The 57,804-nt window shown below is 40.3% G+C and overlaps 3 protein-coding genes across 3 annotated transcripts in view; 1 reads left to right on the top strand and 2 right to left on the bottom strand.

Moving 5' to 3' along the window:
- The first annotated feature begins 8,835 nt into the window (after nt 1-8,835).
- LOC139663087 (basic helix-loop-helix ARNT-like protein 2) lies at nt 8,836-43,400 on the top strand. Its single transcript, XM_071541624.1, has 17 exons — nt 8,836-8,924; nt 20,056-20,167; nt 20,290-20,328; nt 21,697-21,738; nt 22,299-22,456; nt 22,584-22,666; nt 24,149-24,241; nt 25,757-25,874; nt 27,127-27,276; nt 32,487-32,721; nt 33,802-33,908; nt 35,520-35,670; nt 37,262-37,317; nt 37,416-37,530; nt 38,260-38,350; nt 39,777-39,870; nt 41,597-43,400. The coding sequence occupies exons 1-17, from the start codon at nt 8,882-8,884 to the stop codon at nt 41,749-41,751; spliced, it is 1,842 nt and encodes a 613-aa protein (XP_071397725.1). The 5' UTR covers nt 8,836-8,881; the 3' UTR covers nt 41,752-43,400.
- A 1,127-nt stretch (nt 43,401-44,527) lies between these two features.
- Nucleotides 44,528-51,585, bottom strand: LOC139663089 (P2Y purinoceptor 1-like). The gene is made up of 5 exons (XM_071541626.1): nt 51,556-51,585; nt 49,719-49,958; nt 47,263-47,365; nt 46,383-46,607; nt 44,528-45,416 (listed from the first exon to the last, which is right to left on the bottom strand). The coding sequence occupies exons 2-5, from the start codon at nt 49,935-49,937 to the stop codon at nt 45,001-45,003; spliced, it is 963 nt and encodes a 320-aa protein (XP_071397727.1). The 5' UTR covers nt 49,938-49,958; nt 51,556-51,585; the 3' UTR covers nt 44,528-45,000.
- A 4,186-nt stretch (nt 51,586-55,771) lies between these two features.
- LOC139663088 (sushi domain-containing protein 3-like) overlaps nt 55,772-57,804 on the bottom strand; it is a 31,870-nt gene continuing 29,837 nt past the window's right edge. Inside the window, exons 4-5 of the mRNA XM_071541625.1 lie at nt 56,957-57,142; nt 55,772-56,120 (exon numbers count right to left, since the gene is read on the bottom strand). Coding sequence (XP_071397726.1) covers nt 55,772-56,120; nt 56,957-57,142 — 535 coding nt within the window. The remainder of the gene's footprint in view (nt 56,121-56,956; nt 57,143-57,804) is intronic.

Below are 57,804 nucleotides of genomic sequence, written 5' to 3'. Positions count from 1 at the left end.
TCAACATTTCACATCTTCAGCAGGCTTTTGATGAGACAGTGAGAGAAACTGAAGTCACAGCAGGTTATTGACTGAACCTGGTTGTTGTCTCATGCTTAATCCTCATGATTAGATGATATTCAGTCTCATCTAGATCTCTGCCTGCTGAGCAAAACTTTCAAACACTTGTAACTGAACAGGTTTTCATTTCAACTGGCACCTAACTGAAGGTAAAACCACATTAAAGCCCATTTCACATCTACAATGATAACTGTAAACAGATTTAAAATGTGTAAGTGAAAAGCATGTCTCTATTACCTCTACTACTATAACTATAAAAAAAAAATCCAAAACAATAACTGTGTTTTTGGTCTGATCTCAGAGCAATTTTTTGGGATGCAGAGAAAATGATAAAACTTTTATTTTTACATTTTTCGGCTCCTCATGAAGCCAAATCCTCCCAACTGCGGTTCAGTTTGTTCAGAGAGCGAGTCAGTAAAGTGATCGTCGGCCATCTTGGTCTGAAAACTCTAAATAAAACAATATCATTGTAGTGCAAATGCTTGAACAACAACATATCGTTCTAGTTTATATCTATGAACCATAACGATACATTGTTGCTGCAGCATTCACAAATAACATCTGTGATACCGAATGCCCGCCCCCTTTTTTTCGAACAACTTTTAAAGTGATTGGTTGAAAATGTTTTATTGTCTCTGCATCCAAAAATAAAAAAAAATAAAAATAGAGTTATAGTAATTGTTTTGGATGTTTTTATAGTTGTGGTTGTCGTGGGAACACAGACATTCGATTTACTAAGGACGATTTAAATATTTTTTTCGTTATAGTATTTTAAAGGTAACTTAACCCCCCCACACCCTCTTATTATAGGCTACTAATTCTTGTTTTGTCAGCACTTCTTGCCTCATTTCAGCAGGAGTTCAGTCTGATGTGGAATTGTAAAAGGTTAAAAAAAAAACAAAAAAAAAACACCCAACCCTTCACTGGCCAGCTACATGCTGTTGTGTATTGTGTGATGATGTGTACATACTGTAGTAGACGTTGAAGGGAACCGACGGAGGAAATGCTCATTAATATATTCACGTTGTTGAGTTTTTATGTTGATGAAATGCTAAAAAATAAATAAAACTCTTTTAAAAGTCTTGAAAGCCAGTAATGGTTTCTTGTCTAAGTGTTGTGTTTAATGTTTTTCTTCATTCCATCATCATAAGTTTCCTCTGACCAGATTTCGGTGTTCCACTTGTTCAGACTGAAAGGTTTAATAAACATAAAGAAAGAGATTCACTTCAAAACAATTCAGCACCTAGTTTTTTATATATTGTCAGAATCTGCTTTGTCGGCGTTCCTTTATCTGCTAGAAGTGATTTTCAGACTGTTCCTTCAGACAATGGCAGTGAATGGAGAGAGAAAAAAACAAAATTCTCCAGTCTCCTCTACAGATCACAGAATCACTGATTTTATCATGGAGGAAGAGACACAACCCAAGATACTACCAGAGTTACACTTTAAAGCAGCATGTGTTTCACTGCAGATGACGGTCTGCTGTGGTTCTCTGGATCCACTAGAGGGCGCTGTGGACGTGTGAGAGGGAGACAAGCTGAAACCAGGAGCATCTTCAATCAACCAGGCAGAGGTGGGAAGAGAAGTAGAAGTATTGTTACTTTGCTGATATTCTACTTAAGTAGAAGTAAAAGTACCGGTGAAAAAATAAAAGTACCATGTGTCTGATTTAAAATGTCCTCAGAGTAAAAGTTCCTGAGTTCCTCTTTAGAACAGAGAACGTTGTCAGCTGTGATCTTTTCCATGTGATTCTAACAGGAGAGAGGACAGAGTTCAAACTAGATTCTTTTCACTGGAAACATTAGAAATGAGAAAATAAAGTGCAGAAACAAAGTAAAGTCAGATTCCTCTTCTCACTGTGAATGGATCCACAGTTTGTCAGTTTCTGCTGCTGATGGAGAGACACACAATCTGTTCTGTGATGGATGGGATTTAAAATGGACTGAAGTACAGTGCTAAAGTAAAAGTAAAACTAAAAAAAGTAGAAGCACACAAAAAGCTACTCAATTACAGTAACATGAGTAAATGTGATTGGTTACTTCCACCCTTGTAAGCAGCGCATTAGGAATGAATATGTGCATTGATAACTATATCGCTGTTATGTGAAAACCTCGTATCTCCAATTTTGGTGACGTTCATGTTTTAACTTAAGACCGATCTCCTGCTCCTCTTTGAAACCTTTCACACTCCGTTGGATAAAGTGAGAAATACCTGGTGGTCAATCTGAAAACAAAGCTGTTTTTCTCTGTTTCTGACAGGATGATGGTTTGGTTTTCATCTGACAGTGACAAAATGTAAAATCCATAATGAGTCATAATGAATATCCTTATAATAGTTTAAAGAAGCACAGATGTAACCATCAGGCTTTGGGCCATTCATGAACTAAACTGAGAATGTATGGGAAACTCCAGTTCAGTTCCATGAAATTCCACTTCTGAGAGTTTCTCTCACATGTTCTGCATCAAATACCAACTGAAAGGTTCCTTTAACATTTTATGATATTCAGTATTGATGATATATAACACTATGTAGAATCTCAGATATGTGGTGAGAAAAAACAAGGTTTTTTTTTCCCAATTCCAGTTCCGCATTGACCCCCAAACCCCAAACCCCAAACCTTTCCAGCCGGTGGAAGCAGCAGGACGGTTTGGTATCTGGACCGTGGAGAGACATTTGAGTTTTGTGTGACAGAATAGAAACAGGTTTCTACTGTGCAGCATGCAGGAGACAGCTGACTGTCTGCAGGTCAGACACATGGAAGCTGTGTGTGTGTGTGTGTGTGTGTGTGTGTGTGTGTGTTGGTTTTCTGTTTATATCTGTGATGTGTGTTTTTGTGTTTTTAATTCTAGTTTATTTAGTTTTTACTGTGAAGCACTTTGTCACCTTGGTTTTAACAGCTGCTGTATGATTAAAGTAAAGCCACAGAGGGTTCTCACACTGTACTTTATTTTAGTTTTTAAAGATTTTTTATCGTTATTTTATTTTTTTCATTTGACAGTTTAGAGCAGAGAGAGAGAGAGAGGGAGGACATGCAACAAATGTCAAACCCAACACCCTTTACTTTTTATTACTTTACTTATTATTACCATTTACTTATTCATTACTTATCTACTTAATCTACTTATTTTTACAGCATCGAGCATCTGTCAGATAGTCAATAAACACATTTTCTGCTGCTTTTTTATTTGAGGATTAACTTTTAAAAATGCAGTTTGACTCTCCAGGTTCAGTTTGCATTGCAGACATGCTTGTGTGAATTTGTGCACTCTAAAAAAAAAAAATGCTTTATAGACATATGGAGCATAAACCAACGTCAGCTCAGTTTACCTTCCTTTTTATTTGCCCAATAGTTTATCTACTGTAACATTTAAAGCTGAAATAAATGTTTAGAGTGCAAGTTCATTGTTTACATCACTTTCAATCAAGAGGAAAGGATCTTTAAAGGGAAACAAACCAGCGCTTTTCTTAAAATCCAACAGATTTTTGGTTTAAACAGCTGCTTGTTTACTTATGAGTGATTGTAGGTTAAAGTTTATTTGTGTTTTTTATTCAGCAGCACTTCACCGTCTGCAGTCATGAACAGGTTAACTAGGAGGTGCAGGCAGTTGTTGGATGGGAGTCTAGGAAACGTTTCACTAGTTAACCAGGAACAGCGAGTCCTAGAAAGAGTGAAATTCCTCTGTCATGAGTAAGAAGTGACACCGTGTTCCCGCTGACAGGAGGAGTTTACTGACGCACACCGACCACAACACAAAACCAGTCCCCCAAAACACGCAACCAGTCCCTCAAAACCAGCAACAACACAAAACCAGTCCCCCAAAACACGCAACCAGTCCCTCAAAACCAGCCACAACACAAAACCAGTCCCCCAAAACACGCAACCAGTCCCTCAAAACCAGCCACAACACACAACCAGTCCCTCAAAACCAGCCACAACACAAAACCAGTCCCCCAAAACCAGCCGGAACACACAACCAGTCCCTCAAAACCAGCCAGAACACAAAACCAGTCCCCCAAAACCAGCCAGAATACAAACCAGTCCTCCAAAACCAGCTGGAACACACAACCAGTCCCTCAAAACCAGCCGGAACACACAACCAGTCCCTCAAAACCAGCCAGAACACAAAACCAGTCCCCCAAAACCAGCCGGAACACACAACCAGTCCCTCAAAACCAGCCAGAACACAAAACCAGTCCCTCAAAACCAGCCAGAACACAAAACCAGCCCCCCAAAACCAGCCGGAACACATAACCAGTCCCTCAAAACCAGCCAGAACACACAACCAGTCCCTCAAAACCAGCCAGAACACAAAACCAGTCCCCTAAAACCAGCCAGAACACACCGAAAGATAGGGACAAGATCTGTTTTCTCACTTTAGCTGTAAAAAGCTCCAAAGATGAGAATCAGAACATGGGAACACACTTTTGGGAATATGGGAAAACTATGCAATTACACCGGTGGTTCCCAAAGTGGGGTTTGGGGACCACCAGGGGTCCCTGAGGGGGGTCCCCGGCATCTGAGGAATAGTTTAAAATGAATAGTTTAAACTCCTTAGAAGTTAACACAGTGAAATGAAGTCTAATGACAGTTCTGATCGGAGCTTTGAGCATAGACAGCGTTATGGAATTATGTATTAAATCATGAATAAAAACAGATTTATTCTCAGTTATGGGTTCCTTGGGACACAATCTGATTAAATTTGGGTCTGTTTGGGGATCCTAGATATGAAAAATGTAGGGGAGCCCCTGACTTACACCACCCCAGAGGCATTATTAAACAATACAAATCCCTATAATATTCCTATAATATTCCTACAGGGATTTAAAGTGTGTCTGAGGTACATAGTAGTGGGTTTGTGGTATTTTTATGGACTATTACCATTATTTCTCCCATTAGAACGTATAGTTTTGCTGTCATGAGTGTATAGTAATCTTCTACAGTTTATCATAGGACTACTATAGGGCTTTTTGGGGTTTATTCAGTGTAGTTCGTGTTAAAAGTGTAGTTCCTGTCAGCTGACGGCTCTTCCGGGTTGGCAAAGTGCACTAGGACATTGTCCCGCTGTACTTTCTCCACAGACGCGCTTTAAAATGGGTTAACGAGCCAACCGGCAGCACGTGACACGCCAGGTTATATAATATATAGGTCAACACGTTTCTCACTGGCACGTGCAGACGTCCCCCTTACGTAAAGTCTCGTGCGGAGGGCTCGAATTACACTATGTAGGTGAGAGCCGAAGATTGTTTATGTTGGGAGAGATGGACCGCTCGGTAGATTTATAAAAACAGAGGGGAAATGAGGACGCGCTGGGAGTGAGGGATGGAAGAGAATACTGTACTAATAATAAATAATAATAATGAATTTGATTTATATACTAACGACACAATGTGAAAATTAACGTTTTCTTTGTGTTCTTATTGAAGCTGTCGTCGTTTTCCTGTATTCTGACAGTAAATACAACATGTTTGTTTTGTCCTCTGTCACATGTTTGGTTGATGTATTTGACGATTTAACCCCCACTTGTCTTAAACCAGTATGCTAACTGGCTAGCTACTAGCTTAACGCAAGCTGGTCTCCTATTGTGATGTTAACATACCGTAGGCTATATTTTCCCGTGCTGTTTTTGTTTATTTTGGAGAGTTTGGTGTATTTTAAAGCAGATAGGAGCCTGCTAACTGTGGCTCTTTCTAAACAGGTTTCAAGAAAGTGGACCAGGTTAGCTTGTTAGCTATCATTTTGTCTTCTTGACATCAAAACTGACCCTGAATCACGCCACTTTTTTATGGCTGTGCAGTTTTCTGACAATAAAAATATGTCTATAACAGCATTTAAATAATGTTATGTTTCACTGAAACTCTAAATAACATTACTGCCAATGGTGACAACAAGGGTTAGACCGTTACATCATTTGATAATTATTTAATATTTTATTTAAAAGCAGATATAGGCCAGTCAGTGTCATCCTCCTCTGATATTATAGATATGATGTAGCTTTGTCTGATTACATATGTAGAATTGATCAATAACCTACACTGGTTATCGATGGAAAGCACTTGACCTGAATTGATTCTAATGTAACATTTTTATCAGATTGTATTCCACCCAAGTATGCATGAGTAGGTGTATTATTATTATCACTACTATTATTATTATTATTATTATTATCATGAATCTCAATGGAGAGTTTTAGTGTCCCATGTTCTAAATTCTGTTTCAGTCTTTTCCATCCTGACAAGAAGAAAATGCTGGAGGAAAACACTGAATATTTGCATTTTTGGGGGATTTGTTTTGCCATGAAAATCATCAGATTTTAAGTGAAAAAGGTGGAGAGGAAAAAAACCCTAGTATCTGAAAGAGCAGTGCGATGAGGCTGAGCTTTCCCAGAAACCCCGGCTGTTGTACGGAGAGATGAGAGAAGTGGATGTCAGGTGTCAGAGTGATGTGAAACACACGCTGATGAAGGCCAAGATGGCTGAAACGCGTTGGCGGCTAGTTTGAATTCCACACACAGTTGTTTTGACTTCACTTCACTTTGACATACGACTCTGACATTAACTCGTCTCATCCTTCCCACACAGAGCCTTGAGTTCTGGGAAAGCTCAGCCTCAGCCTCACCGCACACACAGGAATTAAAAAAAAACCCCCGAATAAAACACTTTCTCTTTGTGTGTAATATGGTATGAATCTGCAACAGTGGGCCATATCTTGCAACATTTCCATTAAAAGTTGCATGTTATTCAGTTTTTATGATGTTTTCAAATGTACTTTGGCTCAGGATAAGAATAATGTCTAGTTAAAAGGGCATTTAAAGACTAAATGTGTGTTCAGGTGCTGGTGGGAAGCCCCGACATCCAGGACTTCCAAGTCGGCTGTTATAAACAACGTTGCTTTCACATGCTATTTTTATATTTAACTATAAACAAACATGGATGTTCTGCAGCTTAACTTACAAACAGCTTAATTTAACAAACTGTTAGTGCTGATGGTGAGTCTGGATTACTACAAATGCGTAATAATGGAGCATGTGTATTCAAGTGTTTTCTTGAAGTTGACTGACAAAAATTTTCATCTGAATCTCGTGTAGCAAAATTTTCTCTGACTTTCCGACTTTGAATGGCGATCGTGTGAAATTTCAAAGTAGGAAATTCATTTTTCTGATGTATCCAAAAGCTCTTGAAACTCTAGAAAGAGTGAACTGAGAGCTGGTATTGTCTTGTCGGCCAATCAGGATCCAGTATTGTGACAGGACTTACCCTGCTTTCACATGCTACTGGATCCATCAGAAAAACAAATTTCCTACTTTGAAATTTCACATGCTCGCCATTCAACGTTGGAAAGTCGAAGAACATTTTGTGTTGTTTTTTTTTGCAAACTTGCCTGTTTGGACAGATTTCATTTCAAAGCCCAGTTGTGACATATTGACTGGAGTTCCCAAACTGTAATGTAATGTAAAATGTAAAAAAGGTAAACTGTACTAGTAGAGGGCAAACTAGTAATAGCAGAGGGTAAACTGCCTGTAAAAAAAAAGGATGGATCTTTGAAATGTAGTTTAAACTCAACCACCCAGACAAAATACAGTTTTGACAATGTCTACATTAAATATCTTTGATCACATAGTAGACAAACAAATTCACTGGAAGCAGAGTCTGCCGGTCTCAGTTAAAAAACACAACCGACAACAGAGGCAGAGTGAGACTTCTTTCCTTATCACCCCTCTCTGGCGGGAGAAGAAACGAGCCGCAGCGTGAGAGACCGAGAGGGAGAGAGTAGCCGAGTCAGACTGTGGTGACGCGCACGGCTTTTTTCAGGTCACCAAAACGTACGGAGCACCGGAGGAATCAAAACTCTCGGCAGCGGTCTCGTGCGGGCCGGGCCGGGCCGGGCCGGGGGTTTGATTTGATTCACATGCGACAGATGCGACATTACTATCAGTTTTGTCCCGGCCTGATTGGGCGTTTCCTGCGTGAAGCGAGCAGCAATCAGCGCATCCACTTATAGACAATTAACGTATTTATGAGTCATGTGGCCCTTTGCAGACAAGTGTCGGGAGACGTAAATGGAAATGCAAATGAGGGGAACATTTTGAGCACTAGACCCAAATATGGCAAATAAATTCCTCAGAATATGTTTCTATGCCTTTAAAATAGCCTATTAAAAGAAACGGCCACTAATGCATTTGTACTTGATGATATGATATTGATTTGAAATATATTTTGGACTGTTGAAATAGGCTACATTTTCTAATATATGCTCTGCTGACAACTATATCCAAAATATAGTACACATTCCGGCCCAATTTATATCTATTGTTATATCTCTGAAGTATGTGTGAAATGTAGCCTAGTTTTTTCTTGGTTTTTTTTTTGGTCAGAATAGACGCTGATTCATGAATGGCACGAGTGCTGCAGCTGCCAGAGATGACACGACTGGAAAATGAATGAAATAAAGTGGAAAGTAGGCCTCTAGTGCGGCGGAGTCTACTCTACCGGGTGGAAAAGGTATGAATGAACTGAAAAGGCGAAGGGAGGAGGAGACAAGTGCGAACCCTCCCTCCCTTCCTCCCTCCCTTCCTTGCTTGCTTGGAGTTGGGTGTTCTGTTCTCGTACATCCCTCACGTTTCTGCCCCCCAGCCCTCCTCCTTTGTACAAACGGGAGGAGGAGGAGGAGGGTGAAAATAAAGTCAATTATACAACACCCCCTCCCCCCCCCCTCCCTCCCTCCCTCCCTCCCTCCTCTCCCCATCTCTCTGTTACTACTACATCTGGTGGCTCCACATGCGCTGCGGCGCTGCGTACCGGGCAGACCGGCTCCAGTCCAGGCATGTCGGCCGGTGGCGATGACGGGACGGCGGACAGGCAAGCAGGTAGGCGACCGGTGCCTCGGCACTCTCCGAAAATAACCGCTGTTACTCATCACGCGTCCGCTTTAAAAAAAAAAAAAAAATGTTAGTTTTAGTTAGGAGTTTCTGTGAGCAGCGAGTCATTGTTGGACTTTTAAAGAGGTTTGATTAGTTTTCCGTTACGCGCCCACCGAAACCCCCCTCCCCAAAAAAAACAAACTGACGGTTGGGACTTGGGGTTCCGTTCCTGCAGTGAGTAATCGCGATGACTCAAGTTATTTCTGTTGTCAGTGATCAGGTGGATCAAATGTCGATGCTGCCCAGGGTTTCTTCTTCTTCTTCTTCTCCTCATCCTCTGGCTCAGTAAAATCAAAGCAGAGGGAAGACTTCCACACAGAGAAAGTCGTGTGTATAACCCATAAAAAAAAAGTCTGTTAAACTTTTCTTGTCATTTCTCGTCTAATGCCAGCTTTGTGTGAGAGAGGCGGGCGGCTTCAGTTAGAAACGAATCAGAGGATATAGGTGGGGTGTATAGTTTTTAAGTAGGTTTTGGCAACTTCAACTTGAACTACAAAGGTGCATTTTCTGGATAAAATGCGTGAGAGTGCAAACTGTGGGCGTGCCCGTGTGCGTGCGTGTTTCTTAACACGACTGACCAACTGAAGTGGCTGAACCAAAGTGTAATTAATATGTGACTGTATAATGTTAAAACTGTGGGAAATGTGGCAGTTTAAAACACTTCTGTGAAGGAGCTGTAATGACTGTCCAAGTGATAAGTAATAATGTTAGAAATGTACTGAAATGTAACAGTACTAAGAAGTAAAAAGGTATAAAAATATGTAGTTGGTAGGAAGAGTAGGAAGGCTAACAAACTTTAGTAGGAAGGCTCATGTGAAAAGCTGGAAGGTAGGCTACTAGTAGTATGAAGAGTAAGGCAGTGGCAAGTAATAATGTTAGAAATGTACTAACATGTAATAATACTAAGAAGTAAAAAGGTATGAAAATATGTAGACATGTTGAAATGGAGAAGAGTGAAATAAGCACGAGAGCTGCATGTGTAAAGCAGCTCTACTGTGAAACTACTGTGAAATAGAGTGGAACACTGGTGTCGAACAACCGTTAATATCTCAAAAACTATACATCGCATCGCTTATATATTGACATTGTGAGAGCAGAAGTAGCTGAAGGGTTTGATGTATAATGTGTGTATGTAGTGTTAAAGTTGTGTGAACTTGTGTGATTGCTGACTCAGCAATCACACAATTTCATTTCAATAGGGGGTGACAACACGAGCAGCTACTTGTGACTGTAAAAGTGACTGTAAAAGTACTATTCAGTTGCAGTGATGATTGTATCATCACTGCAACTGAATAGTAGGTTTTAAGGGAAATTAATCAGGGTATATACATGTGAGATACATCTTAACTGTTCGCGAATTCAATTTAAATTTCAAATGAAGAGAGGGTGACAACACAAGCAACGGCTTATTTTTGTGAATGCTGACTATAATACCATCACAACTGAAACAATAGCCTTTGTTAGCTGCTACTACTAGGCTACAAAAGGAAATTAATCAGAGAATAGTGTATCTTAAAGGTTAGTTTTTGGCCAATTCAATTTACGAGGGATGAAGACCAACAACGGCTTATTTTTGTGACTGCTGGCTGTAATAACAACACTGCAACTGAAACAGTAAGTTACTTCGTTACTACTACTAAAGAAAATGAATCAGTGAATAGAAGTTTGATAGCTTAACGGTTAGTTTTGGGTTAATTCAACTTAAGAGGGATGAACACAAGCAAACGGCTTTGTGATGGCGACTGGCAACAGTGCAACTGAAACAGTAAGTTACTTCGTTACTACCACTAAAGAAAATTAATCAGAGAATACTAGTGGGATATGTAGCTTTACGGTTCGTTTTTGTCTAATTCAACTTAAATTTGAACATTAAGAGGGGGTGACAACACAAGCAGCGACTTATTTTTGTGATGGCGACTGGCAACACTGCAACTGAAAAAGTAAGTTACTTCGTTACTACCACTAAAGAAAATTAATCAGAGAATATTTGTGGGATATGTAGCTTTACGGTTCGTTTTTGGCTAATTCAACTTAAATTTTAAACATTAAGAGGAGGTGACAACACAAGCAACGACTTATTTTTGTGACTGGCAACTGTAATATCGCTGCAACTGAAACAGTACTTCGGTACTACTGCTAAGGAAAACGAATCAGGGGATAGCTTATAGTTTAACGGTTAGTTTTTGGCTAGTTCAACTTAAATTTGAAATTGAGAAAGGGTGACAACACACGCGACTACTTATTTTGTGACTGGCGACTGTAACAACGTCACTGCAGCTGAAACAGAACTTCGTTACCCTGCTTATTACCGAGGAAAAGTAACGGCATTACCGTTAGTGTGCAGCACCCGATGACCGGGACAGACAGCTAAGCTGTGTGTAGACTGGCAAACCGGCTGTGCCGCCGCGCGCGCGGTGGAAGCCCTCCATTCATTATTCTGTTGCGTGCTCGTCCCCGGCGTGTCGCGCGTAGAGGTCGTGTGCGCGCCCGTCGGAGCGGAGGAAGCTGCTTGTTCCAGGACTTCAGTTTCCTTGAAAACTAGGTCAGTAGATCAGTGGAGCAGCGCTGCCTTCACTCTGCAGGCAGGAGCGGAGGAGGCGCTGCGGTGCGACAGCGGCGCTCGCTGTACGGCTTTTAACCCTCACGAAAAAGTACTACAGCAATCCGAAAATACACTTTAGAACGATTGTTTTTCATTTACGTTATCGCATTGAAATTTTAGATGTCATGCAGCAACTTTACCGGAGGGGATCCTATATAAGCGGTTCAATATAAACTCACTATTGAACGCCGCAGACCTTATAGAAATAGTGTAGGAATACCACAGGAGTTTAAAAAATACTATAAAGTACGATCAAATCACAACAAAACACACTATTCGGCGCCACAGACGCACTATAAGACCTTATAGGAATATTATAGGGATACCACAGGAGATTAAAATACCATAAAGTACGATAAGGTCACTATAAACTCACTATTGACCACTGTATACACACCGCACGACCCATGAGGAATATTACAGGAGTATTAAAGTGACACCATAGGAGATAAAATACCATAAAGCAGGATATGGTCACTATTCACTATTGAGTATCACAGACCCTGTTAGTCCCTATAGGAATATTAGAGTGATTTTTTTTTTCCGTTAGGACAATAGTCTTTATAGAGGCTCTAGGCTTGGAATATGTGGAATATTATTTCACTCCCTAAAGATTTTTGGTTGATACCTGTGATGGAAGTGTATTAGACAATAACTTTAAATTGAATTTAATTGGCTGAATGAATTCAATCAGGCTTGTTCATTATAAGCACATGGGTTGCCTCTTTAACTTTCACCTTCATGAAATTCCATAAAATACTTTTTTTTATAACTTTGGCGTTAAAGCCTGAAAAAGTATTGGCTGCTTTTGATAACTGCTGCATTTAAAGTGAATGAAGCTAATTAATTTAAGATTTAAGAAGGTCACGTTTAAGTGACACACAGTGACACTTTGAAATATTTTTTGGAAGAGACATCTAGGTCATCAGACATTTAGGACATTTAGAAAAGACATTTAGGTGCACAAGGTGCTTTGTTACTGTGTAACTGGCTTCCAAAAAGCCCCATAAGGTCATATAATTATAGCCTCTACTGTTAATGCCTATTGTTTCATACTCCTGTCATTATTATATCATGTACGCAGCTCCTTGACTGAAAAGTGTATTTAAAAAGTCTGCTAAAAGTGGGATAACTTATGCATGATGTTTAATTAAATCCTTGCTTTGAATGTTTTTTGTTTTTACTCAGAAACACTTGAGCTGTTCCCTTCAAAATCACAGACTGCAACATTTAGGCTAGTTGAAATAAAGCTGTTGCTTGCTGAGGTTATTGCAGCTGTTGTATTAAACAATATGGATTGTGTTCAAGATGAAAAATGGTCTCAGTGAAATATTGGCTGTTCTAAGAGGGTAAGCCTATTTGTTTATCTTAGGCGTTTTGAAAACTTGCACAATTGCATAAGATGTTGATTGCAGGTCAATCAACCAGAAATAGACTGGAACACAGTGTACTGTAGGTTACAGTAGCTGCGGCACGCCTTGTCTGCTATGCATGGCCGCAGATCCAGCTGAAACCACAAAACTCTTGGTCGCTTTCCCAAATTGAGCATAGAGAAAGAGTTCTGGTTTAACATGACTACATAAACATATCAGGTGGATCAGATCAGACTGTCCCAGTGCTGCTAGTGACACGGAAAAACCACAGCATGTCACCGACCTGAAGACTAAGGAACAAAGAGTGAGAAATCTCTTTTTCAGTCTTACATTGCTTACATTGCTTCTGGCCCAGTTAGAACCTCAACCTCTAGGTAATATCCTTAATTAACTTTGCCTATGTGGAATATTTTCCCTGAATGCACAGAAGTCACATGACAAAATTTTCTATGTTCAGTTTTCACCGAATGGTGCTGCACTTCTTCAGCTGCAACCACACAAGCTGCACACTCTAATAAAGGAAAACACTGCGATAGCCTACTACTACTGCAGCTGCTACTACTACTGCTAGTACTGCTAGTACTGCGACAGCTACTACTACTGCTAGTAGTGCTAGTACTGCTACAACAACAACTACTACTACTACTGCTATTGCTGCTACAAATACTAGCCTACTATTACTACTACTGTTATTACTGCTAGTACTGCTACAACTACTACTACTATTACTGTTACTATTACTATTACAACTACTACTACTACTACTGCTACAACTACTACTATTAGGCCTACTACTACTGCTATTACTGCTAGTACTGCTACAACTACTACTACTATTACTGTTACTATTACTATTACAACTACTACTACTACTACTGCTACAACTACTACTATTAGGCCTACTACTACTGCTATTACTGCTAGTACTGCTACAACTACTACTAGTATTACTGTTACTATTACTATTACAACTACTACTACTACTACTACTATACAACTATTGCTACCGCTATTACTACTAGTACTGCTACAACTGCTACTGTTACTACCACCACTGCTATTACTACTACTGCTACAACAACTATTACGGCTGCTGCTAATACTGCTATTATTACTGCTACAACAACTACTACTATTACTATTGCTACTGCTGATATTACTGCTACTACTACTAACACTACTACTGCTACTTCTACAATTACTACTACTACTAATACTGAACAACAACAAAACACTGCAACAATGGGAAACAGACGATATGCTAATGACATTATGAGCCGACAAGAAAGTGCAGAATGATATTAATTCCAGAGTGCGGGTAAAACAAAGTGTTTTTGAAAATAAGTCAAGACAGGCTAAGTCAGAATATTGATTGGTGTTTTTGGAGGAGAGTACACAAGCTAAGAAACAGGTAAGTGACTATTTACGTCCACCTACGTTAAAAGCTGTTGCCATGGTTACACATGTCACCTGAACAGGGTCCCATATGATCAAAATTGTAATGGAAAACCAAATGGTACCGATGCTGTGCCACACTGTGTCAGAACAGACCCAGGCCCAGCACAGTATGTGTTGAGTGGAAAAAAACACACAGAAGTGTTGATATCTCTATTGAAATCGTGGCCTTGAGAACAGCCTTGGGTTCTTCATGTCAACAAAAGGGAGCTCGCTCTTTTTCTCTCTCTCTCTCTCTCTCTCTCTCTCTCTCTCTCTCTCTCTCTCTCTCCCTCCCTCTCCCTCTCCCCACGCGTTGGATGCTTCAGCCTTGAAGCAGCGCTCACCTGAAGGCCGAAGCTGTTGTTTGAGTCGGCGGAGACAAACACTCAACGTTTGTTGTTTGAAACGAGATGTGGATGTTTGAGGTTTTCACACTCGTAACCGTGCGCAGGAGATTGTCCTGCTTACTGTCTATGGAAAGTCGATATGCCTTCTACCTTGGTAAATTGATCATTGATTGGATGAATGGTATTATAGCCTATCAGTAAGAGCAGAGACAGTCTGTGCTCTTATGTTTCTTGGTGTGGGAGAAATGGGGGAATATTGTTAACAAGTATAGGCTGCAGAAGAGCCAGGGGTGGAAAGAATAACTGACATTCTACTCAAGTAGAGGCAATCTATTCAAGAAAAAGTAAAAAAGTAGCTAATGTCAAATTTACTAAGTGTACTTTTAAAAAAACAAACTTTCCCAGGCAAAGAGGACAGAGATTAAAATGCGATATTGCACATATTTTAAATACTATGTTGATCTTTCTGAAGATAATATTAATAATATAATAATTAATAATACAAATTTTCTACTTGTCAGGGTGGAAAAGCCTCTGAAACAGCATTTAAACCATCATGGGACACTAAAACTCTCCACTGAAACCAGACTGATGAAAGTCTTTTAGTGTCAGAAGCTCTTTAAGGCAGAGAGACCCACCACACCTGTTCAATGGTAGAGAAACTCTGGGACACGTTACTGCCTTTAAAACAATTACTTTACAAAAAAGATTATTGAACAATTAAAGCTGTGTATCTGTGGTCAGGAGAACCCTCCATCATATCGACACTGGAAAACATTAATTGGTTGATATCTGATATTTAATACAAAGCCGATATTGACCCGATATCAGCAAACCGGCATGTCGGTCTAACAAAAGCAGCCACTTTGTTCCTCAGCCAGTTAGTGTTCAGGAAGTTGCTGAAGCTTTCAGACTTGAAAGCCAAAGTGCAGTTTGCTAAATTTGGATAAAAAAAACGAGTTACGGGTCAAAGGTTTACAGGTGTGTAACCACAACTGCACCAGTCTGCTGGAGACGGGGGGATGATTTGCAGAAGAGTTGCAAAACCTGGAACCCAAACTGCATCCAAAACTTTGCTCAAGCTGTCACTGCATTTTATGAATTAGTGCTGTTTGGATAAATCTTTTAAAGTCCCAATGTTCTTTTCCCGATCTGTTATGGCGTGGTTTGTCGTTCTGTTATTGCTTGGCTTTGTCATTTGCCAGCATCTCCATTTTCAACTCATATTTCTCTCTGACAGCTTTCTTATAACAGTGGTGGTAAAAGGGTGGCGCGTTTCCAACTTGTAGAGAGCTACCTCGCCTCACCTTTAACTGGCATCATATCCTGATTCATTAATCATTAAACTATCAAGCCTGTGCTTAGTCCCGGTACTGTCAGCTGCTGCCATCAATTTCACAGCTATTTACAGAAGACTGCAGCTTCCAAAACACAAAGAGTTCACATGGATGTTTCTGAAATGATCAGGAAACATCTAGACACAGCAGCAGCGTTCATTTTTGCTTTTGTGGAATTTTAAAAGGAGGAAATTTTGAGGTGGGAAGACTGAAAACAGTTCATGTTCCTGTCCGATCTTTATTATGTTTTCACATGGATATCTGGAGCTGCAAATCAGGAGGGAGAGCCGGTGAAAAAAAACAACAAAAAAACGTTCACTCCCACATTCCACTTCTGCGTCACTGATGACCCACTAAACTCCCCCGAAGGGATTAAAGAAATGGATGTCAATAGTGTTAAAGTTTCTGCCGTGCAAATACCTCCTCCACTGATTGGAAAAGGTGAAAGTCACGCCTGTGTGCGGCCACACGTGTGGCGAGAGTCGACCTCAGTTACTAGAGAGAGAGAGGAGAGGAGAGAGAGGAGGGGAGAGGAGAGGAGAGGAGAGGAGAGGAGAAGAGAAGAGGAGAGAGAGGAGGAGAGAGAGGAGAAGAGAGGAGAGGAGAGGAGAAGAGGGGAGAGGAGGAGAGGAGAGGAGAGGAGGGGAGAGGAGAGGAGAGAGAGGAGAGGACAAGAGAGGAGAGAGAGGAGAGGAGAGGAGGAGAGAGAGGACAAGAGAGGAGAGAGAGAGGAGGAGAGGACAGGAAAGGAGAGGAGGGGAGGGGAGAGGAGAGGAGAAGAGAGGAGGAGAGGAGAGGAGGCTTTTTCCTCTGCCATGCTGTTGGTTGGGTGTTAATAGTGATAATATTAAGAACTCATTTTGACATGATTCCCATAATCTGTTTCCCTAATCCCTAAAATGTTTTTTTTTTTACTTCTCAGACTCCTAGGTTTCCTTTTTCCTTATACAGCATGGGCCTCTATAAATCTCTCCTTATCCATAATGCCACTGTACAAAAGTTGAAAAAAAAAAAAAAAGTCACTTTAGAGCATGAATAATATTGAGTAAAGTGTCACAACCTACATTGATACTGTCACTTGTGATTTACAACATTGTGGAAGTACCAGAAAAAAAAGAAACATCATTATTAAAGTTTGGCATCATTATCCAGCAGTTTTTCTCCCTTTTGAAAATCCAGCTGAGCGACAGGAGAATATGGGTCAGTCACAGTCAACAGTCACGTTGGAAAGCATTCTTCACTTTATCAACATTTTATTTATTTATTTTTTTTACTCCCCAATGGATGACACAATTTAAAATACGGGAGTCCTGTGAGAGAAGTAGGTCAGTGTTACAGCATTATATAAGCCTTAGGTAACTCTACAGCCCAAACCCCATTTACTGGCACGTGCCTTTCAAGTGAGAAAATCCGAGCATAGCTGGAGGTTTGGCGCCCTTCAATGGCAAACGTCAGCCAGTGCAGTGAAGATTACCTAGGAACAGACCAGTATGGAGCAGGACCGTGCCTAGATATTTGGGGATTTTTTTTGGGGGGGGGGGGGCTGGGTAGAGACTCAAGAATAGAGATACGAAGACAAAAGAAGAAAATTACAGCACCCAGAAATATTTTTCCACAGGGCCAGAGTCGGCTTTTTTTTAAAGTAGCATCCGCCTTATTTTTTCCATGGAAATATGAAGTGTTTAATTCCTGAATGAGATATCAACCACTTAAAATACCTGCCGCCTACTCTTGCAAAAGTGGTTGCTGAAGTAAAAACACATTACAGGTCACTGCTGTGAGTCATCTGCAGAACGAGTAGTGCTTTTGAGAACAGAGTCCTCTGCGGTTTTGAAATATTGATGGATAAATCACAGGTATAGTAGCAAAACGGTTCTAAAACAGACAGAGTTTTGGAACGAATCCCTTCAAGTTTCACATAAATATGATGGAAAACAGAAGAAAATCTTTACCTGAACCGTAAAAAGGGCCTGAAAAACTGAAGGTAACCAAACTTATTTTAGGCTCCTTTATGATTAGCAAAGCCTGAAACTGCTTTGTACCCCATGAAATCACGTGAATCAAGAACTTTTTATTTATTTATATTTAAAGCACACTAAGAAACCTCTAACCACTCTATAACCAACCAATCTAACCACTGCATAATCAAAACAATTTTTATTACTTCATAGCAACATTGCCTATCCCACTATAATAATAAGTTACAAAAAAATCCATGAACCAAAGTTAAGTTAAGTTTATCTTATTTGACATGGACATCACAGTAGCATTAGAATTGTAACATACATTTATGCACAAGGACCAGATGCACTGTGTTTAGTGTTTGTAGCGAAACGAGAGAAGAGAAGAAAAAAGAAAAGGACATAAAATACATACACAAAAATACATCCACAATACATCCACAAAACAGGTTATTAAGCTGTAATGCGTGATAAGAACAGACAGTCAGTGTTGGCAGCTGGCAGGTGTGTGATGTTTGTTACCTGGCGTCACGCTGCGTCACTGCCAGCGCCTGACACACCTCAGAGGAATGTTCTCAACGCTTCGGCAAGGATCGCAAACACGTGCCGGCCCGGGTGCTGCCGCGGGGTTTTACTCTGCAGCGTCGGTTGCAACACTTTTCTTTTCCCTTACTTGACAGTTTACCTGCTTTGTTGCTGTTGTTGCCTCACTGTTTCCCTCTGTGTTGTGTTCGGTTGTCGTTGCTATGCAGTCCACGTGCGGCGGTGTTTCCGTTTCTTTGTTTCTGTTTGTTTCTTCCTTTTCTTTGTTTGGTGGTGAGACCATGGGTTTTTAATGATGATTTTCTTTTCTTTTTGTTTTTTTATCATCTTGCTTCTATGTTTTATGACTGTGCAACTAAACTGAATGGAACCTAACTAAACTCAACTCAACTAAACTACTCAACTCAAGTAAATTAAATTGAAATGAACAAAACTAAACACAACTGAAGTGAACTAAAGTAAGTAAACTGAAGTGAACTAAACTAAACTCAACATAACTAAACTAAACTACTCAACTAAAGTAAAGTAAACTGAAGTGAACTAAACTAAACTCAACTGAAGTGAACGAAGATAAATTAAACTTAACTGAAGTGAACTAAACTAAACTCAACATAACTAAACTAAACTACTCAACTAAAGTAAAGTAAACTGAAGTGAACTAAACTAAACTAAACTCAACTGAAGTGAACTAAACTAAATTAAACTCAACTGAAGTGAACTAAACTAAACTAAACTCAACCTAACTAAACTCAACTCAACTCAACCTAACTAAACCAAACTACTCAAGTAAAGTAAACTGAAGTGAAGTGAACTAAACTAAACTAAACTGAAGTGAACTAAACTAACTTAAACTCAACTGAAGTGAGCTAAAGTAAGTAAACTGAAGTGAACTAAACTCAACTAAACTCAACTGAAGTGAACTAAACCAAACTAAACTGAAGTGAACTAAACTAAATTAAACTCAACTGAAGTGAGCTAAACTCAACTCAACTGAAGTGAGCTAAAGTAAGTAAACTGAAGTGAACTAAACTCAACTGAAGTGAACTAAACTCAACTCAACTGAAGTGAGCTAAAGTAAGTAAACTGAAGTGAACTAAACTCAACTGAAGTGAACTAAACTCAACTGAAGTGAACTAAACTCAACTCAACTGAACTGAAGTGAACTAAACTCAACTGAAGTAAACTCAACTCAACTCAACTGAAGTGAACTAAACTAAAACCCCATTTGGCTTCAGAGATTTGCACTGTGCTGTAAAGGATCCAGTCAGACATGTACAACATGTTTTCAGCTGCTTTGTTCCATGATGACTTTTTTTTTCTGGCACTTTGCACAACAACAATTCAGGGGCGGCGAAAGTTTTATTCCTTCATTCACTGAAGTGAATTATTGCCGGAGCGTCTCAAGGTTGCCGTGTTTATTTTGATGCGTCTTTCACGTTGCCCTGGGTGGTTTCATGTTGCCGTGTTGCTGTTCCAGATGCCGCAGCAGATGAAGAGGGCCAAAGCCAAGCTGCCTCCTCGCTGCCAGCTGTAGACCTGCCAAGGAAACGCAAGGGAGATGTGGAGGAGAGGTCAGACGCCTCTGTACAGTAAGACGACTGGCACTTCACTGTTTTGCTCTTTGGAGTTGTTTATGGTAAATAAGAGTGTATTCTTATTATTACATATCTAACGAGGTAAAGTGCCTAATGTGTCTGTTTGACGTTAACAGGCAAAGTCTCGACTTCGAAATGGACGAGGACCTCAGCAGGTAAACCTTTGCTTACATTATTCATTGTTTTTTATGGAAGCCCATTTCCGTCAGTGTGATGAAAAAAACAGTCCTGTAAGTCTTTATAATGAGAAACTTTCTCGAAATAATGAGTTAGTATTTTATGATACTAAGTCATTATTTTGAGAAAGTTTCTCATTATTTTGAGATACTAACTCATTATTATGAGATATTAACTCATTATTTTGAGAAAGTTTCTCATTATTTTGAGAAGGTTTCTCATTATTTTGAGATACTAACTCATTATTATGAGATACTAATTCATTATTTTGAGAAAGTTTCTCATTATTTTGAGATACTAATTCATTATTTTGAGAAAGTTTCTCATTATTTTGAGATACTAACTCATTATTATGAGATATTAACTCATTATTTTGAGAAGGTTTCTCATTATTTTGAGATACTAACTCATTATTATGAGATACTAACTCATTATTTTGAGAAAGTTTCTCATTATTTTGAGATACTAACTCATTATTATGAGATACTAACTCATTATTTTGAGAAAGTTTCTCATTATTTTGAGATACTAACCCATTATTTTGAGAAAGTTTCTCATTATTTTGAGATACTAACTCATTATTTTGAGATACTAACTCATTATTTTGAGATACTAACTCATTATTTTGAGATACTAACTCATTATTTTGAGAAAGTTTCTCATTATTTTGAGATACTAACTCATTATTATGAGATACTAACTCATTATTTTGAGAAAGTTTCTCATTATTTTGAGATACTAACCCATTATTTTGAGAAAGTTTCTCATTATTTTGAGATACTAACTCATTATTTTGAGATACTAACTCATTATTTTGAGAAAGTTTCTCATTATTTTGAGATACTAACCCATTATTATGAGATACTAACTCATTATTTTGAGAAAGTTTCTCATTATTTTGAGATACTAAGTCATTATTTTGAGATACTAAGTCATTATTTTGAGATACTAACTCATTATTATGAGAAAGTTTCTCATTATTTTGAGATACTAAGTCATTATTTTGAGATACTAAGTCATTATTTTGAGATACTAACTCATTATTATGAGAAAGTTTCTCATTATTTTGAGAAAGTTTCTCATTATTTTGAGATACTAACTCATTATTATGAGATACTAACTCATTATTTTGAGATACTAAGTCATTATTTTGAGATACTAACTCATTATTATGAGAAAGTTTCTCATTATTTTGAGATACGAGGTCATTATTTTGAGAAAGTTTCTCATTATAATGACTTACAGGATCTTTTTTTTTTCATCACACTGGTGGAAATGGGCTTCCATAGTTTTTGTAAGAGAATGTTTGCATAGAATTTTGTTTTTGTTTCCTTTTTTCTTCTTAGATCTGAAGGAGAGGATCAGCAGGTCAAAATGAAATGCTTCAGGTTGGCTTATTCACTTGCTAATACTTGAGTTGTAAAAGCGGTGCGGCATCTACCTGTTGAAATGCCGCTGTGGTTTTTGTTTGGTGTCTGAGGAATGTTTGAAGAGTTTTGTTCAAAAATGGAATCGACACAATTTGAAAAAAAGTGACACCTACTCTACTCAAACTGATTGACAACACAAAATTTAATTATAAAGCTAATTATGGTACTCTTTGGTGCAGTGATTCTCAACCTTTTTCATATCAAGGACCCCTAATTTAGTCCACATTAGGGACTGATGAGATTTTGTCTCTCGAACCCAAATCTGAGAATATTTTTATTGTTAGATATGATTTTGTGCAGAATTCCATGACTATCTGTATTGGAGATAGAGGGTAATTTAATAGTGGGTAATTTAACTTGATGGTTGACAAATTGGTAACACTTCCTGACTGGATCGTCTGTATTTTCTAGTTATTGAATGATGAACGTTTTTTTTTTAAATGGCTACGTAGCGTTTTGGATATGAACCCTTAATTTGAAAGATCTTGAGTATAGACTGTCTATCGCTGACTGCACAGGGAGCCTCACCGCCAGATTGAGAAACGGCGGAGGGACAAAATGAACAACCTCATTGACGAGCTGTCCACCATGATCCCTGCCTGTAAGCCCATGGCTCGAAAACTTGACAAACTCACCGTGTTGCGGAAGGCTGTGCAACACCTGAAAACCCTCAAAGGTAAATATTACCGACCCGGCACGTTAATATCTGTGGGAAGCATGCGGTTTTATCAACAAAACTCCAGTAAACTTTCAACCAAATGTCAATTTTCAACTAAAAGCTTGTTTCCCCCCTGTGTTCTCAGCAGGTACAAGCAGCGCCTTCACTGATACCACCTACAAGCCTTCCATCCTGCCTGACGACGACCTCAAGCACCTTTTACTCAGGGTAGACACTCATACAGGAACACAGCTGGCACCTTACTATATGGCCTTTACCCTGTATTTCTCTTTATAGTAGGAGTCTAGACTGAGTCCTTCCCACAAAATGGCAGACAGTGATTTAACTTTAGGGAATACATCAAGTTTTTGGGAGATTTTCCCATTGGTCAACTTCCCCGTTAAGTGATAAGAAAATAGACACCAAAATCATTTGTGTTCCCGGTAGATCATTTGCTCCAGTGCTCCATATAACACTGAAGCATACACTATGTTGAGTGATAGTAGCTCCATGCTAACACTTTAGCATACACTATGTTGAGTGATAGTAGCTCCATGCTAACACTTTAGCATAGCCTACACTAAGTTGAGTGATAGTGGCCACTAGCATTATCCAAAGTAAGAAGACTGACCTTTTGGTAATAAAAAAGTTGTTAGTGTTTTTTATTGTATGGCCAGTAGATTCATAAATCTTAAAAATTAAATATCATTAACTCAATATAACTGATGTAGCCAGGTTTATTTTTGGAACTATTTCAGGTGAGAAACCACGTATTCATCCGCTGTGCAGTGATTTTTATCTCCTCCAGAAAAGTAGTCCCTGGTACTTCAAAACGCTACATTGGTTTTTATGTCATTTTCGTATTTCGTACACAAACCTGCCAGACTTAGCTGCATATCGTTTAAGATTACTTAGCATTTAGCTTTAGCGCTGCTACAGGTTCTCATTTTCTTACTTCTGAGATTATGCTAGCTGCCTACTATCACTCAACATAGAATATGCTAATGTCGTAGCATGATAGGCTAGCTATAGGTGTCTATGTTCTCATCACTTAACAAGTTGATCAACGGGCCAATCTCACAAAAACTTGGTGTACTCCTTTAACTTGTGTTAAAATCTACATTTTAGGCATTTAGCTGAGGTTCTTATCCTGAGCGAATAATTCTGAGTAAATTTTCACTTCAGGACAAAACTCTGCATCATAGACAGTTTGTACCAACTGAGTACTGTCTTCTTAAATTAGGTCAGCAAAAACAGAGCTACTGATAAGGACAGTTAACCGATGTCTGTTCCAGTTCTGGCCCGTCAAATTCACTTCTGGCACTGAAACATCAACTTTTTCCAAACCTTCCTTTGACCGCACCTTCCAACTCAAAATAGAGTAAATTATTTTCTGTGGAACAATTTCCACATCCCATCTGTTTTTGTAAGCAGAAGTTTAGACCCTACTCAAATTATTTTCTTGATAGAAGACACCACAAACTAGTAGAAATCCTGTAACAACCCATTTTGAAGCTCTCAGTACATTTCAGTACTTTTAGACGTCTTAAGCTTGATATTGATACCAAAAATCGGTCTGGTACCAAAGTATTTATATTCAACTATCTGTGTTTTTTATCTTCTTTCTCTGTGTTTTTGTCATAGTGTTTTATCACTGTTGTTTTATCACTTTCACTTATCTATCTATCTATCTATCTATCTATCATCCAGGCTGTGGACGGTTTCCTGTTAGTTGTGAGTTGTGACCGGGCAAAAATCCTGTTCATCTCCGAGTCCGTCTCCAAGATCCTCAACTTCAGCCGGGTGTGTTGCAGTTCCACATCACATGCTCATCTTAGTATTGTCATTAATCATAAATATTAAAGAGCAGAGGTTCATCCTGGTGGTTTAGTTGGCGAAGTTGCATACCATGTAACTGCAACCTCCTGGGACCTTTGTTGCATTTCATGCCCCCGTCTCTCTCCTTTGTAAACTATCAAATGAAGCAAAAGTGGCATAAATGTAATATTCACCTGTGAGTGAAGTTTTCATTTTTAGTGAACGTTTTTCTTACTGTACCATCATCAGAACCTAAACCTAACATTTACCAAATTGTTGTAGTTGCCTAAATTTAACCACAGTTTGAGTTGCCTAAACTTAACCCATTAGCAAACTTTTTTAATGACGAACACATGAAAATATTGCGTCCAATTGGTGCTGTTGTCGCATAATCCTTCCTAAGTGAAGGAACTTAATCACACTATCACATTATTCACATCTACAACATGTAATCTACATTTCAGAGTTTGTGCTCATGCCGCAAATTTTTGTGAGACTGCTGAAAAACCCCCAACATGAAACATCTTCAGTGATGCTCTGATGAAGGATAACAGCAAGGATAATACCATCAATAAAAACCCTGGTGTAACTGAGGTCAAGTCTTGCTTTTTTTAAAAGTGTTTTTGGAGCGCTGCCACTCCTGCAGCGTTCATGCCAGGTTTTAGTTCTTGGCAGCCAGAAGGAAACACACACACGCTTTACATTCTTCACCACTTCTCTCCTACATTGAGACAGACAGTAGGAACGCAGAGAGGGACAGAGAGAAGGAGAGAAGCTTCTGGAGGGGAATTGATCCCAGGTCAGCGGGGAAACATGTGGGATCGGGATAATGTGGGGTCCTGCCACTAAACCATGACTGGAGACATGCTGCAGCAATTTAAGTTGACCTGAATTCCCTTCAATTCAAAGCCCCCATTTGCAGTTCAGATAGCTTTACTGTAAGCAGTGCTGACGTACAGAGCAAAGTGTTTTTCCTTCAAACTCAGTTGTGATTGAACCAGAACAGGACAGTGGGAATAGAACAGAGGGGAAGAGAAGAAAACTAAAATAGTATAGAGATAATTGTAATAATTGAATAATGCATTGTAATAGTAATAATACAAAATACTGCCGCACGACCAGGGTCAATGGAAACTGCTTTCAGTACAGTTTTGTGACAATTAGTTGACACCAAATAGCACATAATGGGTAATAAAACTGAACAGACAATACTTAATACATAAAATAAGCAACTGGTGTAAGATTAAGAAAGTGTAAACTGAAGAGAAGAGAAACTGCAATGGTATAGGAATAATAATAATTGAATAATACAATTATATGACACCAAACAACACACTCTGTCGTGTAAAATTATGTATAATCATAGTAATACATTTTTATCTGTAATGTGTGTTTATTTAAAAGCAAATCTCACAGTGAAACGAGAAAAAATAATTAAAAATAAGTAAAATACAATAGGAAAAAGGTAAATAAATAAATGTATGTGTTTTGGGTTTGCAGCTGGAGCTGACTGGGCAAAGCCTGTTCGATTTCATCCACCCCAAAGACATCAGTAAGGTCAAAGAGCAGCTGTCGGCCTCGGAGCTGTATCCCCGCGAACGCCTCATCGACGCTGCAAGTGAGTCTGTCGCCACGGCGGGTTTGAGGCTCGGCTGAACCGGTTACATTTCAGCTGACTTTTCACCACGGCGGTGTGGTTCTCAGAGTCAAGTTCAGCCAGGGAAACAGGAAGAGACACCTCACTCCTCACTGTGTGGTAAAAATCACTTTGTACAAGTGAGCTCTGTTCTTTATTGAGCAGAATGTTATTAATAAAGTGAGGTAAAAGTTGTGTTATTGTGAAAATGTAACTTTAAATATAAATATGCACACATTAGCTGTGATTTTGATATCCCCTAATCCTTCAATAATGTGTATGCAAATGAGTTTCAAAGACGTTAGCCTGCATGAGGGGAGAACTTACATCTGGGTTCTTCGTCTATTGCTTATGGACTGCTGTGATATAGTGAAATATAGTCTATCTAAATATAGCTAAATCTTGTTATGATCGTAAGATAACACATACCGTGGGATTTTATAAAGAAAAACAAAACTGTATTGTTGTGCAAGCAGTGCTTCTATTTTTGTATGCAATATGCTACATGCTATGTTTGCTAACAGCTCACTTGTTAACATTAGCTAGCAAGCCAAGTAGCCTAACATTACTGTATTCTCCATAGAAGAGATGAAGGCAGCTTTAAGTTTGCAAAAATATTTTATAGCATATTACATACATACAGAGATGCATAAGATATGCTATATGTTTGCTAATTGTTCAGTTGCTAATGTTAACTAGCTAGCCAAGTAGCCTAACATTAAATTCCCCATAAAAGAGATGAAGGCGGTTGAATCGTTTGCAAACATATTTTAAAGCATAATATGATGCCCTGCCATAAGAGATGCTATATGTTTGCTATTTGTGAAGTTGTTGACTAGCAAACCAAGTAACCTAGCATTACTGTTTTCTCCATAGAATAGATGAAGGAAGTTGATCAAAACAGTAACATGAGATTACATTCAAATAAATTCATATTTAGGACTAAATGTCATCACGACAAATGCGCCGTGGGACTATACGTTGTTTTTTTTGTTTTTTTTTACAATTTTACAAATGACTATACATATACAGAAATGTCTGCACTGTGGCTTGTGGAAGTAAATGCTGTGTGAAAAGAATGGGAAGCTGCCGATGAGAAGATCTCCTGAAAGAAAAGGACCAGCATTTTTCTCGAATTTTTCTGCTGTTTTGCTGCGCGGACAGTTTGCTGTTGGGTTACAGGTCCGTCAATGTGTGTGTGTGTGTGTGTGTGTGTGTGTGTGTGTATGTGTAGCTGGGGTCCAGGTCCAGACGGACGTCCCAGTCGGAGCGTCCCACTTGTCCACTGGAGCTCGGCGATCCTTCTTCTGCCGCATGAAGCACAGCCGGGTGGCGGGGAAGCCCGAGGACAAACGCCCGCTGCCCAGTACTTCCAAAAAGAAAGGTGGGTTCATCCTGTGGTCGAGGCTGTGAGGTTAGACGCAACTTTACAGTGATTACCTCTTTTCTGGGCAAGTATAGCCACCAATCAGTCTAAATTACTGTGCTATTAGGGATACCAGGTGGTGGGATCCAGTGGCTGCAGAGGAGGGGTTGCTTTGGTTCAACATTGGCGTAGATTGTAGGACTAAAACTATTATTATTGGGACTTTATCATGATAAAATCTGTATTTCTGCCTCCAGAACGCAGTGTTCAGAGAAAGATTGCTTCATTCTGTGTCCTATTTTCCAGCCCTGGATCAAATAAGTATTTCCAAATAATTCTTGGCATTTGTTTTACCCTACTTGGAGTACCAGATGGGTGGGATGCGCTGCCTAGGGCAACGCAAGGAATGCCAGAAAGTTGAGACTGTTTGAAAGTCAGCTTGGTACCTTGGTAGCGGGCCGAGCTTTCCAGTGAAAATCAGATATCGGCCAGTAAATATTGCCCACTGCTGATATGATGGAGGTGAGGAAATCATTTTATTGAACCAGTTTCAGGGGTGTTGGTCTGTAAAATCGGATAAAAAGAGAGCTGATAACCAACTTCAGAATTTCTCCAGCATGGATTTCAATGGAAAAAACTTTATTTCTAAACATTATTTCAGAGGTTTTTCCACCCCTGCAAAGAATAAAATTATGTGGGAAACACTGAATCCTTGCAATTTGGGGATTTTTTAAAATGTTTTTGGCATGAAAATGGTCAAATTTAAATATACAGCTCACATTATCAGCGTAAAATATTGTTTAATTGCAGATTTAATCCAAAAAATATCATTATCTGCCTTCAAAAACCCATTTTGGTCAAACCCTAGCAGACAACTTACCTTACAAATCCCATTCGACCCCCGTCTGCTATTTTTAAAGCTGTTTTGGACTCTGGAGTTATTATTCCTCCATAAAAATGATCTCAGATAAAGTTTCAGGCAAAACAGAGCTTGGTACGATCTGCTTAGCTTATGTATGATTTTGAGGAGGCACACATCACATCTGTGTTACACCTGTCTTACGCACTCTGCTTCACTGACAGTGCTATTCCTGCTTATCTGAAGATTATATTCACACACACACACACACACACACACACACACACACACACACACACACACACACACACACACACACACCACCAGTAGCACAACACATATTCTCTCTCTTTTTCTCTGTGGAACCAGGGTTTATGTGCATCCTTAAAAAGCCTTAAATCAAAGTTAAGGCCTTATTAAAATGTCTCAAATACAGTTTCAGAGCTCTCGACTTTTTCACCATGTAAGCTTTTTTATATTAAGTTTCATTTTGATGCAACTATGAAATTAGATAGTGGTGCAGAGTTGGAAAGACAAATGAAATAAGACAAATGCCATGAAATGTCGTTTCACCAAAAGATGTGAAGAAGACAGCATATTTTCTTATGCTGTATGACATTACTTTCACTTACAGTTGTTCACAGTAAGATGCATGTTGACTCTTTGATTAATACCCAACAGGGTATTAATTTAATTTCCTGGTGGCCTTTTTCTGATGAAACCCATTTCTAGTTTTAGAACATCCATCAGCTGTGTTCAACTGCAAAATAGGCTGGTGGTGACAGGTTATGGTTGTTAAATTGGTCGGAAATGTAATTCTAAGTAGCGATAAAACAGTCTTAAATGGTCTTTAAAAGTATTAAAACGTGGCTCTGTGAAACCTGCAGGTACCATGTGAACACACACACACACACACACACACACAAACACACACACTTTCCCCCACATCAGTGCTATTTCAGAGCGTTTTATTTCCCTCACTTTATTCTCTGGAGGGAAATTACAGTGAATGGAGGGAAAGGGAGAGACGATCCTGCAGGGAGAAAGTGAGGCGAGTTGTTTCTTGAAAAAGACGAGCTGAAAAGAGGAGAAGCACTCAAAAGCTTGTGTGTAATTTCCGTGTGCCAGACCCGCAGGGCGCGCCGACCCAAACAACATGGAGGAGGTGTACCGACAGATTAAAAAGATATTCAAATCTGTTCCTAGGCAACAACGACCGTCAGAGTTTAGCCGAGCCAGGAGAAAACAAACAGATGCAGTGGAAAAATTTCTGACCCGGCTCTGAGGAAACAGGAAATGATCTGATCGGGGCGACGACTCCCACCGGCCTCCAGCGAGCGGCGGAGAGCCGGAGGACGGGTGGGAGTCTGTGGGTGGTGAGCGCTCACTTTGTCTCACACTTGACCCAAAAAAAAAAATAAATAAATAAAATATAATAGTTGATGTCAGTACAAGTCATTGCTATTTTTTCCTCTGCTGAATGAAAGAGATAAAAGTGGCACTAGTTGGCAGAGGTGGTACTTTGCTACTGTATTTTTTAAGTAAGATTTTCAAGCATCTGTACTTTGGGTTTTTCTTTCGCTTAAGACTTTTTACTTTTACTCAGCACATTTCAAAGGAAAAATCGAGATAGACTTTCTGCTTCCATCCCAGAAGCAGCAGATCAAGAGCCGGATGCGATTCAGAGGAACGCTCAACAGAAAACCAGTAGAGAACATTAGAAAAGACCTTTTACTTTTATGTTAAAATTAACAGACATCTTTTACGTTTGGGGTCAAATTGACCCCAGCAATTTAAACCTACAAAAAATGATTGTAATTGAAAGTGTTCCCCAAGTTTACACTTCAGAATATCAGCAAGTAACACATAGCAGTTAGTCAATAATGAAAAAAACACCAATAAAAAGTAAATTAGTCTGTGAAAGAGCTGTGACAGGAACTCACTGTCAGAAAATCTTCAGGTGAGATAAAACCTTGATAAAAATGTGCGTCTTATGTTATGGGGCCTAAAGCATGGGAATGTTTTGGGAATGGGAAAGTTCCCTTGGTTATCAGTCAAAACAAAGAGAAAGAAAATATGTGTAAAACTAATATTTTCTCTGGTTTTATAAGGCTATAGTGCTAGTGATAATCATGTTTTTAGAGACGTTAAATATTGAATGGGGTCAAATTGAACCCTAAACATAATAGGAGGGTTAAGTCAATTTAAGCCCATGTATGTTTATACTTTGACTTGAGTAAAGGGTTTGAAATGGTGCTTCAACCTTTACCAGAGTATATGTTTAGATGAGTGTTTGCACTTTTACTTGAGTGAGTAGTGAGTTTGTGTACTTCTCCCTCCCACATGTTTGCCTCAGTTGAATGGAAGTAGGTGAACGCTGCGTTACGAGCGCTTTAACTTTTACATCTGTGCCAAGACGTGACCTCAATTAGCAGAGAGAAGATTAAGAGGGAAGACTTTCTTTCTCTCCCACGCAGTTGCCTTAAAGGTATTAATAGTGATATTATTAGTCACCGAGTATTGACGTTTTTTTATTTTTCCTGCAGGCTTTCTGACTCCACAAGCAGGACTTTGCTGTTTCTTTTTCATGTGTGTGTGGGAATCTGTGACTCGAATAAATCAGACGTCACAGAGAGGAAACGCTAAATTCACAGCGCACATGTGACCAGCAGCATGTGCAACAAAGAACAAAACGTGATAGCATAGATTAATACTCTCTATTGTTCATAGCGGTGTAAAAATACACACACGTTTGTTTTTCTTAGCAGTTGCACAATGTGGGTGAGTTCTAATGAATGATTTCATTGTGGAAGGAATTCATGACTTTTTTTTTTTTTCCAAATGGATGTCACATTTAAAGTGGAGTAGGTAGTCCTGCGCTGGAACTAGGTCAGTGTTACAGCATTGTATAAGCTTTAGGTAAGAAGATAGCCCATTTACACTCACATGCCGACCGTGGAGACAAAAGCAGGAGGTGTGGCGCCCCTCTGTGGCAAACCTCCGCTACTGCAGCCACAAGTCAACCAGTGACTTTTAAACCAGTGATTCTCAACCTTTTTCATATCATGCACCCCTAATTTAGTCCACATTAGAGCCATGGACCCCCATTTGATGAGATTTTGTCTCTCAGACCCAAATCTGAGAATATTTTTATTGTCAGATATGATTTTGTCCAGAACTCCATGACTATCTGTATTGTAGGTAGAGAGATAACAGAGAAACTATGATCAAAACAGTCATTCTCCTACATTCTCCAATTGTGTTAACTTCTTGTAAATTAAATAATGGTGAAGTTTAACAATTCATCAATTTGCTGGGGACCCCCTGGAACCCCCTCAAGGACCCCTGGTGGCCCCCGGACCCCACCTTGAGAACCACTGTTTTAAACTGTTTAAAGGTCCTGTACTGATTCTATTCCATATACTATAGATCAGAATAATGCTCTTCATGCTGATTTGCAAATTAAATGCAGTTTAGTTAAAAGTTGAATTGAATTAGTTAGACTGAATGAAATTGAAGGTTAATTCAATTGAGGTAAACCTGCTGAGTAGAGGCTTTCCTGGCCTGATTGGATGGATTTCAGTCATTCTTTAGTGGAAGGAGCCAATCAGGACCGAGTCCAGCTGTGATGCGTTTCCTGGAGTTGGTCTGAAACTGCCTGGAAAAGAGGATGAGGTTTTGAAAATGCAATGACTTTAAATATAACTCCAACATAATTGAATTTTAACAGTTTGTTCAGGTTAACGGAGCTGACTCTTCTCAAGCTATAACTCTTTTGGAGCAGTGGTTCTCAACGTGCGGTCCGGGGACTACCAGGGGTCCTTGAGGGGGTTCCAGGGGGTCCCCAGCAAATTGATGAATTGTTAAACTTCACCATTATTTAATTTACAAGAAGTTAACACAATTAGAGAATGTAGAAGAATGACTGTTCTGATCATAGCTTCTCTGTTATCTCTCTACCTACAATACAGACAGTCATGGAATTCTGGACAGAATCATATCTGACAATAAAAATATTCTCAGATTTGGGTCCGAGAGACAAAACTTCATCAAATTGGGGTCTTTGGCTCTAATGTGGACTAAATTAGGAGTCCTTGATATGAAAAAAGTTGAGAATCACTGTTTTGGAGTAGAGACAAGACAAGACAGTTTACTGTGTCACAGTAACCTACATTTGGAAACAAATCCACCTTATCACACTATTCACTTTTACTGAGAACGTTACTGAATGGATCTACAGGTATGATGGTGCCAGCTGTTGCTAGGAGACTTGTGCCACAGCAGCGAAGCCTCCACAGCTCACAGCAGACATGTAACCTCTGCCCCTCTGCCCCTCTGCCCCTCTGCCCCGTTGCCCCTCTGCCCACAGACACCTACAGATACTGTACTCTTCACTGCACTGGATACATGCGGAGTTGGCCGACCAGCCAGCTGGACTCGGAGAGCGACTCTGAGAAGGAGAGCTCCCACCTGACCTGCCTGGTGACGGTGTGCCGCCTCCACCCCCACCTGTCCCACCCGCCTCCCAAAGAGGTCAACGTCAAGCCCACCGAATTTGTCACCCGCTGTACGCTCGACGGCAAGTTCACTTTTGTTGACCAACAGTGAGTTTCCCCGCTTCTAACTACCGCCCATCTGCACGAGTCGGCTTGCACCTCGCTGTCACCAGTCATGAAATCATGGATTTGTCATTTCTTAACACACACCGTTCCCTTGAGAAAAAAATGGCAGAGGGATTTTGTGGGTGAAAATGCCTCTTGAGAGTCCAGCTGTGAGTTTAGCAGTACTATTCACTGCTGAGATACATAATTCTGTCTGTCTTTGCCATTGTTTCTCAAAAGGAGCCGTGCATCTCGATGGCATCACATGAAAACCTCTTCTCATTTTTTGGGAAGCAATTTCAAGTATAGTGCGTAATTTTATCAAATTTCCATAAGTGTGACTGATGAATGTTTTACCTGTGGAGATGTTCATCGCTTTGTCGTATTTCATTTCCATTTCATTTTCACATTTCATGAATACAGTTTGATGGTCACAATCCTCAGAAAGAGGATTGTGGAGGAGAGAGAGAGAGAGAGAGACAGTGAGATGAGAGAGAGAGAGAGAGAGAGAGAGACAAAGAGAGAGAGACACAATGGGAGAGAGAGAGAGACAGAGAGAGAGAAAGAGAGAGACAGAGAGAGAGACAAAGAGAAAGAGAGAGAGACAGTGAGAGAGAGAGAAAGAGAGAGAGAGAGAAAGAGAGAGAGAGAGACAGTGAGAGAGAGAAAGAGAGAGAAAGAGAGAGACAGAGAGAGAGACAAAGAGAAAGAGAGACAGTGAGAGAGAGAGAAAGAGAGAGAGAGAGACAGTGAGAGAGAGAAAGAGAGAGACAGAGAGAGACAGAGAGAGACGAAGAGAAAGACAGAGAGAGAGAGAGACAGTGAGAGAGAGAGAAAGAGAGAGAGAGAGACAGTGAGAGAAAGAGAGAGAGAAAGAGAGAGAGAGAGAGAGAGAGAGAAAGAGAGAGAGAGAGAGAGACAGTGAGAGAGAGAGAGAGAGAAAGAGAGAGAGAGAGAGAGAGAGAGAGAGAGAGAAAGAGAGAGAGAGAGAGAGACAGTGAGAGAGAGAGAGAGAGAAAGAGAGAGAGAGAGAACGAGAATAACCAGACTCCCTTGTCTTTGTCTGTCCTCTCTGTCCCCCAGAGCCACGACAGTCATCGGTTATTTGCCGCAGGAGGTTCTCGGCACTTCGTGTTACGAGTATTTCCACCAGGACGACCTGCAGCACCTGGCAGAAAAACACAGGCAAGGTGATGGAGCAAAGCCGCAGTCTCTCCACTCACAAGCTGTCAGTCACTAATGCATCTCTCTTGAGCTTAAACTGGAGCCATTCTCCAATTGCAGCTTGTAAAATCAAGTTGATAGGTGTTTTAGTTTACTCATTATTTATCTTTTCAAGCTAGAACTCAGAACTCTTACGCTTAGGAAATGATCACTGTTATTGAGGTTAAACAAATTTTGCAATACTTTTGAAGTTACTGCTTATCTTAAAGGAGAAGTTCAAGTGATTTTGTTCCTATATGTAACGAGTCTCTTCATCCCTGTAGCTGTTGGACCCACAGACAGTATTGTCTCCAGTCAGCTGTCAGTTGAAGCAGCGAGCTCCGCTGCCTCTTGCTGCAACAATGAGTCCAAACTGTTTGTCAAAACATCTCCAGAAAAGCCGTTTGTGTCTCCACAGGAGAGTCGAGAGGAAACAGACTCAGTTCCTCCGTTAAGCAGCTTTCACTAATCAGGAAATCACAGAACTATTTTTCTCTGCTGCAGCACCAACACAGTGTCACGGCAGTTTGTGAAATAGTCACGAAAATGTAATGTATTGATTCGTGTACATAGACACGATTTTGCCATTTTTTTTTCGTGAAATGAACACGACCTAAAAAACGTGCCTCCACCACGACCTGAATTACGTTCCTCCACCACAAATTTGAAAACGTAAGTTTTGGCAAATAAAACTACCTGTGTTACGGTTATGGTTAGGCAACTAAAACAACTTGGTTAAGGTTAGAGAAATGGTTTGGTCATGGTCAAATAAGAAAAACGTTCGTTAAAAATTTCAATGTGGCTGAAGGTTGAAATGTACTTTGAACACTTCGAACCCCGGTCGTCGGCATCAAAGGCAAACGTATACACCCATCCGCCCCCCCGACCACAACACCCTGACTGGCCACCGTTTTATTTCAATGTCACACTACTTCCCGAGTCCCGACTGAGAGAAAAAAAAAAAGTGTTGCAGGCAGGAAAGATACTTCCAATTGAAATACATTAGTTTGAAAGTCGTGCTGAGTGTCACGAAAAAAAAAGGAAAAATCGTGTCCATGTACACGAATCAATAGATTAAATTTCGTGACTATTTCACAAACTGCCGTGAGACCGGGTTGGCAGCACAGACCGCTGTGGGGGTGAAAGGCGGTTCCTGGCGGAGTGATCTAGTTCTGGACGGTCAGGTCAGATTGTAAACAGTAGAGTTCGGTAGAAGACGATCCGCTGAGTGGAAACGGTCGGTGCCGCCGCTTTCCGGGCCGTGGAGAGAAACACGGCGGTCGCTCAAACGGCTTTTTTGGACTCATTGTTGCAGCAAGAGGCATTGGAGCTCGCTGCTTCAACTGACAGCTGACTGGAGACAATACTGTCTGTGGGTCCAACAACTGCATGTATGAAGAGACTCATTATATAGAGGATCAAAATCACCAAACTTATCCTTTTCTCACAAAATGGCGACCATCATGAAGGTGCATCCATCTGTATTTTTGCAATAGTGACCACTGACCATGTGGCAGCAAAATGTATATATAACTTTTTTTGGAGTGAAACCGTTTCCCTGTGCTTTGTGATGATACTGGTGTCTAATCTTTTGGCAGTTCTTCGAAGCAAAGAGAAGATCGAGACAAACTGCTACAAGTTCAAAACAAAATACGGCTCCTACGTTTCACTCCAAAGTCAGTGGTTTAGTTTCACAAATCCATGGACCAAAGAAGTTGAGTTTATCGTGTCTTTAAACAGAGTTATCTCGTAAGTATTGATTCATTTACGAAGGTGCGATCACATCTCGCTTGTCTGTCTCACAACTCCTCCGACATGATATCATGAGCAGGTGGAGAGCCGCAACTGACCTACTCATCTTTTAGAAACTGACAATTTTGAATTCTTTGGATCTGTTTTGGATCCACTTGCCTAAATTTTTGCTATTTTTGATGTTGATCCCATTCCATATACACATTGTGTTACTGTAGAACAGAGGTAACACCTTTTTTTTAGTTTTCAGTTTTGTTTTTTTTGTGCCTCGCTTAATTGACCTATTCTTAAATTTGTTTGTTTCTATATAGTTTTACATAGTTGGTTTTAGTAGTTTTTTACTTGCTACGTATTTGTACACTGTTTTTATTTATGCCCATACTATTTCATTTATTTATTTATTTAAAAGGATTCCCATTAGCTGATGCCCATGGCACCAGCTAGTCTTCCTGGGGTCCGAATCCAGTACATCATATTCATCATATACATATACAACATCACATTTGTGTTACGTTAAGAAAGTGGTCATTCAAATTTTCTCAAACATTTATTCTGATGTACATTCATTTCTGACTCTGCTTACCCAATGAGTAGAAGGTGGGGTAAGGACGAATTAGTCTCAGAATTAGTCTCAGAATTAGTCTCAGAATTAGTCTCAGAATTAGTCTCATGAATTAGTCTCAGAATTAGTCTCATGAATTAGTCTCAGAATTAGTCTCATGAATTAGTCTCAGAATTAGTCTCATGAATTAGTCTCAGAATTAGTCTCAGAATTAGTCTCATGAATTAGTCTCATGAATTAGTCTCATGAATTAGTCTCAGAATTAGTCTCATGAATTAGTCTCATGAATTAGTCTCAGAATTAGTCTCATGAATTAGTCTCATGAATTAGTCTCAGAATTAGTCTCATGAATTAGTCTCAGAATTCGTCTCAGAATTAGTCTCATGAATTAGTCTCAGAATTAGTCTCATGAATTAGTCTCAGAATTAGTCTCATGAATTAGTCTCAGAATTAGTCTCATGAATTAGTCTCAGAATTAGTCTCAGAATTAGTCTCATGAATTAGTCTCATGAATTAGTCTCAGAATTAGTCTCAGAATTAGTCTCATGAATTAGTCTCAGAATTAGTCTCATGAATTAGTCTCAGAATTAGTCTCATGAATTAGTCTCAGAATTAGCCTCATGAATTAGTCTCAGAATTAGTCTCATGAATTAGTCTCATGAGTTAGTCTCAGAATTACTCTCATGAATTAGTCTCATGAATTAGTCTCATGAATTAGTCTCAGGAATTAGTCTCAGAATTAGTCTCATGAATTAGTCTCAGAATTAGTCTCAGAATTAGTCTCAGGGGCCATCACCAGGGAACAGAACAAGACGCTATACATGACCAACACTGGACTGTTGATCAGCTGCTTAAGTAATGCATTCTTAAATGGTATTTAAATGAGGACTTGCTATTAAATTGACGTATATATGTAAAGTGTCATGTAAAGTGTCTTTGAGTATCTTGAAAAGTGCTATACAAATAAAATGTATTATTATTATTATTAAAATACTGTATATTGTAAATCCTCTATTTGACAAACAGGGGGCCCAGTCACACAAAAGAGGATGAGGAGCCTGGCAGCTCGAAAGCTCTTCAGGGTAAGAAGAAATAAATATTTAGACATTTTGTTCTTTTGTGTTTGGAAGTTGCCTTCTCTGACGTTACCGTCGTCGTTCTCCTCCCTCTCCCTCCACAGAAGACACAAAGCGGATCCTACCCATAATTCCCGGCCTCTCCAGTGGCGTGGGCACAATGATCTATGCAGGCAGCATAGGGACCCAGATCGCAAATGAGCTCATCGACTCCTATAGGTGCGTTTTTGTGTGTGTCTGTGCTGCACTAAACGATACAGTGGGGCAGCGGGACTTTAGATTCAATTAGATGAAACTTTAAAGCTGCACTGGGACAGATTTTTATGTAAACATGCATCCGTCTTATCATCCTAAATCACAAAGTGGAGCTGGAACAGAGAAGAGCGTCCCATCCCCACTAACTGAGATGCTATAGATTCATTCGTATTTACACAAATTAAATTCTGGCGTCCTGTATGATCACTGGAGTGAAATCTTCTCCGTACAAGAAGTGACAAATCAGAACTTAAGAGTGAAATACGAAACTGTTCTGCAGCATTAATGACCTGTGTGGGGTAACTGGGTCGTTGCAGCAGCAGAGAGGAGGATACAGGATATATAGAGCATTAGAGATAACACAACAAGAAATTACAACGAGAGAACTTACTGAGAATTGTGCAACGGATAAATAAATAATGATCAAACTAAACAAGGAGTGCTGCTTTACTCCGTGTTTTAGATTAGATTAGATGAAATTTTAATAAACCCCATGGAGAAATAGGTTAAGGGTTAGTGGGGAAATTGGGTTGTTGCAGCAGAAGAAAAGAGTAACTGGGGGTTATAAAAACATCCGTAACCGATAATTCTAATACTCATATTAAATAGAAATGGATAAAATAGACAAAAAGTAATATTTGATTTATTTTGTTGAAAATGTGTTTAATTCTGTCCTCGCCTGTGTTCTGGCAGACTGAATTCGTCTCCGTCGAGCGGAGCTGCCAGTCCGTTCGGCCCGGCGCAGGACAAATCTCCACTGGTTTCCCCACAGACCAGCAGGACCGTGAGTCACACACACACACTGTCCTCATTCACTTTTGACAGGATAAAAGAGTAAAAGTCAGAGGCAAATGACTTGTAAGCCATGTGTATGACCACAGTGATAACTACAACAAATAAGAACCATCATTTTGTGAGCATTTTACACAAAGCTGCAGATGTAGGAGACTGAATTTTGGATCTGTACCTAAGAGGAATTGCTTGGAAAAATTTAAGTTTTGCTTCTTTTCAGCTGTTGGAAATGACAAGGAATAGTATGGTAACTAGTTGAGTTTTGTGTTACAATACACTAATTTGGCTGTGTTGTACAATGTTCAAGAAAGAAAAGTGTGTACTAACTCTGGATAAATGCATGAAAGAAGACGGTAAACCTTTAAATTACAGGTCATTAATATGCAGTAATGACCGGAAATAAAGAAGTAATATCCAAGTAAAATAGATGCAATAACTAGTTATATATGTGATATATCTGAATATCTGATAGGAAGAAACACACTGTCTGTTGTCTATTGATTTATCTTCAGAGAGAGGAGGGACAGTCAGTACAGGACGTCACAACACCTGTCAACAAGCTGTTTTTACATAAGGTTTTCATTTGCTTATACTGCAGAATACATACAATAACAGATTATATATTTTAGAAAAGACATACCAATACTGATTATGTAGAATATTCACATAAACACACCTCATCTCTACACAAATAATAACAGAAAAAAACAGAAACTGAACGGGCCCAGTCTGGTAAAAAAACCCAGCTTTTTTTACTTGTATGTTACTCAGTAATGCTATAAAGAGTTATTACATCTATTTTACTTGGATATCACTTAGTTATTTCCAGTCATTACTACGTATTATTACGTATCAATGGCCTGTAATTTAAAGGGTTACCAGGAAGACTTCTACACTGCAAAAACTGACAAACTTGTCAAGTTATTTTCTCTTGTCTCCAGTCTTATCAAGCTTATTTTAGGATTTTTTTTTGTGAAATCATCTCACTGCACTGGCAGATAATTTTACCGGTTTCAACAAATTAGAAATATTTTCAGGAGAATGTAACTTGCTTCAGGACATTTACTTGGTAAAAGTGAAATTGTCTTGGAGAAAGTTTCTTGTTTCTTCATTGTTTTATGATGATTTCTTGATAGAAGTCATATTGGCATGAATCAAGTGAAATTTATTGCAACCAGCAAGATTATCTGCCGGTGCAGTGAGATAATTGGACTAAAGATATCATGAAATAAGCTTGATAGACCTGGAAACAAGTTAAAATCACTTGACAACATTTTTTTTGCCGTGTACAACGGCTACTCCTATAATGAAGTTTGTCCTTGTGGTTCCCTGTGTTAAATGATCCAGTAACACAGAGGGCAGACAGGCACAGCAGCCTGCGGAGCGTCTTGGTAAACTGTTAATGTGACTGGTTTCAGGTCTCCAGCAGGGACGAGACAGCAGGCAGTTCAGAGTCCCAGTCTGACTCCAGAACAGCAGCCGCCGCTAGCAATGCAACACCTGAGAACCCAGGTACTGACATCTGTCTCTGTCTGTCTGTCGCTGAGTCTTTTTAGCAATCGTAGACGAGGTGACGTCACCTCCAGATGTTTCCAGCAGCTACAATGGAGTTTGAGAAAATGTTTCAGGATGTAAAACCTCAGCGGTAAACGTCAGGTTTTGGTGTCAGTCCCTCAGAATCAAAGAGCGAGGGCTTCTTTCTAGAGCCGCCATTTTGCACCGAGAGACGTTCAACAATCATACAGGGAGAGATCCATCGTAGAAGAGGAGAGAGACCAGTTTCTCCAACCACAGGAGCAGGAGAGAGACCAGAATGCAGTGTGGCTATAAGACATGATGGGTTTTTACATTTTGGCTTTTGTGAAATTTGAGTAACTCTCCACTCTCACTTCTTCTCAACTGGAAAAACTCTCACTCTCTTGCTCTTACTATGCTAATGCTATCGCTCTCTCCACCTGGAAAAACCCACAGCTGAATGATCGCACTTTAAAGCTGTTCATCTGCCCTCCAGTGACTGAAAGCAACAAGTTGACGCCACTTAATGATTCGTTCAGACTTCGAGCAACAAAAGCTACAAAACGGCCAACTAAATGTCAAACTGTCATAGCTTTGCAATTGTCTCGTTTTTATTTCATTTGGCAAATAATCATTCTTGTTAACTGAAATAATTAATCAAGTAAATAATAAAGTAAATGCCTTACCTTACCGTCCCTCTACTCTGATTGGTTCACGCTTCACTGCATCATTAGAGTGTGATAATGTGTATGATGTGATGCGATGTGATGATGATTGTTTCTAAATTACATAAACATTTATAGGCTTTTAATAGCCGATATTTGATATCGCGGAAAATAGTCTAGTGTGTAGCTTCGTGTTGCGGGCTTCCAGTGGAAATTAATGACTTCCTGAACGTCTGAACGTACCATAAGCAAAGGTGGAAAGTAACTCAGTACATTTACTCGAATACTGTACTTAAGTACAATTTTGAGGTACTTGTACTTTACTTGAGTATTACCATTTTATGCTACTTTATACTTCTACTCCACTACATTTCAGAGGGAAATATTGTACTTTTTACTCCACTACCTTTATTTGATAACTTAAGTTACTAGTTACTTTGCAGATTCAGATTATTAACACAAAATATAATCAACTAATAAACTGTGATGTATTATTATAGATTACTGTAAGCTACCCAGCAGTATATAAAGTAGTGGAAATCAGCCCCACCTTTTCCAGCTGCAACATTAAAGTGATGCTTACACATTAATGCATCAATAATTATAATTCAATAATATAATATATACTGTATTATTCTGAAATGGGTCATTCTGCATAATGAGTACTTTTACTTTTGTTGCTTTCAGTACATTTTGATGCAAATACTTTTGTACTTTTACTTAAGTAACATTTTGAATGCAGGACTTTTACTTGTAACAGAGTATTTTTATACTGTGGTATTTCTACTTTTACTTAAGTAAAAGATCTGAGTACTTCTTCCACCACTGACCATAAGGCATTCTGGGAAACGTAGGAAATGACTAACTGCAGTAGAAGTAGACGAGGCAGGTTGAGGGAAAGTGGGTTCACCAAAAAACAGTAAATGACAACACTTCATCACAAAGTAACTCCTGGAGTGTCTTGACCATCACAGACTGATGATGTCTAACAGTCAGAGTCTCTGCAGGTGGATGTTTGTTAACTCTTGTCTTGTTTTGTTTTGCTGTGGCCGGCGCAGGCGAGGCGTCCCAGCTGGACCTGGACAACATGGTGCCCGGCCTGAGCAACTTCAGCAGCGACGAGGCGGCCATGGCCGTCATCATGAGCCTGCTGGAGACGGACGCCAACATGGGTCAGACGGTGGACTTCGAGGACATACACTGGCCTTTTTAGAGGACGCACAGACTCTCTCGGCCCGCCTCGCACGCTCTCAATGCCGTTTTCTTGCCGAGGACTTCTTGGGCGTTCGGTCGTTTTACTCCGCGATCGGCTGATCTAGCCTGGCACAGTGGAACCCGCTGGACTGTACCAAAGGCCGCGTCGTATTCAAGGAAGTCAAAGAGGTTTAAGTTAATAGGAAATGTTTCGGGTTATGTGATAACCGGGTCGATTCCCCCCGAAGGAGAACTTTATCTTTCCGCCGGTGGGGGTTCGGTGTCTTCCTCCAGGACACTTCCAGCGCTGTTTTCCAGAACCAGGCTTTCCGTTAGAAGAACGATCTCGCCCATCGCCGCCGCCGCCCTGCGAGCGCCCAACGGCTGTCTATTGGAAGGGAGTTGGTCTCCCGCCACGCGCCGTGCTGCTAGAGAAACTTCAGACTCCTTGACATTTTGCTAAAGCTTAGGTACCCGGTGATGACTTCCATGTCTTTCTTAACATGGTTTGATTGTTCCATTTTTTAATTCTGTTTTTTAATCATTGAGTATTTGTCCATAAAGCTTGAAAAGTGTGGAATCTCGTCTGTTTTCATATTGAATGTGCACTAAAGGACTGAGCCCTAGTATGCCTATACTGCGTGTTCACATATCACATCCTTACTTACTGTACTCCAGACGGTTCTGTGAATGAAATCTACACTGAACTCCTGGGAAAATATGGAAGTGTTGTTGTTTTTTTGTATTTTTCCATGAAACAACGCCCTGCCATGGACTGTTGGGAAACTGTTTACCAGTGGTGACGAGGGACGCGCAGCCATGTTGGAGGAGTGACAGCAAAAGGAAAGACTGTAACATTTTCGCCTCTTCTCTGATCCCTCCCCTTACCTCCTTTAATGTAATCTGGCACAGAAATTAGGCGTTTTCTTTGTTTCGTCAGGGAGGAAGAGGCGACAACGTCACCGTCTTTCGTTACGTTTCTAAATATCTCTCATTACCACTGACAGCCACTTTTGTAAAGGAAAAATCCACCCAAAAACACTTAAAAAGAGACAGCTATTGGCATTTCTGGGTCCATTTTGTTGTTTGGTGGTGTATTTTTCTTATTTCCGTGGATAACTGGCCAAACGTAGACGATGTCGCGTCACTTTGAGATATTGATATTGTAGGATTGTAGGAAATCTCTAACTGAAGTAGAAGTAGACGAGGCAGATTGAGGGAAAAGTAGGTTCAACAAAAAAAATTAATTACAACACTTCATCACAGAATAACTCCTGGAAGGCATCGATCACAGACTGACGATGTTCAATGTAAAAGGATGAATTTCACCTTTAACACACTCTCTCTCTCTGTAAACTCTGGTTATATCACTGTTCCTCGATCTTGAAAATGTAATGTGATTGTGCTGCCTCGAACACACATTGTTTATGAGAAAGTTCAGTTGTAAATCAGCTTTCTTTGGCTTTATGAGCGTAACTGTAGGACCGTATTGGCCAATATTTATTGTTGCCATCGATGCCATTTGAAATGGACACAGTATCCTGAACTCGCCCTGTAATCGAAAGACAAAATATCTGATGTTTCTATGTGCAAATTGTCCTCGCTGTATCTGCTGTAACAAGGAATGAAAGTTGAAGTCTTTGAAAGTAAAACGTTTTTTTCAAATATAGAGTGAATTACTTTTTTAAAAAACCTGTCTTTATGTCTAAATTTGTTATTCTATCTGCAGTCTTGATGACAGAAGAGCTGGACATCACCTGAGCTGAACCAAGGGGGAAACAATTACTCATCTGACCACTAGATGGTACATTCTGTTGTAGAATGGCAGTCTTGCTAAAACACATAAAAGACAATTTAAATTTTAGCTTCTTTCTTTTTCATTCTTGTGCTTTCAAAGTCATCCAAGCTGAAAATTACATAAACTTTATTTTCATTTAAAATTGGACACTTTCAAAAAGAGACAGATTGATGAAGTAATTGCCCAGATACATGTAGCTGTAGTATTTGCACATCTATAATTCAAATCTCTAAAATATAGAAGTGTCATTTTGCCAACCAATGAGTTCATTGAAAAGTACCATAATTCATTTAAATAATTCATTTTGTCTGAGCAGGTGTCATGTTTTTTCAAGTGGTGGGTATCAGAACAAAACATTTGTCATTGTCAAAGTCATTTCTATACCTGTATCTAATTTTTTTTTTTTTTAACATGAATAGAATTGTCAGTATTAATTTAAGTCTGAAAGTGTTAAAATCAACACAGCCAGTGTTTATATGAGTCCAAACAACACTTACTAATGCTGGAAAATTTCACTGAATGTACAAAATTATTAGAGAGACTTGCTCTTTTTCATAAAGTCCACTGATGAGGTGAGTCTAGGTAAAAACCTTTATCCCTTATTGATTTCCCTTATTATATCTATACAAAGGAGGAGATGGAGATAAAGAAAAGCAGACGAGTTACAGAAGGAGTTGGATGCTTTGAGACAACTGAGATGTGGATTGTGCAATTCGATATCAGGAAGAGGTTCCTAATATTTTGTACTTTCAGTGTATTGTCCTTTTTATTACAGTGATACATCTACATGTTGTTTTAATTCCCCTCAGTTACCTTCAGCCAGTGACTGAACGCTTTTCTTCATTGCTGAGCTCAAACAATAATAACAACTAATTTCTATCTGTTTCTCCCTCTGCCACTCTCTCAAATTTTCAATTTTAATTTGCCTGTTTGACGATTGTTTATGATATAAGCAGCTTACAAGAAGTTCAAACAAGTCACACATTCACTGTTTATTGATTTTGGTGTTTATATTACAATTCAGCAACAATATTGTATAATCTCAACCTTTTTGGCCCATGACCCCTTAAAATGAAGCGATACCTACTCGCGACCCCAGTTCAACCAAAGAATGATTTTCCCTTTTCAGGTTGTTTCATTTGATTAATAAAAAATGAAAATGAAAATTTGAGAAAAATCTGGAAAAAATAGACATGATAATGAATTTGTATAGTAGAAACGTTTTCTCCTTATCACATAAATCATCCCACGACTGCCTGGGGGGTCTCAACCCCCAGGTTGAGAACCACTGGTCTAAGGCGTGTACTGTGTGACTGCGACATCCTGGGTTCGAATCTGGCCCAGGGGCTTCGTTGCACGTCACCTCCAAATTTTTCCTCTCTCTCTACATTGAAACGTCTAATATAGGTCAAAATGCCTAAAAATAACTTTAAAAAATCTCTCTGTCTCGCTCTCTCTCTCTCTCTAACTTTACGCAGTAGTGCCCTTCCCTCCCCCACTAAAGCACAGCATCTGTCTGGCCTTGGCCAGGTAGAACATCGGTCCTATGAGCAGGCCAAATTTGGGGAAGTATACTGACCATTCAAGCAAATTACACTGGCTGTGATCATTCGGTATGAGAAAGACTATGGGAATCAGGAGGACGACGGGCAGGTAGGACACCACCGCCGGCAGCACCACCGCCAACACATTCCCCACCGCCCGCCTCTTCACGGGTGCAACAGGAGAAGCATGGGAGCGGGAGGGGGCGTGGTCATTGTGTGTGTGGGCGGGGCTTTGCCGCCATAGTGACCAGACCACACCCCCAAGGCTGCCGAGCATGAGCTGGAAGAGGCAGGAGAGGATGATGGAGACGGGCAGCAGAACGTAAGCCAGACCGGAGAAAGCTGGAAAGGAGAAGAGATGAAGGGATTCAGGGAAGAATGAAAACTGTTCAGTCAGTGTTTCAAGCAGATGACTCTACCCTCAAAAACAGAAATGTTTTATAGGAAAGATGACTTTCTGGTGAGCAACCACATATTCATCTGCTGTTCAGTGATTTTTAGCTGCACGCAGTCTCCCATCACCCACCACCTTCACTTCCTATAGCAGTCCCTGCTAATTCAAAACAGTTTATTTTTATATCACATTTCATGCAACTTCTACCAATCTCCTATGCAAAACTGCCAGACTTGGCCACATATCATTTAAAATTACTTAGCATTTAGCTTTAGAGCTGCTAAAAGTTATTATTTTCTCACTTTTGAGATAACGCTAGCTGCTTACTATCACTCAACATAGTGTATGCTAAAGTGTTAGCATGGAGCCTAATATCACTTGAATGTGTTAGCATGGAGCCTACTATATAGTGAATGCTAAAGTGTTAGCATGGAGCTACTATCACTCAACATAGTGTTTGCTAAAGTGTTAGCATGGAGCCTACTATCATTACATATAGTGAATGCTAAAGTGTTAGCGAAAAGCTTTACCAACAAAATATAGCTACTGTAGGTCTGTAGTTAAAATGATTAAAGCAACAATGCAGATAAATTAATCGATTTAAATGTTGTGAATGAACATGGAGAATCCAAAATGGACGTTGTAATCTTTCAGATATAACACCCTTTGAAGAGATGCAACTTCTTTATCTTCCATTCAAATAATTTTGAACGGATGCAACTTTTTTGCTTTCATTTACAATACTTACCCACACCGCCACAGTCTTTTTCTATTTTTCTAGCCTGGTTGTTATGTAGTTTGCCATTATTCGTGCACACCCAATTCTCCAATGGACCTCCATGATGACGACAAGCCAGCTGTGGTTGCTGGGAGATTTGTAGCTTCTATACTTTAAACATTCACCCAACACTTACCTGTTAACAGACAGCAGAGCAAGGTGAGCGGCCACACAACAGCAGAAACAGCCATCCGGTACTCCCACCTCCTCAATCGTAGATACAGCACGGGTCTCACCACCGCCACGAAGCGCTCAACACACATGCAGGTCAGCAGCAGGGGAGAGCCAATCAGGTTTAACATGCTGATGGCATCACTTGCCATGCTCAGTTGAGATGTGAGGATCGTCTGTATGTTGTTGGCTGAAATGTTTGGTGAATGGTTGGTTATAGGGTTTCCCCTCGGCTTTTGCAGAGTTTGAAGGCTCTTTGAGATCTCATAACAACCTTTACGCACAGGAATTAGGACATATCATAAGCTTCTAATGCAAGAGAGTAACAAAGAGCTAAAGAAATATAAGAAAATGTGCTAGGTATCCTATCCTGATCTCTTTGGTTTAAAATGAAGAGTTTCATTCCAAAATGAGATGTCAACCATTTGAGCAAACTGGTACCTTCTTTTCCAGTGTTTTTGGCATAAAAGTAAAACACATTATGGGTTTCAGTTAAAATTAGGAGTTCTCATGACATCTGCTTACAAAAAAGTTGTGGATGTTGTGGATAGAATTATCTGCCTTTTTAAAACATTGACTGATGAATTTCTAATAGCAACTTTTCCAAAATGGACGTATAACTTTTTGGAATGAAACACCTCAAATTTTTCCTGGGGATGTCATCAATCTCAAGTAGAATCTGATGAAATCCCTGCAAACTCTGAGCTGTGTATGTTGGAGAAAACTTTAACAGGTATATGTTATTAAATTCATTGTACCTAAAAAGCCTACTTATCAGCAGCAAGGTGTAGCTGAGAATTTGAACTGTTGGACTGATTAGCTTAGTGACCAAGCTCTGACCTTACCATATTTAGTAAGTAGTGCGTGACTGCGGGCCTTTGAATACACACTGACAGGCGCCAGGAGCAGGTATAGGAGGTTCATCACAACCAGGTTCAACCCTAAGACCTGGGACACAAAAGTTTAGGTTTATTTGCACATATAAAATGATAAAAACTGAATAAAAGAGAGAGGAATTACAACAAGGTAGCGAATACTGTGTTATAGGATGCCTGTGTTTTAGTTTAGGATTTTTGCAATGCCATCCAACCATCCATCCATTTTCTAGCCACTTATCCGGCCAGAGTCGCAGTGGAAACAGGGAAAGCAGAACAGCCCAGACATCCTCTTCCCTGACAACTTCCTCCAGCTCTTCTGCTCTCGCAGCAGATCGACTCCCTGGTCCTGCCTGGTTGCTGAGCTCCTCAGCCTGATGTGAAGAGTGAGGCCAGTCGAGAAACCTAATTTCAAGGCTCACTTGTACCTGTGATCTCATTCTTCCGCTCACTACCCAAATCTTGTGACTTCGCATGAGAGTTGCAAAGAACATGCTGGCTCAGCTCTCTCTTCACCACCATGGTCCAGTACAACGCCTATATCACTGCAGGCACTTTACCTAAGCAGCGGTCAATCATACGATCCTCTTTACCTTCTCTCCTGAATAAGACCCGTGATACCTAAACTCCTCCACTTGGGGCAGTTACACCCCCTGCACCTGGATGGGGAAAGCCAGCTTTTTCTAGGAGAGAACCATGGCCTCAGACTTGGAGGTGCTGATCCTCATGCTAACCATGTCACACTCAGCTGTAAACTGCTCCAGTGCACACTGGAGATCACAGTCTAATGAAGCCAGAAGGACAACATCATCTGCAAACAGCAGAGATGCCACCAAACCAGACACGCTCCAGACCTTCACTGGACCTTAATATCCTGTCCATGAACATAACAAATAAGAGAGGGGACAAGGCCCATCCTTGTCGGACTCCGATGCCCACCTTGAACGAGCTTAATGTCAAGAATGCAAGCACAGCTCTTACTGCGAGTGCTTAGGGGACCGAATGGCTTGCAGCCATGAGGATCTATCACAAAATACCTTGGTGAACACAGTCGTAGGCCTTTTCCCAAATTTACAAAGCACATGTAGACACGATTAGTAACCTCCCATGATCCCTTGATTATCTGTGAGGGGGAGAAACTGGTCCACTCTCCAAGAATCCACGTTGTTTTTCCTGAATCTGAGGTTTGACAATCAGTCGAACCTCAGATTCAGAGTCTCTTTTCCATTAACTTGGCATAGGCTTTCCCAGGGAGGCTAAGCAGTGTGATTCCTTGATAGTTGGACGTTGGCACAAAATTGTGAAATACGTACATGCGATTGAGATTTTTGCAAAGATTTATTGCAGTTAACCTCAGTGAATTAGAAATAGAGTCCGTGCACTCAGAACTCCATGCATACACTTTTAATGGTGACAACGTTTCTATCCAAGTTGGATACTTGTCAGGCGTGGCAACTTATAAATATGGCTAGCTGTGTATTATGGGAATTCTCAACACAGCCAGAATGTGCAACCCATTCTCATCCCCAACTCGTCCTATGTTGACTCTTTGTCAAATCCCTTGGCCTCGCTATAAACTGTAGTTTTGTGAAAAGGCAAACTGCTCAATTTTACAAAGATGTAATACAATCTGAAAAGGCTGATGTTATAAGAGGATATAATTAAAAAAAATTACAAAAATATACTTTTGTTGGTGCTATTTTGCCGCAATTTCATCAGCTATGTTTCACGGGCAGAAAGAGGTATGTTCAATGACGAAACAGATTATGCAACGTTTAGAAACGGTTTAGAACTCCCGGCTGCGTTCTTCTATTTAAATTTTGCTTATTGTAAAGTAGAGGTAACAATACAGTTGTTATAAAGTGCTATCTTTTATGCAGTTTAATGAGATGCCACTGAAATAACTTGTTATATAGGTTATGAGCCAAATGTATTTATTTATCTAGCAGGTGACATCAAATGATAAAATGCAAGCTATTTTTTTTCCCATTTGGCCTAGAAATTGATCTACAACTAACCAGTTTTAAAAAAAAAAATCAATATTAGCACCAAAGAGCTCAAGCAAAGAAATGCAGCAAACCGGAATCCCTTATTTGAGCAGAAAATGTACGCCAGACGTATTCGGTGGTCTAGGAGAGAAAGTTGTAGACGTCCAATACTGGTGCGAGAGGTTTTACCATGGAGTCTATGGAACACCCGGTGCGTCCTATACAGATGCGAAAGGGCACCTTTCGCGTCGGTATAGTGACACCAAGGGATTTGACAAAGAGTCAATATAGGACGAGTTGGGGATGAGAACGGGTTGGAATGTGTCTTTGGATCAGATTACTTAGCTGAAGCTACCTGTTGTGCCCTAGATCATGGGGATAATGCATATGAGTTCTTTAATTAATGTGTATTCCCTCCTAATCTTGAACCATACCTACCTTGGAGGCTGACAGAGATTTCCGTTCCTTCAGAAACAGCCAAAGCAGTACAGCATTAGCTACCGATCCTATGATCAGGATGACTATCTCAGCTATTGTCCAGGCTGGAGCCACAGAGTTGCCTTGACACCGAATGATGACGTCTTCGATCATGCTTGATAAAGTTTTGCTGGAGGTGGAATTCATGATTGTCGAGTTGTTGCTGAGCACCTGAGACATGGTGTCACTCTGAAACAAATCCTGAAAAGCCAAAAGAAAGTGATTTGTCAGACTTTTAGTTTTGTCATTGGTGGTTTAGGTCTCAGTGATGATGAAAGGGGCAGATAAGTAGGATTTCTACTGCCCCGGAGCACAAAATATCTTCCGTGGGTTGATAGGGTTGTTGATTAATAGCAATGACTGAACAATTATTTGGCCAAGTGCTGAGAAATTCTGGCTTTCAAAAGTCACTGTCCAACCCGTTGTCTGTATCGTGATACATTACCTCTTTGCTAGAAGTTTGGGTCTCTGCTCTAATTGCGTTGCTTACTCAGCTCCATGGTGAAAATGCAACTTTACTGTTTGTGTCAGTTACAGGCCACTGTAGCTCAGGGGGACAGGTAATAGATGTTGATAAAGGTCATAGGTTACTTTAACTGCATCTGACCTCCCAGAGAGGAAGCGCAAAAAGATAAAAAAGGTGAGTCAAAACTGTGCATGGTGAGAAAAGCTGTGGCCAAATGATGACATGGTTTTTAAATACCTAAATGACAAGGTGAAATCTATCTTTACCTCCTCAAATATCACTCAAAAATATTTTTTCCTTGTATAAAGTTTCTAGTTCTTTCTTGTTGTTGCTCTTATTTTTGGTAGTAAAAGAGACTTTGTGCACATCAAAAGTCATCAACACTGTGGCGAAACCATCATCCCTGCTGCCTTTGCTCAGTTCTCAGGCTCTCTGGTCGCTGGCAGAAAGACAGCATGCTCTTCTCCTTTTCACTCTTGTATGGGGGAAACACTACATCCAGCTCCCTGCCGGCAGTTTGATGTTGCCTTGCTTATCGGCAAATATAAATACCTTGTAGAACAGAACGTAAAACCTTTTCCAAATCTTTGGGGTTCATTCTTTAATTCGGCATACATATGATCCACTAAGCAAGACTTCTTTCAATAGAATTTCAACTTTTATAACTCTGCTAGTCCTTTGTCCTTTTTCACCAAAATCCACCGTGGGTGTGTTAGCAAGCACCTGAACACTTGTCATTTTTTGGGCATGAAAATGGTAAATTCCAAAGACATTGAGTATCGGCATAAAATCAGCTACGTATCAGCTATTAGCGGCTCATATACAAAAATATCTGTATTGGCTGTCAAATGGTAAAATCTTGCAACCTAAAAGTCAATTCAGAGTGTTTTTTTTACAGTGTATTGGTGCTAAAACTGCAGGATCATATTAGGACATCATCTGCCAACTCTGAATTAATTGTAGACAAGTTTTACATATGATTTGCTTTACAAAAAAATGCCACATGGCATGTGTGATATTTAATACTGCACGTATTGAATATCGTACGTATCATGTATTTCCATAATTATATTGTAAAATATTAAAAGTTTGTTTTCAATGTAAGAACCTTCTCTTTTAAAAATACACCACCCTCCCTCTGTCCCACTGTCTCTCTCTAGTTTTTGTTGTATTATGTTTCAGGTGAGGTTTTGCTTTAAGCCTTTAGTTTTTTTTTTTTTGTTGTTGTTGTTTTTTACCTCACCTGCTCAATATGACTTTATAATTGCCGTCCTTCTATTTCTACTTCTATCTTTTTAATTTGAGAATAAACTAAACTCCCCTCCTCCTTACCTCTTTTAGTGCTTGTCTTCTTTCTCCTCCGGCGTCTCTCACACTGTTTAGTTAACTTATGCTTACTTGCTATCTATAACCCCATCACCCCCCCCCAATTACACACACACACACGCGCACACACACACACACACACACAACAGCACATAAGATGGATAAAAAACAAATGAGCAGGTGTCTAGTGTTGATTTTCCACCTTTCAATGCAAATGGCAGCCAAAATATATTTCTCATCTTTTCTGTACAGGTGGATTTCCATGGCTGGTGGCACGCAGCCTGTTTTGACTGCCTGTTTCCCCGCGGACCGTGCTTGTGGTCACTTCACTTACTTCCTGACTGTTCAGCTTGTATCTATCTGTGTTCCTGCCTGTTGCACATGGAGCCTGGATGTTTTTACTGCTTGCTTTTGGATGCAAAGCACCTCATGAACGCAGAAAGTAACTCACTGACATGTTCATTCATTCATTCATTCATTCACTCATTCACTCACTCACTCACTCAGCCTATCTTCCTCTAGTGGCTGTTAGGGGGCATCGCAAAAGCTGCGTTTACATGGAGCCTTACATGTACATTCCACTAATAATCAGAATAGTAGCCCAATCAGAATAAACCGGCCCATTATGAATGAAATTTCATTCTGTTTGAAATTAGTGGTATAACCCTTTTATAATCCGTTTTAGGGATCAAATTTTGTCATGTAAACACTCATTCTGATCACTTTCTTTGGTTGGAATATCTAAACTCTTTCTGCGCACGCTCACCGATTTGACGTAAGTGGCGTCAATGACGTTTAATTTTTTCCCAGGAGAATTTGAATCATTGCGGGTGCAAAAAAAAATGTCTGTTGCTGACATTTTGGAGATGTATGTTGTGATAAAACAGAACCTGTACAGACCCACGGCGTGTGTGTTCAATTCTATGCACTGAAGCACTGCGACACGGTTAAATGAGGCTACCTAATTCCACTAACGTACACAAGGTAATAACGTTACCTACCGTTAAAGTTTGTAGGGCAGCAGAAGACGAATTACGGCAAATCCCGTTACTAACACAAGAGAGTTTGGAGCAAATTGTGGAATGTTAACTTTCACTATTGTTTGTCACACACTGCGGAGACTCTGTGGATTGAGTTAAATGCTGCTGGTCTGCTGTGTGTGCATCTCCACATGACAGACATGACACGCATCAGAGATCGATTTAGATCAATTTCTATACATTGACCAACTTTTGATTTTGTGCCTCTGTATGGGCACAAAACACTACATCTCGCAGTCAAAGACGCCCTCTAGAGGCCATCTGACGAAGCCCATGCCAGAGTCCCATTAGATTCGGTATTTTGCGCATGTCAGAAACTTTTATTCTGATTACATACTGCAGCTAGTGAACCAGGATCTTTCACTCTGCAACACTGCTTTTCACATGTTTGTCTCATGTATGAATATACTTGCATATAAATGATTAAAGCTTAATGTATATCATATTTTTGAAAACTTAATTTCTTCCACAAGTACACACAGAAAACAACATGATATCTGTGAACGAAACTCAGAAAGCTGGAAAGCATCTTCACACAAATGGTCCTTTTGCGACCATAACACTATCGCACATTACATGGCAGCACTTTCGACTTGTAACGGCCAAAATCAGCATTTCTGAATATGGATTTGAATGGGAAATATGGCCGCTCTTTCATTCAAGCTTCGTGTGAACTAAATGGACAATCTGATCCGTCTTCTTCATGTGTCAGCGTCCCTCTGCAGTCAAATGAGCTCATATCCTCTTTCAACCAGCGTGACACGATGATGTATGTACGTATAAATCACCGTCTGTCTCCTCCACCCCGTCTTTCTCTCTTTCTTCATCTATTTTCTCCCTCTACCTCTTCCTCTCTGACCAGAAATAGCACATTTGGAGAAAAAGAAAAACACAAGAGGAGCGAACTGTTCAACTAAACAAAAATCTCTTTATTCAGTTTTTATGGCAGTCTTATTATTGTACAACGGACACTTTAAAAGAAACACCTAGGCCATTGTAACCCCTCCTCCCAGAAAAGTCCATAAAGTGCAGATTTGTTAGTGTGTCTACTCAAAATGTCCAATAACAAATAAAAAAAGCCCCAAAGTTATAATATAAACTAAATAAAACAACAGTAAAGGGGCCCTTGCACCAAAGTTAATGATTCAAAATGCTGGTAAACAAAAATAAAGGGTACAATAAGGGTGATTTCATTGCTTTTGAGAAAACAGAAGCTCAAAAATATCCGTATCTGCTGTACAAGCTGCAGCCGGAAATTAAGCTGAATCAGGTTTAGTAGATTTTTTTCAGAAGTCGCTCCACCTCACCAATCTACAAACCTGAAGGGAAACTCCACGCTCAAACTGTATGCAGAACATTTCAATACATCCTTAGTGCTTCAAGGAACGAGCAGCAATCCCACACAGTGTGTCAGACAGACCGTCAGAGACAGTTTCCAAATAATACATCATGTTTATTTTAACCTGCTTGGCGTGCCAGATGGGTGGGGTTTCACCACATGGGACGATACGAGTGCCAGAAGCTTTCTGACGATTTGAAAAAGCCAATTTTGCATACTTTTCTGTGATTAACAACTCATTATCTGCAGTAAACCCTGCACATCCGGTACTCAAAGTAGATCTAAAACAACGGTTTTTAAGATTTAAGAATTATTTGCGAATACTATTTGACCCTGGTCTGATGTCTGGTCGATATTCAAGTTGTGAATCTTCTACACATGCTACTAAACCCATCTAGGGTCCTGAATGTCCGACTTTGTCAGAACAGTTGCCCAGTCAAACTGCCGACCGTAAAACTTTTGTTAAAAAAATAATTACTTGACAAAATGAGTTCGGGCTGTGCAGACAGAGAAAAATAAACAGACAGAAAGAGACAGAAAAAAGTTAAGATTAGTTCACAATTTTGGTGAGAAAGAAAGGATGAGTTTAAAAAGTGCTGGAAGAAACGACCGCTCTATTAAATCCATATTTACAGCCCAATGTCCGGTCCATTCAGTGCCTGCAGCAACAGTTAGCATTTAAATCACAGTGCTCTCGCTAACCACAAATCCCAATCGTCAATCTATTTTCCCCAATGCACTGTGGGAAAATACAAAGACATCTCAGAGGAGCTGTAAAATGACCCAAAACCTTTCATTACATATGGCTCTAGTCAAAGTAGTGCACAGTATAAAGGGGTTAGGGTTGAAGTTTAGACATAAGCTCTAGGTTTTACCCACCGGTTTTAGAGGTTCGGGGTGAGTCTCTAGCTTCAAAGTGAATTAATAAAATATCTATCTGTTGGTTTGAATCTACAGTAGATTACGTCGACCCCAGGAAGACTGATAGGCTCCTTTCGAAACAATAAACCGTTAAAAAAAGTCACATTTTCCAGTGGTGTGAGCGGCCCACGCAGCGGCAGAAGTCCTTCATGTGTTTATCCTGCATCTGTCCTGCATTAGTACCGCCGACAATTCTTTCACAAGAACCAAATTAGTACGCTTTAAAGCAAAACTGTAGTGTCTCTCCACCGACTAGCCATCCCGACGGTTAAAGAGAGAGCGAAACATGATTTTCTTCCAAATAATTCCTTTTAGGGACGGAGCAAAAAGTGCAGCAGTAGTCTGAAAGGAAAAACAAAACAAAACACAAAAAACTCGAACGCCAACTAGCTACCAGACCGTTTAACGTCCGACAGAACTTTTCCGAACTTTTGCCGATTTATTTTCCGAGCAATTCCTCGCGGGGGGTGAGTACGAAGCGCAGGAGAAGTTCAGCAAGCATGCGGTAAAAAGTGGAACTTCTTCTACATCTGGATTTTCCTTTCCTTCGTTTTCCTCGCAGCTTTCCCTTCGCTCTCTCTCTCTCTCTCTCTCGCAGACTTCTGTTAAACGAGCGGAAGGTCGTATCCAGCGGCCATCCGAGGGAGACGGGGGGGGGGGGGAGTTTACGGTGAGAGATTATAAGAAAAACGACTAAATCCGCATCTCCGGAAAGCGGCGTCGGACGTCACGTGTCTTCAAAAACGGCGTCAGAGAGTCCTCAAAACTGAAAAAGCGCCTCGCCGCTTCCTCGCAACGTGTTTCTTCAACGTCTTCAGCAGCAACAGCTTGGCAGTATGACATCACAACGGAAAAAAAAAAACCACCCCGTAAATCTTCGGATGTCGCCTTGGTTTGTTGCGTTGTTGTTGAGTTAAGGGAGCTACTGCCACGGCCGCTGCGGCGTTGGGTTGGGGTTGGGGTAAATGGGCGCCGGCGCGGGGTTGGGGTAGGCGGGGGCGGCCGCGCCAGGGTTGGGCGGGTAGGTCGGGGTGGGGTAGGGCGCCATGATGTGAGGCTGCGGGTGGGCGGCCGTGTTGGCGGGGCAGGAGGAGGAGGAGGAGGAGGAGGGGGGGGAGGTGGAGGAGGGGGGGAGGTGCAGGTAGACGGGGGCGGAGGGGGCGGAGGGCGCCGTCGGGGTCGGGACCCTCTGCAGGACGACGTGCGGGTAGAGCTGAGACTCGGAGCGGTAGAGTCCGGGCAGGGAGGCCTTCAGCAAACTCTCCTGACTCCTGGAGAGAGAGAGAGAGAGAGAGAGAGAGAGAGAGAGAGAGAGAGGAGAGAGAGAGAGAGACAGAGAGAGAGAAGGAGAGAGAGAGATATAAGGCATGTAGCATTGAAAAACATTTTTGCTGTGCTCTGAATTTACATATGGAAGATCTAAGCACGTTTTCACACCTATAGTTAGTTTGTTCTGGTCCGAATCAGTTGATGAGTTTGTAAACTTGGAGCGTTTTCCCCCTTGGTTCGGTTTCTTTTCACACTGAGAAAAATCCAAGCGAACCAAAATGCATCACTACAAACCAGGTGAGAACGTTCACTCCGCTTATTGGTCAGATGTGTCTGGGGCGGGAGCAAGAAAGTAAATACAGGAAGAAGCTCCTGTGTTCTGGACTAGTGCACATTGCTATGCGACATGGAGCAACGGCAGAGTTGGCCTTTGCTCATCACTGTTGTAATTATCTGGGAAATATACCAGGCAAACCTGTACCAGCAGAATGCCCAATGCACTTCGAGGAAACGTCTTGAAAATGCTATACTGCTTCACACTTTGCAAATTAGATGTGCTGCCTTCAGACGACTGAGCAGAACAAGGGAGCTAATATTGAGCGTACACACACACCTGGCTACAGGAGCCGTTTAGCTCAAACTTGCGGAGTAAATTGAGTGCACCTGGTAGTCGGGTCGGATGTTTGGTGGTGATCTGGATCTGGGATTATGGTATTTTGGTCATAACTACGAAACTAATCAATGTGTTTGCATGACAGAGACTTGATTCCAGATCCTCCGGCTGCCTTTGACCAATCCCATCGCTCGGCTGAATCTCCCTGATGTGTTGCCCGGTTACCTCTGGTATCCTCTGTTCTCGTATCCGGTGAGGCCTCCGGTCAGGTAGAGGGGGCTGTCGGGCGCCAGGCGGGGGTCCATCCTCTGGGACAGGTGGAAGATCTTTGGCGGAGGGAAGGCGTCCCACTCCCCGTCCTCCCGCTCCAGCCAGCACTCGCTGCGCCGGGCCGAGCGCTTCTCTCTGCGCCTGGGGGAGGGAGACCACCTCATCAGCTTACTGGTCCAGTTTAAAGCTGCAATACACCACTTTTTTCACATTCAAATAACAATAAATATATTATAAGACAGCTTTGTTGAATAGTTCATCCAAAAATGAAAATTCTAGCATTCTCAACAAGTCCTGGTGAAGCTCTGATGATTTAAGACTTCTCCAAAACTACGGAAGCCGAGAACGGCCGTGCTTGCAATTATTTTTTTAATGCCGTTATCTCGAGACAACAAAGCTCGTTTTCTCGAGATAACGGGTTAATTTATCTCGTTATCTCGAGAAAACAAAAGGCAGATAACAAGATAATTTATCACGAGAAAACGACTTTTGTTTTCGCGAGATCACGGGATAATTGTGGAGAACTCGAAAATGAGTGTCTGGTTCATTTGATCACACCTGATTTCATCCTTCAGGATCACTGTCATGACTGTCGGGGAGGATTCATTCAACTGTCTTCTCCTAACTAGTCTTCTCCTAAAATGACGAGGACTGATCTGAATGTTATCTCTAACAGAAAGACAATGCAATTTCTGCAGACCTTGATTGAAGTACAGTCTGATGCGTTGATCAATAATGGATACTCCTTGATCTGACAGATCAAGGAGATTGATTGATTGATTTTCAGCTTAAATCAGTTGCTA

The sequence above is a fragment of the Centroberyx affinis genome, unplaced genomic scaffold, assembly GCF_046629955.1.
Source record: "Centroberyx affinis isolate AG114_WGS23_722 - 3 ecotype Tasmania unplaced genomic scaffold, CSIRO-AGI_Caff_v1 ptg003914l_1, whole genome shotgun sequence".
NCBI lineage: Eukaryota > Metazoa > Chordata > Actinopteri > Beryciformes > Berycidae > Centroberyx > Centroberyx affinis.
This window is presented reverse-complemented; position numbering and strand designations above follow the sequence as displayed.

What these genes read in the sequence shown, in the direction of transcription:
- LOC139663087 (XM_071541624.1), top strand. Translation starts at nt 8,882, where the DNA reads ATGTCGGCCGGTGGCGATGACGGGACGGCGGACAGGCAAGCAG. An exon ending in AGGTCAGACGCCTCTGTACA is followed by an intron (nt 20,168 to 20,289) that starts GTAAGACGACTG and finishes TGACGTTAACAG; the next exon opens with GCAAAGTCTCGACTTCGAAA. An exon ending in GTCAAAATGAAATGCTTCAG is followed by an intron (nt 21,739 to 22,298) that starts GTTGGCTTATTC and finishes CTGACTGCACAG; the next exon opens with GGAGCCTCACCGCCAGATTG.
- LOC139663089 (XM_071541626.1), bottom strand. Translation starts at nt 49,937, where the DNA reads ATGTCTCAGGTGCTCAGCAACAACTCGACAATCATGAATTCCACCTCC. An exon ending in AATCTCTGTCAGCCTCCAAG is followed by an intron (nt 47,366 to 49,718) that starts GTAGGTATGGTT and finishes TTTGTGTCCCAG; the next exon opens with GTCTTAGGGTTGAACCTGGT. An exon ending in GCTCTGCTGTCTGTTAACAG is followed by an intron (nt 45,417 to 46,382) that starts GTAAGTGTTGGG and finishes TCTCCTTTCCAG; the next exon opens with CTTTCTCCGGTCTGGCTTAC.